General features: G+C 36.7%; 1 long non-coding RNA gene across 1 annotated transcript; it reads right to left on the bottom strand.

The window, feature by feature from the left end:
• Window positions 1-18,780: 18,780 nt before the first annotated feature.
• LOC107207852 lies at window positions 18,781-46,161 on the bottom strand. The gene is made up of 4 exons (XR_001522972.2): window positions 45,778-46,161; window positions 30,743-30,873; window positions 23,234-23,282; window positions 18,781-19,228 (listed from the first exon to the last, which is right to left on the bottom strand). It is a non-coding gene; the product is annotated as an uncharacterized LOC107207852 (long non-coding RNA).
• Window positions 46,162-72,089: the final 25,928 nt, after the last annotated feature.

A 72,089-nucleotide genomic window follows, 5' to 3' on the forward strand; every position in this document is an offset into this window, starting at 1 on the left:
ATGTTCATTCTGTGAACACTAGATCAGCAGTAAATTTCTGAAGCACTCTGGTTTTTCAGCTGTGATGCAATTTCCTCTTCAGAAGGCATATCAGAGCACATGGCCTTGCTTTATTCAAGAAGAAACTGCAACAGAAGATGCACTGCAGGGTTATCCCCAGCACACTCCAGCTGCAAATGAATATAGAGGAAGCCAAATGTAAAGAAAAATACCCAAGTGCATACAGTGTTAAGTCCCATCTATTAAATGGTAGTTTTATATCATTTTGGAAGGCATATCAGGAGCCTGACATAAAAAGTACCTGAAAAGTAATTAATTATCACACATAAAAATTTTTGATGAATAAAGATAGCTAGGACCAGCACAGACTGCTTATTTCTCCTTACATTGAACCATCAATGTGATATAAACCAGCTAAAAGTTTGCTTGAACTCTTCACAAGCTATCACAACATAAAACGTTTAACATGGCTGCTACATAAAAGGATTTTCTGGGATTCTACAGCAATGTCTTAGATCAGACTTTCCATCTCCCTGAGAACAGGAATATGAGGTACAACCATGCCACACCTTTTAGCATGCATCTTTTTATTAGATTCCAAGTTTTCAAGACAATTCACAAAAAATTAATTTTTCTAGTATTGAGATGGAGACATGTTTGATATCAAACAATTGTCTGAGCCTAGAATAGGAGTCTTCTCCTGTTGGGGATCTGAACAAGGTGAAGACAGAGAAATCTATGATACTTCCCAATAGCTCTTGACAGGGTCAGTAGTGCTAGCAGGCGACAGCAGCCTGAGGAAACACCACTGGGAAGCCTGCTGAAGCATTCATCCAGGGAAAAATAATTTCTTTAAGGAGAAAAAAACCTCTTAATTTGAGAATGTGTATTTTTTTCATCATTCCAGTATGTGATCTGATAATGCAACTAAATTTATGGACAATATAGAAGATTTTTGAAACATATACAAAATAAAGTGGATATGTAGCTGCTATCCAGCAACCTTGTATAGAGACATTCAGAATGAAACAAGTTCCAGCAAGTCAGAACATGTGTGCTGTGTCTTCAGCACACTGGTTATTTTTTTCATATTGACCCAGGGTAATTTCTTAAGAGGGAAAAAATTATTTTTATATAATAGTCATAATTACATTTTGGAATGATGTATTGGCTTATGGGTCTTATGATGGTATTGTATTTGGTGAACTATGTACTAAATACTGAAATTATTTGTTTTCCTATGTCTATTAACAGCATTTCAAATTTCTTGTGATAACTGAAGCCTTGATTATACAGTAGACAGACAAGCTCAGCCATATTACTGACACCAAGACTTGAGGAAAAGAAAATTTAATAATGATAAAAAAAAGCATTGTGTTTCAGGAGTCACAGAATCATCAAGGTGCAAAGACACCTTTAAGACCATCAAGTCCAAGTGTCATCCCAGCACTACCACTGTAACCCCCAAACCTTGTTAACCAGTGCCATATCCAAATATCTTTAAAACATCTCTGGGGATGGTGATTCCACAACCTCCCTGGGCAATCTGTTCCAATTCCTGACACCCTAACAGTGAAAGAAATTTCTCATATGTAATATGGATTTCCCCTGTCCTTTGCTCTGGTCCTCTCACCCAGGGCACAGTAGAACCCCACTCTGACCTTCTATGAGGGAGTTGTGGAGAGCAGTGAGCTTGTCCCTTCTCCTCTCAAGACTAAACAAAACCAACTCCCTCAGCCCTTCCTCGTAAGTTTCCTGCACCTTTCATGAACCTTGCTGCCCTATACTGGACACGCTCCAGCACTTCAATGTCCTTTTTAAAGCAAGGGGCTCAGAACTGGATACAGGACTCAAGGTGCAGCCTCACCAGTGCCCAGTGCAGGGGGACAGTCACTGCCCTGGTCCTGCTGGTCACACGACTGCTGATCCAGGCCAGGATGCCATCTGCCCTCTTGGTCCCCTGGGTGTATGCTAAGCTGTCAACCAGCACCCCCAAGTTCTTTTCTGCTGAACAGCTCTCAGGTCTCTCCTCTCCAAGCCTGTAGCATGGGGTTGCTGCTACCTAAGCACAGGAGCTGACATTTCATCTTGTTGAACCACCTGCAGCTGTCCTCAGCCCACTGATGGAGTCTCCCTGCAGAGCCTTCCCAGCCTCGAGCAGATCACTGCTCTATCCAGCTTGGTGCAAACATTCCCATGTTCAAATCTCCAGGAAACATGTTAAACAGGACTAACCCCAAAACTGAGCCACTAGCAAGTAGCTGCCAGCTGAATTAAGCTGATCACATGGATTAAGCTCACCACAACTCTCTGGGCACGGCTATCCAGGCCTTTTTTACTCACTGAAGACTTCACCCATCCAAGCTGAGGGCAGACAGTTTTTCTATAAGGAAAGGTTCAAGTGAAATTTTCTCTTAATTAGTAGTCTCTGTTAAGACCAAGTTCATTGAAGAAGCACATCCAAAACTTCATCATATCCAGCTCTGCAAACTGATGTCTTGGATTTCACTCGCAGCTGAAGCATAAGAACTTGAGTGTACCCAAAAAATTTACAGGGTAAAAAAGTTATCAAAACTATTAACGCAATTTACTTTGAGTAGCCTTGTAGTTTGATTAAACAAAGTTTCAATACTCACTCAGTTGAGATATTTATTTACTTATTTTGAAAAAAAAGAAAAGAAAAAAGAAAACCAAAGGTTTTGAGACAGTGAAGATGTTTTCTTCAGGGCTGCAGGAACAGGCAGTTAAAAGCTAGGCTCTGTCTTCCAGAACCTAGGCAACCCTGCCTATTACTGTTAAATATACTCCCTGTTGTACTACCATAAATCCAGACTAACTCAATCGATTGCAGTTGTAAGCTAATGCAAGTGAGGTCAGATGTGTGACCAATAGGTCTCTAAACTATCCTTTATTTGAAAGGTAAGAAAATAATTTCTTAAATTGTTCCCATTCGGTTCTAGATCAATTGAACAAAGCCACTTAGTATTGTTTGTGCATTTTTTGCCCAGGGAAAAGAAAAATTGAAATAAGGTCATATATTTGGAGGTTGTTATTCCTAAAAAACATTAAAATGATAATATTTTCAGGCACCATCAGTGGTAACCACTATACAATAAAACCTCTAGAGTCGTGTGCTTCACACAATCTCAGTTTTGATTTATAGCACCATAACAGTTACACCTTGTTAGAAGGATTTTTACAAGAAAAATAACTTATTTTCAAGGCCTCCCTACATTAGCCCATAAGTTACACTATCTCAAAAATTTGCGATTACTTCTTTCAAGAGTGTGTGAAAAGTGGTCAGAGAGAGTTGCAAGTGACACAGCCTATAAAGACAATTCTATTTTCATTATCTAAGAACTGCCTCTGATGCACTAGAAAATGGAATATAATTGCAAAATTTACATACTTAATTATATAAGCACTAGTTGCTAAGTCTGCAATTCACATAACATAATCCTTAATGGAAATATTTAATCCCAATATATTCTTTTCCAGGATCCAGATATAGAACTGAACTACTGAGGTCAAATTGATCAATATAATTTCTCTCTGAGAGGTACACCTGAGAAGTTGTCCTTACTTACCATTCTTAACTTTATCTTCAAGGATTTTTGATTTAAGACCGATTGGAATAGACAAAAGTGTATTTAAGAACCCAAAGGGTTATACATAGTTTTAAATGAGAAATATGTCAAACACTTGCAATCCCTTGATCCTATCATTTTATATTTCATAAGGAAGGGATCCCTTTTGAGAAGGATTTATGTGTCCCAACATATTTGGAAATGTTCTTTGACAGGACAAATTCTTTGAGGACATAAATCAAAACTACAGCTGCTCCCCTAAAAGCTGTCAGTGATAATAGCATCAGAAATTGGATTAAATAAGTCCTGTCAAGAGACAGTATGTCCATTTCCACATTCAAAACACATACAAATTGTCAGAGAAACCTCTGTTGCAAGAGTGGCAAAGAGACAAGGAGGAGGTATAGCAATGATTTGCAGCATGCAGAAGCCCAGCTGTGGAGCTTTCCAAAAGCAGAACTCTTGCTTTTTGTAAACCTTACTGAGCTTCTTCGAATAACATATGCATAAAACCCTAACATATTCTAAACTGGTATGAATAAAACCTAACTGTGATTTCATCCAAGAATGGATAGGACAAACACAATCATTTGCTCCAAAACCAGTAATCTGTGGTATGTCAAAGGAGAAAGGATTTGATACAAAAGTGATAAATATGTAACTCAGGGTTTCCAGGTGACAATTTGGGTTGGCTCCCCCCTGCTGTACTTTTTTTCACTTTTCAGGGAAGGGTTGCAGGAATCTAGCAGTGATTTTTACTTTTTTGCTTTGAAAAGGAAAAATGTTGAAGCCTAAACAGACAATGCTAGATTGAGGCTAATTTTATTCTCCTTAGTTTCACAGTAGAGCTCACTGTTACATCAGTTGCACTGTGAATCAACTTTACAGATATTTCTCAGATGAAAACTGCAACAGCACTCCCACAGCTGACACACATGTGGCCATTACCCATCAGTTACACCTTTCTTCTTAGCTTGAGTCATCCTATTTACACATGAAGCAAACATTTTTGGGAAAAATTGTGTTCTGGTTTATAGCAATGTGAGACATAGGCTTATTTATATGATGTTTTGCCACATTAACTTGTATTTCTAGCTAATTTGTCAAAGTATTATGGACATGATAATGGAATAGATTAGTATTATAATACATTTAAAACACCTAAACCCAAACATCAACCACAGCTAAGGAATCCAGGTCCTGTGATCTGCATTCTGGGTTGGGCCCATGTCACACAGGTTTCTAGGGCATGTTTGGCTCTCTGCTCACCCAGCTACCCAGGCAGGTATCCAGTTATCCAGGACATGCTGCTCCTGGAGCTGATTTCATTGTGCTGGGGGAGACTGGGCTCCATTCCCCACACTGCTGCTGTTAGCCCAGTGTGGAGCACCAGCTAAGTAAGCCCTCTGGTCCCCTCAGTTAGCAAAATGCCCACATCATGCACCAAAGGGGCTGCTCCCATCTCTTCTCCCATCCTCTCCCCTCTCAGAAGATAGCTGTTTACACCTGGGAAGTATTCTTGCCTAGGGCTGAATGCCTCTGTGCTAGAAATAATTTTGCCTGTGTTTAGGAACCTGCTCTGCTCTTCCAAGATAAAAGAAGCAAGCATCAAACACACTTGCAGAAAGTGTTTGTGATCTGTATAATATTTATAGCACAGACAACTTAGCTCTAAGTTTTGGGATTAAAAAAAAATTAAAAAGAGAGAATTTTACACCTCTATTTGTTTAGTATTTATCAGAATATATAAAGTCAGGAGGATGAAATAGATTTTTATCCTTAGCTGTGATGTATGCTTCAGGCTCAGAATCAGCCAGTTGATAAAAAGCAGTTATTTCTGAACACATGGACTATCCAAATTCCACCTTATATCTTCAGGGTCACAAACCAAATGCACATTTGTTACACAAATAGAGATTCATTATTCTGACTGAAACAAACAGGATTACTTGTTTACCAACTCAAAAGTAATCTGTTTTTTTATTTACCAATATATTACGTTGCTGAGCAAAGAATTATCTTTCCATTGTTTATATGCCTCACTATTTAAGAGGATTATTATTGTAGAATAATCATCTTGCTTTAATTACCAAGAGAAGCGCCACATCATTTTATTAATTTTAGGATTTATGCCAAGTTGGAAACAGAATGTAAAACACAGACTCAGTCAGTAGCTGACAGAAGCTTTGTTAACACTTCTACAAAATCTTTATTGAGAGAAAAAGCACACCCCGCCTACCCACCAAAAACAAACCAAATAAACAACCAAAAACGCAGAAAAAACAAAAGAAAACCCACCCAGAACCCCAAGGAAACACCAAAAAAACACCCCGCTGACACAAAACTAGAGGCAGAAAATGAATATATATATATATTTTAACTCTAGCACTCCCAGTAAACAAAACGAACACATTCTTGTACAGTACATACCCGAGGCACACAAATGCATACACATCTTTCCTTGATTACTGAGGAGACAAAGTACATCCCTGGATTAGTGGCAGGGATGGTGTGCAGGCAGCATTGCCCAGAGCAGGAAGCAGGAGCACAGCCGGCCCACACGCAGCGGCTCAGTCAATCTTCACCACCTTCAGAGTCCAGAAGGAGCAGCCCAACTTCAGCAGCCCTCAGGAAACAGCCATGACTAAGTTAATGCTGATTGCCAGCACCTCCCAAAGCAGTTAGGCGAGCACACTTATTTTACTAATCCTTCAACTTATCTTTCTCAGGTGGTGGTTTCTTTATCTCGCCAATGGGGGTCTCGTTCTGCGCCTGGCTTAGCTCAGGACGTCGCCTTCTCCTCTGGGGCACTTCCTCCATCTGCTGCCATGTCCTCTTTGGCACGTTTGTATCACCAGTTACAGGATCAGCAGTGACCAAGAGCAAACTCTAAACAATAACCACTACATTATTGTGCTTTTTTATTCAACTGCTAACCAAGTATGTGTCTGTCGCTATTGCTTTTAAAAGTAATAGATATTATCACCTATAAGCAAAAATCAAGCTACTAATTCAAATGACAGCAGCCTGATATATTTATTTAAATATATAAAAGCTAAAGGGTATAAAGACTTGGAAACTTGAAAAAAACCCCTATTTTTTTAATGTCATTCTTTTTTTACAGGTTGTTTTATCTGTCTTCCTCAACCATTAGATGTTTAGAAGGGCCTGTAAAATTCAGAACTGATGGCTTGCCCTCTTTCTCTTTTATAAGATGCTGTACACCTGCACTAGACAGGATTTCAGTGGCTTACTAAATCCTAGAAGCTACAGTTCTGCAGGCTGACTGAGGCATTGATGGAAATGAATCTATCTTCAAAAAGAAAAGCAATAAAAAGCAGTATTTTTTGATCCCTATTTAGAGTCACTGTCTAACATTGTCTTCTCCTGTTGTGTTATATATAAACAGAAAGGATATTTTAGAACAAACACCTAACAGGTTGATTTTTTAGCTTTTTTTTTAATGTTTGGTTGAACTCAAACCCTGTCAGCCTTGAAGAGTCCACCAAGCAGGTCTGGACTATCTCGGGTTTAAAATGAGTTTAAATAATTTTAATGCTAAATAATGCAGGATGTGGTTTTATACCCTCCCCAAACTTCATGTTCTTTTTTAAAATTCACAACAGATTTATTAAATTGGAAGAAACAAGATTTCTTCTAGATGAAGAAATTATCTTTTAAAAAATGAGAAATAGTGGTGTTGTAAAGTCAAATCCCATAAAAACCTTCAGAGCCAACTAATATGTACTTTTAGCTAAACATGAAACCTGATTATATTTAGAATTTGAACATGAAGAAAAATCTTTACCTTACACTCAGAAAATTAAGAATTAAAAAAGATTTTTGTTTCCATTGGGAAATTTTTCACTTTAACTGGAAGCTAAAACTGAAGTTTATTTTTTAGACAATATTTTCCTCAACTATTGCTTCATTGATGTAATATTTTATAGGTTCTTATGACTGCTGACTGCTTGCATTGTATATGTGATATATTAACAAAGGAAAAAGAACCTAAACATTTTTTTTTCTGATTAAATAAAAGTATAATAGGAACTTAACAAAGAAATAGAGGATTTGGAATTGATAATTCAAAACATCTTAATTTTGATGGTGTGAGAGAAAGTCACCTTCATAACTCTAATTCAGGCCCTGAAAATATCTTATTCTGGCAAAATCTGTTTAGTAGTAATCAAGCAAACCAAAGGCATAATGAAGAGAGCTGAACAAATAATTCACACTGAATAATTTACTCAAACTCCTTTTCAAGTTCTGGAGTGTAAATGAACAGTTTCCTGGAATTTTATTTATTCAGAAATAATGTATATTATTTTTACCTGTATACACTTACTGGACATTTGATCTATCTGATTTAAACAAGTTAAGTTAAGAAGATAAACTACAGTTAATTTCATAATTTTTATGACTCTCCAATAAATCAAGAAAACAGTAAGGTACCCGAATGAAAAAAACAAATCCAGGATACTGATTATTTTTTCTTATCAAGTAAGGTACACAGTAAGTAAACACATAATTTTATTAATTTCACTGGTAAGAAGCTTTGATGAGCAGTTTTGTTGTGGTGCAGTTGTGTATTGCCTAATGACCAGTTTCTGATATGACTGTGTAGCATCTGACAGAGTTTTTAAAAAACGTCTTGCAACCAAATCTAGGAATGTCTTTATAGATGACAGGCATTTCTTTACTTTGATGTGGTTACATTTATCTTAGCTTTTCTTACAGTTGTCAATAGCATTGCTTCACTTTGCATGAATATCTACAAGCTACTTTCAATATAATGGAGAAAAAAAGTCTTGCCTGTATTTCCAACTTCATTTGGAACCTCTACTCAGCCCTCTGCCTCAATGATTATATTGCTGTTGGTGAATAGCCTAAAGATGTATCAAGTTATACAAGTGACTTCTACTCACCCAGTTATCTGCTGCATAGATTTAGCTTTCCTGCACCAAGAGATACAAAATTGAGTATTATAACATTTAAATATGGTTCTAAAATAGTAATTATTGAACATCATTACCTCTTTCTACTACAGAGAGTTTTATGGGTTGTTTAACCCAAGGGAGAGGCAAGACTATATTAAAATTGATGGATCTTTTCTATACGTGTCAAACTGATATCATGTGACAAGACACTGGGCTACAAATCAACATTTAATGTTCATTGTCTGGAATCCTAGAGATAAGGACCAAGTTTGCCTATGGTTAAAGGCAAACCCCCTCCTTCCCACCCCCAATTCTACTTAAAATATATACAAATAATTTTTTCAAAAAAACATGCAACGAAAATTCTCACAAATCAAGCAGCAATAGAATGCAAAAATAAACACATGAATGTAGAGAACATTTTCAAATGACTGTAATGTCACCTTTTCCTAGTAATAACAAAATGGATGCTGGCATTCAGCTGTGCAAAATACTGAGCTCTATTCAATCAAGAATCCCAAAAGATAAGTCTTCTGTTGTCCTCATTAAGGCTTTAAAATTCTAACAAGATGCTCCAAATGATATAGAAATAAAATCTACCAACAACCTGAAGTAGAAGTCAGGCAATCTACCAATAACCTGAAGTAGAAGTCAGGCTGAGAAAACTTTACAGTCACTTTGGATTGTATTTAGATTTTTAGCAAAAAATTATCCATGCAGAACATTTTACTCATTAGGGCTTTATACAGTAATCTTTCCTTTTATTCTTTTATTCTTTTTTCTCTTCATTTTTCTTTTCATATTTTTTCTTTGTTTCTTTTTCCTTTTTCCTTTTTTCTTTTTTCTTTTTTTCTTTTTTCTTTTTTTCTTTTTTCTTTTTTTTCTTTTATTTTTTTTAATTGCATATATTTTATTTGGCTTAACACGACTAGACTCCTTATCCAAGTAAAAAAAAGCAGATTAATTCCTAAAACTCAGTATTAAATTTGTCTTTGGAGGTTTGATTGAATTCTATTCTGAAAATTCACCTTATGATATTTTATTTTAGTGGTATTATTCAACTTCATAATAAATCCTGTAGCAGTTTCAGCTTGGGGCCTCTGTTGGGAGACTAGTCTTATTTAAAAGTACAGGAGTAATAATTGTGTAATCTGGGACCTATTTCCTGTTCTGTTGCAGATTTTCTGGGCAATCACTTATATCCTTTCAGGCCCAATCTGATGAAATGAGCTATGGAACACTTCCTGCGGGACTCAATCAGCATATCATTATACTGCACACAGAAAATGGGCAAAATAAACACTGCCTCTCAGATAAGATGCAAACATTCATTAAATGTTTTAAATTGCTGCAAGATTCTTAACATATAAAATATTACAGGAATGCTTTTAATATTTAATGTTCAATACAGTTTTGGCTGGGTTTTTTTTTTTCTTTCCCAATCACTTTACATAAGAAGTCCCTTCAGCTATTCATAAAGGGATTGCAAATCCACATGACAAAACACGTAGTTGAATTTGTCATAAAAGTTGAAAACATTGTGGATGCTGCCTTCTCTATAATCCTGTTCTCTAATACAAGAAAAATACATAAACCTTGTTAAGCCTGCAGGGACTGTATATTCCTTGTTCTTGCTAAGGAAACAAGAAGCTGAAGAATAATTGCTCATGGAATGGTTTCTAAACAAAGTTTTGTTTCAGTTTTTGACTGATTTTTTGGTGTTTGCTTTTTTTTTTTTAGTAATTCAGAGAAAATTATTTCAATTTAGTAAGAATTAAAATAATTTAGTTGCTACTAATATATTTACCTCATATTATATGTTTAGCATATATTCTCTGAAGAGGCACAATTGCTTTCATTAAATTCATCAGGGGCCTAATAGAACTATCTTTTCCCCAGGAAAGTTGTCCTCATTTACTTTTCTACTAAGGTACCTCATAACTTTTTCTGGGATAAATAGCAACAGTGGAAACTGTGTACAATAACCATAGATTTCTTCTTCTTTCGTATTCAATTTTTAAAGCCCTACTAGCCAGAAATGTAGTTGATGACTGCGATAGATTAGCATTTAAGAAAACAAAGAGAAAGACCTAAAGAAGTTAAAACTGCTGGAGGCTGATGGGAGTTTGTCTCCTGGCCAACTACTGGCCATTTCTAAGAACTGACAGCAGTTTTGACCATTGAAAAGTGAGATCAACCTGTGAACAGCACCTTAAGACCTAAGGCTGGGAATTTCTTTGTCTCTTTGTTTCCGGCTGTGAAAGGTAACAGAGCTTTAGCTGGTTCCCGTTCCCTCCCCAGCCCATGTGGCCGGGCAGGGCTGGGCTGGGCCCAGCGGCTCCCGGCCGGGAGATGGGGCCTGCGGGGCTTGCCCCGGGCTCGGGCCGGGCCAGGCCGGTCCCTGGCTTGGCTGCAGTTTCTGCTGGGACTGAATTCACCAGAGACTGCCGAGTAAAGAAAGGAAAAAGCTCTTGACCCGTGGCGGGCTGAGACAGTGACCACACTCTCCAGAGCAGCCATGAAGAATCTTCCATCACAGACAACTCCAGCTTCTGCTCCAGCAGAGATCACAAAACCATCTACAAAACCTGGGCAAGATTTTAACCTTTTCATTACCCAGATGAGACTTCCAGATTAATACTTTTTTTTTTTTTTCCAGAAAGAGACTTTATAAACTATCAAAAACAGTGAAGAAAGGAATTAAGCTTCAGAAAAGGTAGAGAATAAGGAGATTCTTTAATTAAGCTGAAATATTTTTCTGTTAAAGCTATGAAAATAGACAATAGTGTTCTGAAAAAACTCCTTTAATTCATGACAGAGTATATAGGGAGGAATAGAGTAGTTCAAAGTGTAGATTCTGAGCAAAAAGTAAAGTGATTGTGATTCAGTGAGGTGCTGGAACAGAGAGAGAGAAGTAATAGTTGAAGATTTGGGGCCTTGAGAGGCAAAGAGAAAACTTCTGTTTCCAGGGAAGCTCACAGAGACAGATGAAGAGGACTTTTGCCTTTGAATAACTCATCCTTAAAAATGACATCCCTAGACTCATGGCCCATAACACCCCTCAGAGTGAGGTGAAATGGGAGGAGAGAACTGATGACAAGATTTCCGGGTAGCTGGCATCAGAGAAATAGAAAATTATAACAGAAATAGTTTTCTTGTGAGAAACTCCATAGATTAGCAGAAGAAGACTTCTGTTTCTCTACAAAAACTGATGAAAAGACTCTAGCAAGAATTGAGACTGTTTTAAACACCAAAGTTCCAAAGTTTTTTGTCTCTATGTTGTTACGTAAACAAAGGAATGGTTGGGTAGTGGAAGAAAAAGGGGTTTTCTGGAAGTTTTATTCTAGTTTTGTTATTCTTGTAGTTTGTTAATAAACCTTCTTTATTCCTTTTATGTTTTAAGCCTGTTTTGCTCCTGTTCTAATCCATATCTCACAGCAAGAAATAAGTAAGTTTTCTAGTAATTTTTTAGTTACTGCTTTAAAACCACGACATTTATTTGATGCGTTGGCCGGGAAACAAAATTAACAAATCTGAACCACTACAATGATCACAAAATTTATGAGATAAATAGTCTACAATGAAAAAATTAGACTATCAATAAAGTGACACAGAAAGGTATTGTTATGAGGTTTTAAAATGTTTTTAATATTCAAAGTACAAAGTTGCTTTAAAATGGGTGAAAGTATTATGACAAACTTTCTCAGGTTTTTTTGTTTGGGTTTTTTTTTTTTTTTCATATACATTCAGTGCCAATTTGTTCAATTATGCATCCTTTTGAAAAATATTTCCAGTGACCTAACTTTGGGTTGGGAGGAAAGGCAGTAACTGTGGAGCTAGACACCCCTAACAATACATATACTTTTGTTTTAATTTTAAATGAAACTGACAGGTCTCCAGGCAAAGCAGTTCAAGGCTGATTTCTGCAATACAGTACTGTAACTCCTCACCAAGGGTTCCTAAGGCTTACAGTAAATTTGCACATCCATGAAAAGTCTGGTCAAAATAAAATATTGCTTTAAGCTACATAACACCAAAAATGATTCCTGAAATTTTGTCACTGAAATGTGCTCCATGGAAGAACACTTGAAAAGTACCCCACTGCTTTGCCAAATTTCCCTTAGATGCTGATGAACAATTGAGGTGTGGGCCACAGTGATCACACTGTGAATAGGGAAAGATACTAACAGCAAAATAATTGAAAATCAGTTCTCTGATAGAGAACCACCCTCTTCTCTGATGTGCCACTTTCAAGGCAGTGAGACTGTAGGGCAATCAAAGGACCCATGGAAAATGGATAGTGCTGAAAACACGGTGTTTTCAAAGACCTTTGCAACTGGATGTCAACTGCAGTTTCATCATCTCCTGGACCTGCAGCCATCAAAGCCAGTTCAGACGAGTTTGCAACTCCCAGAAGTAATGGGAACTGAAAACAGAGTCTGACCCAGTACCTAAGAGCTGCTTTTGTTATTTGGCACTATTCACGGTGGACATGGTAATGAGGCAAAAGAATAAAGCTTCCCACTGCAAGCGAAACGTTTGGGGTGCTTGTCTAATCAATGACTCAACTGCATCCATTAAAAGGACCAGAGCCCTCTGAGATCACTCAGATGTGGTGTGATATTATTGTGCTCCAGAAGCCAAGGAGGCATTTTCTGTTTTCTCTGTGGAGCACAAGGAGAGGAATTTGCAGAAGTTCACTAACAATAGTACGTGTGCTGCTTTCTCCATCCTAAACACTTGTTTTTATCATTTTGTTTTCAGATAGCAGAGGCAGGCCCAGCTGGGAGATGGGCAGGGAGTAAAAGAGAGGAAAAGGGATCCCTGGAGGGTTAGTGATGTTCAAGCAGATGGGGGAGGAGGGAAGAGAGAGTGGGAGCAGATGGGAGGGGGGAAGAGACCAGAAGCAGAACAGATGTGGGTGTGGGAGGGGGCTAATTTTAGTTAAAGACAAAGGAAGACAAATATGAATTAAATTTGTATTTACATTAAGAATCTTCTTTTTCCCATAAGCACACATTTTGTGTCTTACACTAGAGGAAAGTTTGAATAGCCTGCAAAACATAAAAGACAGACCAAACATCAATGTCACTTGGGCAAGCACTAGAAAGTGAAGAGGGTCCGTAAGAGTTTCTCAACCATGAGGTTTTGTCTCTAAAAAGCTGGAGACTGAAGGTTCCCACCTGTACTGTATTCCACTGCAAAAAGCAGACATTTGGAAATATATGCAGCAGCAAAACAATAAAGAGGAGACTTATCTATGTGGATGAAGAACAGACCTTTGAATTTCCTGGATTAAAGAGAAATAATAATAAAATTTTAGCGATTGAGCCATGAGTGAATTACATGCAGGTCTACCTAAATAAATAGTAAAAAGGTATAACTTATGTTTGCATGCAGAATATTTTCATTTCCTGTGAAGTCACTCTCTATATTCTGTCCAGTTCTATATTTTGAAGTAGAATTTTGTTGTTGTGCTTCCTGGCAGGGTGTGTAGGTTGTGAGTGAAGGCTGACTGGGAATGCTGCAGCTGAAAGTTAATTAGCGTGTTGGCAAGCTGTCAGCCAGACTTTTGTCTGTTTGCTTTTCGTATAGAAATGAATGAGAGTGGATTCCAGAGGTGTCTGAGTACAATTAAGCATCTCACTCTCTAAAATAAATATTTTATATTACTGCATGCTTTTAGGAATCAGCCAGAATGTATCCATTGATGGTGTTTTCTGCTGATATCCTTAAATGTAAATATATATAAGCAGGTACAGAAGATGGAATTTAATTGCATCTGTTCGGTAGAGCATGAAGGGCCAGAGTCTGTGTTTGTTTTAACACAGAATATAATTTTGTGTAATCCAAAAACCTGCTCCAGGTTTGTAGAGGAATATCAGGGATCAGTTTCTGGCCCAGATTAATTTGGTATAATTTAGCTGCTAATAATACATCAGACAAGTCTACTTAAAATTTTGTAAAAAATATTTTCCAATTCTATGTTGATAAACTGCTAGAAATGATGGAATATGTAACAGTGTGCAGCCAGTAATAAATCTTCACCTACAGTAATTAGTAAGCATGATGGCTAAATTTCACAGCCCAGAATTAAAATGAGAAGCTTGCAGTGGGTGCAGGAGTTAAAAAGGAAAGCTAAAAGGGTACTAGAGAATGGCAACCTTGATTCAGACTGGATGACATTCCCATGGGGACCCTGCCTATAAATGACTTTCACCTGACCAGGGAGCAAAGAACAATTTCTCCATTTGCAGAAAAGAACGTTACAGAAATCACAAAATTATCTCTGTATTTTCTTTTCTCTAGGAGACTATACTCACCTTGGGCATTCAGGTATGCTTCAGTTATGCCACAAGAATGCACATACAATTCCCCCAGAGCAAGAAATTACTGAAAAGTAAAGATTGTGCTGCAGCCAACAATTTAAGCCTGGTGTTTGTCTTGCAACCAAAATCTCCAAAAATCTGGTGTGTCCAGCCACAAGTGCAGCTCTAGAAACTCCTTTCTGACCACTGTCCCCAGAGGAGATGGGGGCCTGCAGATGACAGACTGAGTATCTCTGAGTCCTAACTAGTTTTATGATCCCCTGAAGGAGCAAAAACAGATGATACAGGCAAGAAAAATCTGATGCAGACTGGAATGTTTTCTGGAGACACCATAGAATACATTTCCCAACAAACCTGATCATCTGTTAAGCAGATTTCTAAGGCCTGGGTCCCTGGTGCTGCAGGGCAGACAGTATAAAAGACCCCAAAAAAGGAACTTCCAATTCCTAAAAATGACCAGTACTATTAATTTTTTTTTTCATCTTTTTAATATTATAAGCTTATTTTCTGTAATAAATTTGCCAAACTTTATGAAACCTCACAACAAAGAAAGACATAGAAACATCTAGGCACAAAGAACTAGTCTTCTCTTGGGTGCAGTTGTCCTCTCTTACTGTTTGTTTAGCTGGTTTGTGATTTAGCACAGAGACTGAGCTCAGTGCTGGTTGCTCTCTGAATCCCATTTCAGCTTTGTTTTGATGTTCAGCGTGAAAATACCGGCTCAGAATCTTCTTAGGTTGTCACTAGCTTTTACCTGAAGAAGGAAGGCTCCCTTGTGCCCTCATCAGTATACACATGTGTGAAGTTTAGAATATCAGTTTATATATTTTTAGAAAGGATGTAAACTATTTGAAATAGAAATGCGTCCCAAGAGTTCGTACATAACCCACAAGGATTCATATTAATCCCTAACCCACTAATCCTGCAGTTTTGATGGCTTAAAAGCCTACTACTTTAGAATTCCTCGTGTCTGTATCCCCAGCTGGTCCTTAATTGTTTCTCTTCTATATTTATGCATACTGCAGATCATGTGTTGGTATACAATGTCATTATCACAAATTGATTTAAATCTGTCCGGCTCCAACTCTCAGAATCCATCAGCATAAAGCAAAGCATTTATTTCCTGTTCATCACACGATAGTGCTGAAGCAGTCATGACTTCCAAGCTACAAAACACATCAGCACATAAATTAGTAAGTGCAATTTATGAGAACAGATTCATAACAAGTATATTTCTAGCAGCATTGTATTAAAGAGGAATGTTTAAGTCAGGGCAGCTTGTCCCTCCAGATTGTCAGTCATTTTCAATCACAATGAGAAGAATTTAAAGCAATTTAAGTAAATATAGGAGTTTCTTTGTTTGAGCCTTTTTCTTTAAACAAATGTTGCCAAGGTAGAAATTATGCCTAAACTGAGAACTGGTTAGGCTCTGCCAGTTTGCCTCAGCTGACCCCAAACCATAAGCTTCTAAGAGCACTGAAATAAAGAGAGACTATTGTTAATGATGCTGAGCTGTCCAGAGGGTCCGAAAGAGACCTCTGTTATCTTTTATAAACACCAGGAAGATCTAATCCAAGTGCCAAAAGAGAGGCAGGTTATCTTCATTACAGGGATGAAGGAGTGAGCACGTAACAGCCTGTAGGATTAATACCGCTCAAAAGAAAAGTTACAGGGTACCTTTTGACATAAGCACCCTGTTAAAACATGTTTCACCTCAAGTTTAAAGCCCATTAATCTTGTGAAGAGCCAGAAATCTACAGTCTGTGTCATTTAGTTGGCATGAAGCGCGAACTGCTCAGCAAAGCTGCTGAAAATCTGATCTACAATAAGCTTGTGAATGAGATATGGACAGCCTTAGCAGTTTCCTACTTCTGGTAGCTGCCATTACCAACTCTTTTCCCCTTTTTTTCTCTCTCAGTTATTGATTTGTGCATTCTTTAGTCACCTGCAAAGGCAGAGGTGCCATGTGTGATAGCAAAGCAAATGTTAAAGACAATATTTTACCCTTTAAGAGAGAAATCTTCATTAAAGATTTATCTGATCTTATCCTTGGCTGAGCCCCCAGTTTGCAAACATCTGGAAGGGACAGCCTGAAATTTCTTATGGGCAGCTCTGCAGCCTTGGCAAGGCTTCCTGACACCCTGGGACTTGGCTATTAAATATTTTGGGCATCGTGGCCTGGGCACGTCACATGCAAAAACAAGGAGAATCAGAAAGCATCTGATCATGATCCTTCTTGGTGATCTACTGTCCACTTCACCTACAAGCCTAATTTCTACCCCCAGCAAACTCCCCTTAACATGTCACTGGTCTCTGTTTTGCCTGAACACATTCCTTAACACCCTCACCCACAGCCTCAAGATGGACCAGCAAAAATGACAGAAGACAGGAGACAATCTGATCAGGGTCTTGCCTAAAATCCAGAACATTCAGCAGCTCTTTGGACCCAGATCCAGACAAGAGCACCAGAGACTTGTCAGGAAGGGCTTAAAAGAACCAAATGCCAACCTGAGCAAGAGTAGCTATTGAATAACCCCTGTAAACAGGAGCACTTCTTCCAGAGACCCCTGTGCTTGACACGGGCAAGACTGAGCACACAGTGCCCTCCCCTTTCCACTCCCTACTTCACCCCATTTCTACTTCAAGCACTTCTCTGCTCTGGGTTTTCTGGGGAGATCAGCTACATTTTGAGAAAGATACCAAGAACAGGACACTCAGAAAAATTATATTTTTATTGTATTACTTCTGCACACAAAACCTCAGAAGAGTTTATACGGCAGACAGCTTAGTGTGCTGAGGAAATGCTGCAGCAATAGCAGTTTTCCCATATTCTCTTGTCAGTCCATTCCTGTCAGAACCTGTTTGCAGGTTGCTGTGGGCGGCAGGCGCTGGGCTCTGCAGAATGAAACACCTCGGAGTGCGACCTCCCGGGCACCCTCACAGAAGCCAACAAAACAGTTCAGGTCAAGACAAATCAGAGAAGGGAATCAAGGGAAGAGGAAATAGAAATAGAAAACAGTCATTGATACTAGAGCACACACAATAAAATTTGTAATAGCTTGACCCAGGCAACCAGACAGAGTGTTTTAACAAGTATTTTTTTTTTCTCTTCACCAGCATGTTTACATGGATGATGCAAGAAAGGAAAGGACTGTGATGAAGATGAATTTGTTTCTTAGTGCTGGTGAAGTCTCTGAATTTTATGAACAGAATGCTTTTGGTTATGTGGTGTTTCCCTCATTTTGCTATTTTAATAGCATGAGCCTTATTTTTCATATTTAATTCAGTCTTTTCTATCATTTAGTGTATGTGGATACAAGACTTCTTCCAGGATAGATCTTGAAACTTGAATATTTGGGTGGAAAATTATATTCAAATCATAAATTAAGTAGGAATCTTTTTGATCATTTCCTTGAGAGAAATACATCTACATATTCAAATGCAAGGATTCATTGAAGTAGCATGTGTTGAGACATTGCCAAGGAGCTGACTGCTTGCTCAAGTTCATATTGCAGCTTTTGAACACTCATGAATCAACCTTAGAGTTTTGTTTTCATTGCTGCTCAGTACTGTCAATGTTTTAATTCTTCACAAAATTCTAATTACTGGAAACACTTTTGATGAATATCCCCAAGGCTTATAGTAAGTGAAAATCAGTATTTGGAAAAGCTAGTGAATGCAATCATCCCATTAAGGCATGATGGAAAAGCAGTGTTTTTCCTGTTTGTCCTTTGCTATCAGTTTGCTTATTGTAATAGCTCTTTTATCTCTGTCCGTATTTTATACTCGCTATACTCTGTAGTGCTTTTGTGCTCAGTGGCATCACATAAATCAATACTTTCTATGTTTGTTCTTGCCTTGATATGTATTTGTAAATCCTATTACCATGCAGACTGGAGAGGAAAACACACACCAGAATTAGTCAAATTAATATTTTATTTGTTATATTTGCTTCTCATAGTGGCTGATTCCATATTTGGTCTTTAGACTTTATGATTGGTTAAATCAGTTGAATTAAAAGCATCTAGGACTCTGAGAGCTCTGTTTGCTGCAAATTAAAATATATAATATATATGTTTTCCTAGTATCTGGCCAGCTCTATTACAGGGAAGATGCTAATGTGACACACTGAAGCATGAACTTCCTTCCCCACATGAACCAGAAAAGTAACACATTTCCAATGAAAATTCATTGTATCTACAGGAAGGCAGAATAATCAAGGTCTCTGCACAACCTTCTGTAGAGACACACAGGGAGGCAGCGAGGCCTCTTTTCCTTTCCAGAAGACTCAGCTGGATCCTGTACACAGGAACCACAGGATACTGCAGGCTGGATCCATCCAAATTCTTATTCTAAATCCTCTCATATGGAACTAGTGGAGAATAAAGAGAATGCAATGAAGATTAAAAACATCAAACACCTCTCTGTTACGGCAAGGGAAGGTTGCTGACAAGAATGTATCATTATTGAAAAAAATTTTGGTCCAAGGAAAAAAATAAAATAAAATGGGTGATTGTTCAAGGTCTTTTCTCATATAAATACCTTGCATGTGTATACATTCAGTCACCACAGCTTCAGATTGTGTTTGTAAAAATGAATTAACAGACAGTGCCATGACTTACCCTGGAGACTTCTGCAAGTTGAAAGCTTTAGCCCTGTAATTTATGTTTAATAATTTAACACATTAATAATATTTTAGATTTGGATTATTGAACATAAGCATGGAGATTATTTAAATGAATATTTAATTTTTATTCACCTTGCAAGAAGACAGAACGTGTTTTTAATTGCCAACAATAAAATGTAGAAAAATTATCAATAAAGAAAGCAATTAAGAAAGCGTTTTTACAAAGAATTAATGGCAGAGGGTGGGTATTTTCATTTTTTAAGATGATAAAACAACCTTGTCTAAGGAATCAGTTTTAAGGATGTGTTGAGTTTTATTCGCACAGTTACCTGCTAATTTATCTGCAGTAGCACAAAATAACATAGGCTGTTTTTCATAGTTTCCATCTCTATGGCCTGAAATTATCTCTTGGGCTTTACATATTGTGGTTCTGCCCAAAAGAATGGGTTTATTGAAGATCAATTTCTACCTATTTGCAGTGTGGTTAATGTAATCTTGAATCTGCTGCTTGCAGTAGAACTTTGAAAAGTCTGAAATCTTTTTTGTCTCTGTCATACTTTGGGGTTTTTCCTATGCATTTGTTTTCTGCTACAAGAGAAGCTATTGGTTCATGAGTATTTTTCTGAATTTTTAAAATTTATTATTGTCCTTAGGAAACAATCAAATCAACCTTTGCAGAACAGCACTTTATTTTTAGTACTGTTTCTCTGAAGGTATTATTTGACTGAATTTCAACTCACTGACCTACCTTTCTTTAGAATTTAGAGACACTTTAATTTCCTCCTTTTGCCTCAAGTTCATACATTTTTAGCTTTACTTGTTTTGGGTTTCCATAATTCTTAGAAACTGAGGAACACTTTTCTTCCTAGTCTTCTAAACACTGAAACATTCCAAAAGAAACTCCAGGTTTGCACCAGTGTTTACAACTAATTACTGCTAAACTAAATAGCTTGTGATGCAGTATGCCAGAAATCATGCATATCTTTTGTGGGTATTCAATATGAGCCACATATGTGCAATTTTTATTCAAGTTCCCTTCTGTCTAGCCAAATTTTCTAATCATTATGGCTTACTTGCCTGTTTGGGCTCCCTTCCAATGCACTCCACATTTTTCCTCTTCTGGTCACTTACTATGCTGGAGGCTATTTTTAGTGTTAACTCCTCCTCTAGTTTAACACTTTTCAAACAGGCAAAACGTTGCTGCACGAGGCAAGGGAATTATCTCTGCCTCATATCCATGACGGAGAAGACAGAAAACAATAAGTTTAAATTATAGCAATAAAGATTTAAATTAGATAATGTAGAAAGAGCAAAGGCAGAGAACAAAACAAAAAATTGTTTCCTACTAAAAGGAGGGTTAAGCATTAGGATAGACTGGAGAATATATGAGATCTCTGTCAGAGAATGTTTTAAAAAACAGGTTAGACAAACATCTGTCAGAAATGTTTTAGGTATAACTGATTCTGCCTTGGGGCAGAGGGAATGGATGAGGTGACCTCTCAAGGTTCTGTCTAGCTCTATTTTCTGTTTATTTCTAATTTTCTTTTTTTTTTTTTTTTAGCCTGGATTTGAAGAACAGGCTCTTCAGTGCACTTTCTATTTGCAATGGGTGGTCAGATTTCTGTTTATAAAATACAGATGTTGCTGTTAAGAAAGATTCAGTCCAAAGAAGTTGAAGTTAGGAAAATTGTAATTAAAAATATAATTTGAATGCAAAAGATAGGAAATATTCCTAGCAAAGTTCATAAAAACTAACAAGAAGGAAACAAAGAAAGCTGTACTTGAAATCATTAATTACATAAGGGGCTTCAAACATTGATTAGGCTGTACCACTTGTCCTGGCTGTAAGTGGTATTGACCCTTTAGAAATGAAGTTGATCCAATACTTTCTACTATAACTCCTCTTAGGGATTAGGAGATGTCAAGTATTTTCTCTTGTGATATTCAGTTCTTGATAGCTTAGAGCTAAAGTGAATTAATTCTTCCCATACGAAGAAACTATCAAATTCCAAGGAACACAGTTAGGTATAAATAGTACATATGTAACACTCATGGAGTCAAAAAAATATTTTGTGTGCTTAGTTGGAATCAGATGGAGTCATGTAACCTTTTAATTCCTCAATCATAATTTCAGAGGATTTATTTTTGTTCCTCAAGTACTTCTGTTAGAAAGAGAGAGCCAAGCTTCTGTTGGGGGTGATGGGAACCTGTTACACCCTCTGGTTCCTAGCGCAGAGTGTGATGAATGCTCGCCCAAGTTCGTCTGAGAGCCTTGTTACAGGGCTGTGCAGAACGGTGCTTCAAGCAAAACTCTTGCTGAGGGCTCCCTACCAGTCTAAGGAAGGTTGCAGTTTCACCTCAGAAATCCAGAGGGTATTCCCCAAAGCCAGGAACAACAAAATTCAGTTGCAGTCGGGTCGGTTAACTTTATTCCATTTTCTTTTAATGTACTGTAAGTATACCTCATTGAATTCAGATATATTTTAAAGATATTTTAAACATAAATTAGATTGTGTGGAAGCAGTTTGGATGTTCTATAAATATTTATCATTGTAACGTGTCATACTTCGACTTTCAGATTAAAAATTCACAAAGCTCAACATATTTTTCATCTCAATCAGCTAGTGAGTTGTCAGATTGACTTGTTATTTATTTATAAGGGCTTGTAATTGAGGCACATTGTCACGCAGGTGATTGGTGAGCCAGGCAGTGACACCGCGATCCTGCGGCGGACAAATGTGCTGGCACCACGTGAGGTTTGCTGGGATATGCTGGCAGTTCTATTAGCAAGCCCTGAGCTCTCCTGCACATGGATATGTTTCTGCTGACAACACAGAGGCTCTGCCCCTTAATTTAATACAGTCTCAGTGATGAGAAGAATGTACATTTTCCCTCGATGATTTCGCTCAGCCAAATGCTGGGCTTTTGTCTGTGTGTCTAGTTTAGACAGACAATTTAATATTCTGGGGCTTCAAGTTCCTTTGAATTTTTACATTGATCTGAGAGCCCAAAGTAGCACTTACCAGACCCTGAAAGCTGAGTGTTATAATCCAGTAAGAATCCATGGAAGAGGTTGAAATAACTGTTTGGAATGGCCTGGTTTGTTTGTTTGCTTTTCCTACAGTTTGATTTCTGCTTTCTATTTCTTTTATTCTATCTTACTTGAAAGGCAGCATAGAGTCTCCTTGCAAGACTTTAATGGCCACTGGGAGATGCCACTGATTTGAGTTGTACTGAGGTAACAGGTGTGCTTAATAAATTTTGTATTAGGCATGGTACAGACAATTACAGTAAAAACAGTTCTATCAGGTTTTAAAAGAGATTAGAAATCTGCTGTAGTGCTGACAATATTTTTGTTACACATGTTTTCTGTGCTTAATTATGACTACATTCTCATATATTACAGCATGGCCTGAGATCCAAGGTTCCAGATATTTATTGTTAATTTATTATTTTGTATTTATTCTGGGTTTCAGATGTATGTATTACATTGCCCTCTGTCCCTCTGGATGCAAGCACTGGGCTCAGTCAGTCGTGAACTGCTGTTGACTGTTGCTAAGAAGGGCAATCCTGGCCATGGGCAAACTGGATATACACAAAAATTCAAAACTAATAACTCTCAGATCCTATTGAGAAAGTTTTAAAACAATTATTTAGTTGCTAGGGCTGTGGAACAGCATCCTTCTGAGCTTACCTGCATCCTTTGACCATGTTATTCAATATCTGAGTAGCTGGTTGGATCATACTTACTTTGGGACTATTTTTGTACTTCTGGATGAGACAGGTATCCTCTGTACCTCTGTGGTGAGGGATCAGACAGTGAGCCAGCCGTGTTGTGAGAGCACCACCCACCCTTTTTATGTTAAAAACTTATAAAAATGTCTATTTTCCTGCAAAAATAGACAGATAACTTTGAAAAATAATTATATTGTTTAATATGATTTCAACCCAAGAAACGTTTTTTTCAGAGAAACTTGTTTATTTGAGGAGCTATTAAAAAGTACACTTATGATTTTTTTTCTCCTCTTTTTAATTCTTAAGTCAAGTAATATGATTTTCCTCTGAAGGTCAAGAGTCCACATGTATATTTTTTGGTTAATATCAGGTATATGTATTTCTCCCTCTATAAGAAGGTTTCATTTCTCTACCACATTTTCCAGATCTGTTCTGCTTAACTACAGTGGCTGTAAGGTCAGAGTCATAAGGAGAGAAATAACCACTGCAGCTGTTCAGAAATTTGGTGGTCTTTGCTAAATTTCCACTAACAGGCAAGTGCAGCACACAGGAGATGTAAATACCTCTCTTAAATACATCTTTCAGCCTGGATTTATTGTCCACTGTATCTGCTCCTCTTCTGAAATTTTAAAGACTACAGGAAAATTATAGGCCCTTGGTGTGGAAAATGGTGCTGAAGCAGAAAGTTACTCAACACAGCAAATGTTACCTGGCAAACACAGCCCACAGGCTCTTGTTTATAGCCCTCCTTCCAGCCAAGGCTTTGTAGGGCACTTTGCCATACATTTGTGGAGACAAAAAAACTAAAAGATCAATAGCTTGAAACAGTCTACAGAAATGTTACCCTAAAGCCCAAAAGCACATAATCAAAGCCGCCAAACCTGCTAATAGAAGCTAACAGTATTTTGTTATTCTGTCCCTCATATTAAAAAACCAAACAAAAAACACAACCAACTAAAACAAACACCCAAAAAAATAACCCCCAACCAAAACCAAATCAAACCAAAAATGAAAAAAACAACCAAACCAAACAAACAAAAAAAAAAACAAACCAAAAAAACCAAACAAAAAAAACCCAAAAAACCCAACAAAACCAAACAAAAAAAAAACAAAAAAAAACCCCCAAATCCTAAAGTTTAGAGGGGGTTGGGGATGAAGGGAATCAGTGTGGTTATAGTCCCCAGCATCACCTCCTGTACACGAGCCATTGGTCTAATCTATTCCTTCCTTTTTATGCCCTGAGACAAATATACTTCCTGAAATTGCACTGGCTCTCTAGTAAGTTTTCTGAAAAAAAAAATAAATTAAAACCCAACCAAACATAAAAGCTTTGTTCAGGAAAAAAAGCAGCCCATACAACTTTCTAAATCACACAGAAAAAAACCCAGATGCCCTCTTATAAGTAACGGCAAAAGATTTTTTAACATATTATTTGTTTACTTATTTCTATTCAAAACATTGCAATTAGTGGTGTAAGTCAGCATTTAATAAGTTTCATTGTTTGCCAAGTTGAAGTGACAGATAGAGATGTTCTCTCCCTTTTCTACCTCTGTATGTGTCACCTGTAAGATCTCTGGCTTCTAAATCTATGCACATTTAGCAATGTTTCTACAGCTGTGCACTGGATTTACATGATATTATGATGTAAACAGCAAGTCACAGAGAATTCTGAGATTTCCCACAGAAATTTCGGTGATTTTTCCTACTTCTTGTGGCCCAGAAGTGCTTTTCCACAGATCATTTATAAAATGTAGTTAGTGAGATATTGTGCCCCAAAATGCTTACATCCATCAAATGTAATTTAAAATTCTGTAATTCTTATTTCTATACTTCAGACGGAAATATTGGAAATGCTATATGCATTTGATACATAATTCAAGTAATTCTCATGTTACCTGCCAACAAGACACCCATGAAAAGCAGAGGCAAACTGGCTGAAGCTTGTGTGTGTGTTCCTAAAAGAGCTGAAGGTTTCAAGCCCATTAAAAAGCAGAGGGTGAATAGCTCCCAAGCTGGTATTTTTTTTCTGAAATTCACTCCAACACTGAATTTTGAGGAGATTATGCAAAACATCTCAGTATTTAGTTATCAGAATGCATATCAGAAATAGTCATTATGATTAAACTCCATAAGGTATATTTGATCATTTCCTGTTTTGCCAATATTTCCATTTGTGCTGTAGCTTGACTGCAGACGACTTACCATGGTATTAGATTAACAGTATTATAGCACTTAAATGTCCCATTAGAGATTGCAAGTGAGAAAAGAATATTATGAAAATAATTATTTTAGTTCCAAAGACTCAGATTAGGCATATGAAAATATTGCAGAAGTGAATTCATTCATTTGAAGAATGAAAGATTTATCCAACAACCACATTTGAAGAACTGAATTTGTCCCTCATTAATAAAAATATATTTCTTCATTAGTAATTATAGGAAAAAGGTAAACTTTGCTTTATATTTTATTCAGTGCCCATATAAAAGAGGAAGGATAGTCATGTACAAGCAAAATCACAGATATGCAGAATTTTCTTGAAAGCCATCATTTCTTGTCCATTACTACATCATTAGTTCAAGTAGGGTCAAAGCTTATGCAGAAGAGATTATATAATTACTTAGACAGGGTTTGATACATCCATTGTAATCCACTCTTAATTGATATTTACCCACTTTTTTGTGCTACTGAACAAGGTTTAAGAAGGACTTGAATTAATAGATGATGGTGGCTTGAAAAATAAATACTGTGGAGGTATTAATATTCTTCTCAACAGTGAGCACTAACAATAGTAGCCATTTCAAGAGTGCTGTATCTTAAAAGAAGATATCTCTTGATAGGTCAGAGAATAATACCACAAGCAATTGTGGCTGAGATTCTTCTCAAGCAAAACTGGAAAACAACTTACTTTTGGGAAGTGAAAAAAATAATTAGAATTTGAATTATTTAATTTATTATGAAAATTATATTAAATTAATAAGAAGGACAATAATTCATTATATTGCATGACAACAAGCATTTTGTCTTGGTAGGAAGGTAACAAAAAATTTTATTAAGTTGTACTTGACTAGCTTTTATAATAATACTTTAATATCTGTTGAAGGCATCTAAGTAAATGCTTAGCAAGAAAGGAAATGTATAGGGCATCAGAATCTTGAGCCCACATATTTCAGCTTATCACTTATGTAAAATGAATTCAAATTAACCTGTTTCTGAGTTACCTATGAAAGCATAAAGAACTGACCTATTTTTATATCACCTACAAACTTCATTTTTCCAGTTGAGCTGAAAGATGGACAGACAGATATAGTGAAATGGAGAAATGCCAGGATCACAAATCATTTTGAAGGCCTAAGGGTTTTAGAAAGATGTTTCTTTCCTAGAAACCCTTCTAAACCTGAAATGCTCATGACCATAAAAGTATATAGAAAAAAACTGTCAGCACTCCTTTGTTTTTTTCATCTTTTCTACAGAAAAATGCTCAAAGCATTGCTAAGGATTTTCTAATTCCTGCTGATTTTGTTTTTCTAAAAATGCATATAGATTCCTTCTACCTCAGAGATTCATAAATGTTATTAAAAATGAATGGCAAGACTGATTTAAATTGAAATGTCAGATGGTTGGTTTTCTAGTAGTTAAAAAATAATGACAACTGCATAAGAGGTAAGTTAAATTAAGGAAAAAAAAAAGTCTGGGATTAATTATGAATTAAAAACTATAAGAATTTAAATATTATGCCTATAAAACATATATTTACACACATGTAGGAGTTCAATGAGGTAGCCATATGAATGGACAGGTTGCCTAATTCTGCAGCCCATTTTGTTCATTGATCACAGCACACCTCTTGCTTTGTCGTTCTGTTCCAGCACCCCTCCTCCGAGGGCAGGGATGTTAATTATCCCAGCTCTGCTCTGCCTGCTGCACTTGCTGGCTGACCAGGGGTACTGAGCACCAACCAGGACTCCCTCAAGACTTTAGTTTGCTTCCACACTGCTCCTGATAAGGGCAGGAATCAGACATCACCACATCAGATCTCTGGCAAGAGGGGTCACTGTGCAGAGACCCCGAGGGCAGAACAGACTTTCTCCATATCCCTTCACACTTTGAATATTTGTGCTAAGGGGAACTAAGTTACCTGTGTCCATCTTTATCTGAATTTTGCATTTTAATAAAGTGATAAAATCTTCTGTACCAATGTGTTCTAAGGCAAAATTTATACCAGCTTGAATATTTAAAATCTTGGGTACAATTTTTTTTTACTTTTAAAATTAATGAGAGCTGTCACCATTGTAGAGCCTTCTTTTAGAAGCAAAAACATCTCAGCATTGTATAATTTAAAACCAAAACCCTCAGTGCATCTCCCCCTCACCACCCTCCATTAACCCAGGGGACTCTGCATATGTTCCTTAAGGGCAGCTCTCATGCAAAGATTCTAGGAAAGGGGAAATCTGAATGCTCATAGAAAAAACTCCTCCAGTAGTTGTAGAAGAATAACAGAGAACAAGAGAGTGGGATTCTGCAGAAAGTCATACTGTAAATGTTCATCAGGCTTCCAAGTTTAAGAAGGTGTGAGACACCACATGCTCCAGGACCTGATTTTTCCCTTGTGCAAGAGAAATTATTCTGGACACTCCAAAGACCTTGAATGCATGGTGGAAAAATGTCTTCTAATTATTTCTATAGTTCCATGGATAGACAGTTAATAATTCGCCCTAACCTGATTTCTTCAGGTATTTCCCATATATCTCACCAATTACAGTAATGTGTAATTTATGTGCAATTTTAAAGCATTTACAAACTGAAAATGAGGTTTCTATTGGAAATATTTATGCAAGTATAAAGAACATGTCCTACCACTTCATAAAGCATACAGTAAGAACAGCCTTTAATAACACAGGTGTACTATAGAAAGTTGTTTTATACACATGAAGAACAAGAAAAATCTAAGAGATTTTAGCAAATACCTTTAAACTTATACTTCTCTTTAAATTTTTTTCTAGAAGATAATAAAACAGGATTAAAAGATTTGATTTACAGGTGACTGTTGCTGAATACTGAGTATTAATATAAACTATATAATATTCTACTAGAATCTGAGATACAATTTCTGGTTATATATCATGTACCACTATCTTAGAAAAATAACCCCATAAATAAAAAGTTTCAATAGAGAAAGACACTAAAATATTCCTTTCTATTTAAAATGTAGCATTAAGGCTAAAAGAGCAAAGCCCTGAATGACCTCCTAACCCCTTTTAAACCAAAAGAACTGTGCCCTACTGAGCTCAGTTTTATGAAGTGTTCTGTTGAGACTAATTGAGGATGGAGTAATGAAATGGCTCAGGTCAGCAGTGAGTTGTGAGGCTAGAATAAAAAAAAAAATCCCTTTATTTTGAAGGATTTTTTTCCTTTATTATTTATGAAAATAATTACAATTTTTTAGGGAATTCTAAGGTTTATTCTTCTGTGGCAAGTCTCTATGCTCCTTGTTGAAGCTGAAGACTTGTATTGCAGACATCAGTATATATTCCTTCTGTTCTTCTCCACCATGAGCTATAAATGACTAATTCTTCCCTTTTCCTCATGAGGTCCATGAGGTGAAAGCTCTCCTCTCTAATGGATCATGTTAGACTTTGACATTTTCTTATGAGAAATAGAACTATTTTAACAGGCTCAGGTGTTCAGGCCTGCACCTTTCTGAGATGTCTGATCTTTTCTACGTATAAATAAACATATTTTTTTTTATTCTTAAGGACTAACTTTAGGTTTCTGTTCACAGAATGGGTTATTTAGGACCAGATTAAATAATAATTTGGATGAAAAAAGTGATACTGTAAGATCTGATAAAATTATTTCAAAGATTTTTTTTTTATCATCTTCTTAAAAACTTCATTATTATGAAAACAAGATTTTATGAGTACCTATATGTCTGTTTCTCCAGGAAAAAGTTTAGCTGAAAATGAGTCTATTTTTGAAGCCCCAATGTTTTCATGCATTTGTCATTATTCTACTGTGTTTTCATGCTTGTGGGGATGGAAAACCAATTGATACCTAACATAAGATACCATTGTGGTAAATAATGTTATATGGAGGGAGGTTCAATGCTGTAAACCTCCCTCCTCCAAATACAGATCTTGGCTGCATTATGAAGGCTGCATGAATTAATATCACACTGTAGACCACATGAGAACAGTAACTTCCCTCTGCAGGATGGCACAAAAAATGGAAAGGTAACCTGATACCAGCAAAATATTTTAAAATTAACCAGAGCTTCAAATCTGAAAATCAAATCTGAACTGATAGAGCTGGACTTCATCATTTGGACTATGGGAACAGAAGAACGGAGTTATTCCTTTATTTGCAAACCAGAGACAGAAGGGAAAACATTTTGCATTCTACAGTTTCCTACAGCTAAACTGTACAATATATTGTATTGCACCAAAATATTCTGAAAAACTAAGCAAATAGAGTTAAAATTGCTTATGAATATAATGCAGGTTTGTGGTATTTCATGCCTGTTATTTACTGTGCATTTGCTGATGTGCTTTTTTCATAGAACTACATATTCAAGTATATAAAAGTGGTGACAGTCTGCATTCAGGTTACATCAGCATATCCACTGGAAAAGACTTTTAAGGGAGGAAGTGCATTATTTCACAGTGAAGAATATGAATCTGACTCTTGATACATAAGTATTAATTTAGGATTGTGAACTCGGGCGCTCTTCAAGGCCCGCAGTGGATGGCAGACTCTGTGTAGTGGAACAAATTGTGTAATACCTTCACAAGGCTCCTGTCCCTGAGGAGCACTGATAATAGGGATATATATACCTTGCTTTTCAATTAGTGAAACTGAAACAGGGTCCTCAGAAAGTGGAGAACAAAAAAAAACCCAGGAAGGAGGAGTGAATGGGGAAATCATAACTGACCTAGCTGTGCAGCAGACTCAGCTCTTAATTGCCTTGCTTTATCGCTCCAAACGATTGGAAATTGAGTCAAATGTATATCTTTATTCTGCAGAGCAGTACATTCATAATACCAATACTCAGAGAACTACAGTATGCACATGACTGATGTCACTGAGGAGACATGAATATCTTTCTATCTGATCAGTTCAGACTAACTCTTATATACTGTATTCAGGTAAGTTTGTGAATGACAGATTCAGACAAACTCAACTGGAGTTTTCCTTTTCTTCTTTCTTTTTCTAGGTGGTGTCTGTATTACAAAACATCCCAGGCAGTGACAGTTTCCAATTTTCATTTGTAACTGTTAAAACATTGTGAATGGTTTACTTAATTAACTCCTTCATTGTTAGCATGAATTTTTATCATAACATATTACTTATTTTTCCAACTAACCAATTTGCTGGAAATGTAAAAATTTGCTTTCTTTCATTAAAATCTTGGGGTTATTTCTTGTTATAGTTGAGACTATACTTGTTAAGGAAAGGTGATCAAACTTATCATAAAGTAATTCAAGAAAATCTGGATAAGTAAGGCAGAAACTTGTGAAAAGTGCTCACCTTGGCAATTGGTCTGCTCCTGGTAGCAGTCTACTCTTCCCTTTATGTATTTGGTCTTAGCCCTTCTTCAAAACAGTTACCCTGGACAGTCTTTACCAAGAAGGCATACATTCCTTTCTCTTGATTTTTCTCTGTGAAACAAAAAATCATTTTAACATGACCATCTGCAGAGATAACAATATTGAATAAGTTATCTAATTATTTCATGACTTGCTAGCTATCACTACTTTTCTTTATGGAGAAGTAGGAGGAACTTAATCCATGAAAATAACATTAGACTTATATAACCATGTAAAAGTTTTCTATGGTGTGCTATGAGAACAATTTCCTTTTGAATGCTATATTGATTCTTCAGGAAAAAAGTATTGCATTGGAGGTAAAGTGCTTGACTGTACAAGTACCTTGTCTTATTCTCAGGTAGCTATGTAGTGTACACAAGCAAAGTAGATGTTTGATTTCAGGGAGTCCTCAGAAAATCCATAATTTCCCATTTTTACACCATGAATGTTAAAAACTGTACAGCCATGAGGTAAGAAAATGTGAAAATCTTAGAATGTGAACAAAAAGAAAAGTTGCAAGAGCAGAAAAATTCTTATGCTTATTCCACAGGTAGAAAACAGGAAAACACAGCTCTTGTGACTTGAACACCTGACCCAAAAAATTAAACCCTTCCTTGGCTTTCTCCCCCAGCGACCTCATTAATTCATTGTGGAAACTGGACAGAACCCATCCCACCTCTGAGTGTCTGTTTTCTGCCAGATTCACCACTTCTATTAGTGAGCTGGTGTTCACCAAGGGAATTCTGATCTCCAGGGCCCTTTGAAGAACAAAACAAACTGAAACCATGACTGACATCCTGTCATCCAGTGGTAATTCTCCTTGATTTGCAAAATAACTTGCTAAAAATCGCCTTTCTCTAGATGTGGGATTTTTTTATGTATCAGTGAATTAGTATATGAGTTCTACTTCATGAGTCCAACACCGTGTCTTGAAAGGATAGTTCTGACCTGTCTCACTTGGTAACCATGTCTGAATGGAACTTTTTTGGTCCATTTGCCTCCTGACCATTGTTTTACAGAGAATCTCTCCTTTACTACAATGTGTTTTTTTCCTCTATAGATGACTTTTTCTATCACAAGATGTTTATGTAATCTATAGTATCTGTACTGACTAGTAGTTTTTTCCCTTCTCGATGGTACTTGAGTGATTTTCAAAGTTTTCCTCAGTGATTTTGTAATTATTTGTGGCAGGACAGTTATCCATGTGTAAAACTTAAAAACTCAAAACCTTAAGGTACTATGGATAAAAATTAAGATATTGTTTCATAATGCATATGTAAATATTTATTCTATTTTGATAATTTTTAATGTGGTTTTTTTTGGTCCCTACATATTACTTCAGTCAAGAGTGCTCTATTGAATCCTTTTACAAGAAACTGTATCTGTACTCAAAATAAGTTTCTGAACAACATTGTCATCAGATTTTCTGCCTTAGTCATTCCCTAACAATAAAAGGAGTTTTACCATCTTTGCTGTTTAAATCCAGTTAGCTTGTAAATGTTTCAGTGTTGTAACTTACAGCTTGTCAAAATTAATCAACTTCAGTTTGGAGTTCTCATTCTCTGATTTTTATTTATTTTTTTTTCAAGGAGAGAACACATAATCAGTTCTCACCTTTGTTTGTGTTTGGAACATATATCAAGAATCCTATTAAAAGCACTTATTTTCCTCTTGAGAGGAAACAGACTTAACCTCAACAATATTCCTAACTGCCTCTTTTTGCATCACAGCAGCCTTCATATCTCCGTGTTTTCAGAAAGGAAGTTGGCAACAGCACTGATTTCCCTTGGTTTATGTTCACTTGTGCTTTTAGCTTTTAATAATTATTTGAAACCTTATGACTATAAAACATCCCTGTCAATTATGGGTAGGATGAAAATGTCAAGTCAGAAGCACTTGATAATGCAGTGTTGGCTTCCCAAACCTGAAAATGGCCTAAAATAATAACTTTGAGATATTAGTTCCTCCAGTCAGTTCAGCCAGGTTAGGTCAGAAGCCTGAAGACAACAAAACTATTCACATTATCAAGGTTATGGCAAAATAGTCTGTCTTGGTGTACATCTGAGTAATTGAGAAATAATATGTTCTTTATCCCAGAACCCCAGGCTGGCAGCATCAGCCTTACAGCTGGGTTCAGGGATGCTGTGGTGTAGCCACAGAGACCCTGTCAATATCCATGGCCTTGTATGAAAACCTGTTAATGTACCATGCGAGGAATGTGACAAATTTAATGTTTTCTTGCTAAGATATCAATAATTGCTTTTCACCTCTCTTCTCATTACCTCGTGCCCTCACTAAAATGGCTGGCTCAACAAATAGTCATCTAAATGTTTTCAACTACTGTATTATATGATTACAACTTGGCTACTTACAAACAAAAATTAATTATTTTTCCTTTTTTTTCTTTTATTTCTTTTTTTTTGTTTTTGTTTTGTTTTGGTCAGCATTTTCAACTTCACAAAGACTAGGTTGGGCATTGGGTAAAGGCTAAAAGCCCAACTCATTCACATCAGTTTCATGCTGCCACAAGTTGTGGAGCTTCAGTTTGGTTGTTCAAGATGTTAGAAGGCTAAGATTGTCATTTCAATTTTTCTGCATCTCATTTTAAATTCTGTTTAATGGTGAGGCTACACTGGCCACAGCATAAATAAGAATGCGGGATTTGCATTTAGAATTCTGTAAAATACTGTATTCCTTTGGGTATACTCACAAATACACACTTTCATATAAATCAAGATAAGAATATGGAAAGCAATTTGATTAGGCACTAAATTCAAAATGTTACAAGAATGTGGCCTAACAGTCACCAAGAACTTAAGTCAGGATACTTATACAGCAATGCCTAAAGTGGAAAATTAAAATGACAGGTTTAAGAGATAAAGACAATCTTGTTCTTATTCAGTTTCAGGGTTCTTGCCAGTTTCTCTTATGAGGTGTAATGTAATATTACATACACATCTACTATAAACAGTGAGACTTTTATAGATATGTCCAAAGGATGCCATTTGATGGGAAATAAAATAAATTACAACCTTGTAAAAGTTCTTTAATTTATTCTTATAGGCATTTCCCTTTGAGAGACATGGAGCAAAAAGTAAAGCCTGTATATTTTACTTAGCGTCTAATCAAGGTAATAAACTATAGTTTTCAATTATGGGAGATAAAAATTCTGCCCTTAGCTAAACTAATAAACAGTGTCATTAAACCTTATGCAATTTTAATTAATGAATATCTAGAGTTTTTGGAGCATTTCATTTCTGGTTAATAGATCTCAGTGACACACATGAGCATGGGACTCTTCTTCCTGATTTTTAGGTTACTTTCACCTTCTTTTGATCTCAAAGTTGTTCTAAGAAGTTTCTCTTAATTTTTTCCATTTCTTTGTCATCTGGCTCAATCATTACTTGATTTTCTTAGAACTATGTAAAAATACCACTTGAGGCTACAATAGATGTTTGCAGACTTCCTCTGAAACAACAGAGCCTCCTCCCATCTCCTTCTGATAATGACATCAAAAAAACATTTATGGTTCAGAGATACTTGGCAAGTTACTGCATTCCTTTCCTATCAAGTTTTATGACTTTTATACAGCCAGCATAACCCATTTAATCTCATACTCATTCTATACATACTTTTTTACTGATATTTTCCTGCATACCCTCTTATAATTAGGAACTAGGCCCCTGAGGGCCCAATTAGCCAACATATGAATGTAATTATAACCCTTGAAATGTTCTTTTCCATGTGTGTCTGTGATATGACTTTGACCATGCATAATGTGAACCTACTCACAAGGAAAGTTAATCCCCTAATCATTTGTAGAGAGAGCTTTTCTCAGATTTATAGGAGGAATACAAATGATTATAGAATATCATACTCCAGGTAGCGTAGTAAATATGTAATGCTCCTGTGGCAGTATTCAAGAAATAATCCAAGTTTCAGAGTGTTTTAGTACCTCTCTATTTCCATTGAATTGTAAATTCTGTGACCTTGCTAATGTGTTAATAATATCTGGATTTACTTTACTTCTGGGATTTTAAAACTTTATTTAAATATTTGAGACATTACCTACACATTATTCCAACACTTTGCTGAGGCAAGCAATTAAAGAAACTCCCATTCTCAGTCTCTAGAATGTTCAAAATGTTTTGAAACAGTATTTTTTGAAGTCTGTTTTCTTAATATTATTTTTGTTACACTCTCTAAATTAATGCTGACAAATCTCTCAAGCATCTGGATATTTTTATTTTACTTCCTGTGCCTGGGTAAAACCTTTATTGAAAAGAAATTCCCTGATATTTTTAAGAACTGTTACTGAAATGAATAGCAAACATTAAATTGCATGGACAAGTAAGTATGATACAAGATTAGATGTCTTCTGGGCCAATACCTAGTTATTTTATGCTGGCTTCCTTACTACATGTCTGCAAGATATAAAACCCCACAAGAAAATAAATCCATTCAACATTAATATCTAGCACTATGTTGGTGACATCCTTATTGGGTTTGACTTGGTTTAGGAAAAAAATCCATGCTCCAACTCAGAAGAGAAATAACAAAGTTTCTGCGGAGAGAGGTTTATTTTTGAATACAAATCTTGTACAAAATACATTTGGAAAACAAAATAAACAAAACTCGTGAGACTATATTGAAGCTAACAATCTTACACTGACAGCTTAATTGTCAAAATGGCCTATTATTTGGACTTTTTGAGGGGTTTTTTTTGCTTCATCTCTAAAGACAGTTCATCATAAACTTACAAACAAGTCCTGGAAATATGTGTGTGTTTAAATTGACTCCTCTGAGATGTAGCAGGCTGGCATAATGGGAGAGACTTGGCGTATCAAAACTACTTATGGTTGGCACCTTACATTTTCATTAAAAATGAAGCACTGCAGCAGATGGGCTTCAAAGATATTTTTAAGATTTATGTGCCAGCCCATGGGAGGGCTCCAGTGCAAACAGTTCCCTTACAGGGAGTCAGAGCATCCTAGGTCAGGGGAGGGGACCAGGCAGCCTGTTTGTCACATATTAGGATCCTTTCATGCATTTGGTGTTGTTAAATTTCATTCTGCCTGTACAAACAAGTCATTTTAATAGGGCAAGTTTAACGTCTCTCAAGTGCTTGTCCTGCACCAAATGTAGAGGTTTTAGAGACATAATAAAATAAAATGAACTGAAATAAGCAACACTCTACAAAAAAAGGCTTTTAGTCATGTGACATCCTGGCTGCAAAAGGCATGTTTGGTCTCAGGATTAATTTCTCAGTTTGGCTCTGTGCTGAAGCCACTGAAGAGGATGGGAATGTTGCCACTGACTTTAGTTGGTGTTAGAAAAATTAGTCTCCTCAGTAATGAGAACTTCTTTTCAAGGCAGTCTACCACTACATGTCATAATATATAAACAAGGGAAGTACAGAGCCATTTAAGGGTAAATTTTGTCTAAAACTACACTGAAAAGACACAGTTTATAAATTATAAATTTCTCTTTATGCTGCTATTTAAAGATATTGTTTCTTTCCTTGCTTTAATTGATACCAATAGATTTATACCAGCTGCAATACTTCAGTATTAAAATACTAAAGCTATAGGGAATCCTTGAGGGGTTTAAAAATCTCAGCAAATTTGACTGTTGATTCTAGGAGTTCTGTTAAGCTTTCATATTAAATACCAGACTGCGGCAACAGACTGAATCTTCTTGCTATCTTAAGGGTGATAAAAACATCCCTGTGGTAAGCCAGTGTGTCTCCAAATGTCCTCTTTGCTCATGTCTGATGTGATAAGCCTTCTGCTCTAACACTTAAAGTTTCAAGTTCAACTGGTCTTTGCATAGTGTTTCTGAGAAAATCATTGGCTTTCACTGTGTATCTGGATCTAAATCTCAAAAAAAAAGAAAATAAATCAGTCACTCTCTGATCATTCAGGAATATTCTTCAGGACCTCATGGACATAAGACCTTTCTGTGCACCTTAGGCTGCACTTTTGAACCTCACAGGTGTTGATTTCTGGCCCTCATTCCACATCTAAACAACATCACTCTGTCCCGCTGTGAAATTAAAATTATAATTTCCCCTCAGCTGTCCTAAAAGTCTAAATCTGCTCATGAGTCTTTTTCTCACAGTTTTCAGAGCTGTTTTTCTCTTTACTCACCAATACTTCAAGAGTCCTTTTTTTCTGTTTCTTGGAAAGTAGAGTGTGGAAAGACACCAACCTCCTGCAGACAGGCATGAGAAAATGATCTCTCTTGAGGAGAAAACTTTTAGCCCAAAGCTGTTTCCATCTCTTTATTTCTGTCAGCCTTGGTAGCAGATCTGTGCTCAGATGTGTGAAGGTCTGGGAGCCTTACCTGTAAAGCCAAATACTTGGCTGCACCTACTTACAGAAATACGGTAATGTTCTAGCTCTGTGTCATTAGTTCATTAATTCCATAAAAGTTCCCTAGATTATGAAAATATCAACGGTGCTAATGACAGGAGCTTTTGTGCTGCAGGACAAGACTATTAAGAAATTAATAGAAGACAGTATCCTGTAGTATCTTGCTAGTCATTAGATCTTTATGATATTAGGCTGCCTGTAAATGATACTCTATGTCCTAGATTAAACAGCTGATATCTTTTTAGGCTCCAAAGCTGATTAGAAAGACCATTTGTTGCTTTTTGTAGCACTTGAAGGTTTTTAGCTACTGGCTGTAGATCAAAAACATTTGCTTATGTTTGCTGATCTTTTTAAAATATGCTTATCTTAGATTTACTTTGTTCTCAGGGTGTTTTAGGGTAGCCCTGTTCATTAAAGAGCCATACATGTTAAGTGCTATAAAGCATGTGAGGAAAAAACCTGACTATTTAAAAAAGAGTTGTAATTTAAATATGCCTGGGGATCACTTACCAGAAGATAATACCAACAGTCATGTCCCCAGTTGGCTCTGGCAGTGACCATTTGTGGTGCCAATGCCTGTTACATCTGAGCCAATGGTATAAATAAAGCACAGATCCTGCCTCCACTGCTTTGTTGTTAGGTTTTGGGGTTCTTTCAATACATGGCTACTCTAGTTAATTGAAAAAAGGAAAAAAAAAATCCCCCAAAACCTAAGGTCCCAAGTTTCTTTAAAACATCATGACCCAGAACCACTCCCAGTTCTTGTAGGACTTTTCTCTGTGGCACACCTCCTGTGCTATTTGGTGATCACCAGCAATTTTGCTTTTTCCTGTTTGCAAAATTACAGGTTTCTTCACTTGGCTGCTAAAGAGCTTGTTTGTGTCTCTGTGGATTCTGCTCACATTATGCAGTTGGACCAGAAGCAATAACTGTAGCAACAATACTTCTATCAAGAACTGAGGAATCAGCAGAAAAAGCAACAGCAAAAGCCAGTTATTCATCATAATCATCATCATTAGCAGACACACGAGATCCAGAATGAATTCCTGCAGGACACATTTGTTCTAAATAGCCAGTGTTTTGGATGGGCAGTGTGCTGTTTTTGTAAGGCTTCCTCATGAACTCAGAGGAAGCAAAACCAGTCTGTTTTGGGGAGAAAGGTTGTTGAGATTTTTATTTCAGTGGTGGGGGTGTGTGTTGGGATGGGTGGGTGGGTGGTGGGGGTGGGTGTTGTTGCTGTTGTTTTAAATCAGAATAGTAACTTTTATTCTTTTTAGTCAAAAGGTTATCAACACTCCATGAAAAAAAAAATAAGTATAGATTGGTACTTGTATAATAACTGTTTTGTATATGGAAATTCTAATTTTAGGGAATGGAAAATTAATTTGTTGACACTGAACTCTAAGTGACTTACGTAATGTGTGGTAAAACGTAGGATCCTGAGTGCCTTCAATCACTGTCTGGGGAAGTTATTCTGTCTCATTTGGCTATGAAGAGATCTTCATACTGTCAGATGGTACTAATATTAGCAAAAGTGTGCCACCTCTGCATTAATGATGTTCTAGCTATGAATGCAAGGACAAATTTTATGGGTGGAACTGTACCAACAATGTACACAGATTGTAATGCAAGAATAAGGCTCAGCATACTAAAATCTAGGGTATACTAAGACAAAACAAAAGAAAGGAAGTGTCAATAGAGCTGAAAAAGCTACAACATTGACATTAGATGGGTAAAATGACATCTTAATTGAGGTTTCAGTTGCTCCAAAGGTGGAACAGTAAGGAAGGAAAAAATCTCTGAAGATTTACTTCTAATCAAGAAACACCTATGTTACTAAGGTTATAGTATAATGAACAAGAAAATGGGCTGTTCTATGTGAACTAAGAGAAGCATTCCTCCCTAGACTGCTGGATTGCAACAGCCCTTAAAACACAGTTGAAATAAACAGCAGTTAGCAGGGAAGAACCTGACTAGAAATCAGAAACCCATGCTGGGATTCACACTGCTGTTACTGGCTCAGCTCCCTGTGCATGACACTGCAAGTGCTAAAATGAAGCTCTCTGTTCATTGGAATTTGACTTTGCCTGACATGGTGGTTTTTTCTTATTTTATGTAGGGGATGGTTTTAAATTTGGACCTGACTTGGATTTAGAATAACACCAATTCTCATTTCTTCTGAAGGACTGCATTTTTTGCCTACAGGTTTATTTCCAATCTGAAAATTCATAGATACAGAAAATATTTGCTGCTTCAAATACACTGTGTAGTCTTGCAAAGTTTTCTTTGGAGTTTATTGCAGACCTCTTGGTGGTTAAAATGAAAAACTGCTGAACTTAATAGCAGACCAAGGGTCTGGTTGACTTCCTTTCTACTGCTGAGAAAGTGTTTTTTGTAGTGTATTAATCCCAGGATCTGCAAGCACAACATTAGACTTTGCTAAAACATTGGTGTTAACATTTTAATTACTAATGAATAGCTGGGACAAATAAATATTTATTAAACTAGGTTTACACACCTACAGTGTTCTGTGTTCTCACTGCACCACAGATGGACCAAAGGGACCTAGAACTAGGGAACTAGAGTCTCCCAGTATTGTGAATACTATTCTTTGCCCAAAAAGGACAGAATTTTAACTTCTAGACATCATATGCCTGTAGAGTCATGCCATCACTCTCTTCTAGATAACTCCATAGAAATAAAAGATGAATTACCTCAAAAAGAATGTTCTGGGGGAGTATTTTAAAATTCTAAGGAAAAAAAATATCTGATAAATCTTATCAGCTTCTCTAATATTAGCTACTGTTAGAATTTAAGATGAAATAATTTATCAGCCTCCTAATAATGTGAATCATAAAGTATCTTGTGTGATCTTATTTACACAATTTTCAAAGGATGACAGCTGAAAAAAACTTCAATCTATTCTAACATATTATATAAACAAATATTTGGGAAAAAAACCCTCAACAAACACAAGCAATGGATTGTTCTCAAGCTCAGATATCTGAATACTAGAGAGAATTCATTTGTTGAAAGTGGAATGAACAAGGGACATGGTGAAAGTGTGGTCAGAAATAATGAAATGTGTGGTGAACACTGACGAGTTGTGCTTTATTCTCTGGTCAAGTGTTTTACTAGAGTAAGGGGATCTTGCTCGACAAAAGTTCATAGCAAAGTTAGAATGGGTATTTTTTATATGAGTCAAGAGTAGCTGTCAAAAGTAGCCTCTCTTGCTTTAGTTAGTTTTATAGAATTTAAAAGTGGTTTAATGGCTGCATGAATTCACCCAGCATGGACAGCTGTACTGAAACAGGAAAGTAATATAAAGAAATGTCAGTAAAAAATGAACCACTTGTCAGAAGATATTTAACTGCTAGTTTATACAGACATGGATATAATTTAAAGCAACTATATCTTAGTTATCTAACATGAAGAAAAGTGTTCTTTCATTTTGTTGTAATTTGGCCTAGTCATGCTTTCACGCAGTACAGCTTTATAAATATTTTTTTATTATAATGTTTTTAAGATATTCTTTTTCATTTCATGTGTCTGAACTGTCCATCAACATTCTCTGTCTTTAGAAATGTACAGGTAAAAATTGAGGTGCCAAAAATCACTGGCTTTCTAGTGCGAATTTCATACTCAAATTTTCTTTTTTACTGTTTCTTAGATATGTTAAAATAATAGTGAAATTTGATGTTTGCTGTGAAATTAATCCCTAGTAAATACAAACTTAAGTAGTTCTTGATAATTGTATTTCTAGTGAGATCCCAACTATGAGCAGACACAAACAGTGATAAGGGATATCAATCACTTTTAGCATCATAGAAATTTCTCTTCTGCTTGCTTTCTTTTCATTTAACTGGCTCAGAAAATAACACCAACTGTTGAAATTGGCACACCATTGAGATCAAATATTCCTTTTCCATATTTGTAGGACAAAAAAAATCTGAAACATGCCCCTTAAAACACAGGGATTGTATACATTTAAAGCTCCTGTTTGCCTTAAATAGTTCTAGAATTATACCATAGAGATGTAAGTTGAGTGAAATGAAATGAGTTATTATGATCAATCATGTTTCATATGCTAGTGGCCAAGTAACAATTGTGGTAGATGAGGTACCGAGGCAGAGGAGCAAATGCTTTTCCTAAGCTGCTTATAATCTAAATGTTTGAGATGGAAAATATGGATGAGGGAAAAGATTTAGCACAGATGAATGTGCACTGAAATGGTAAGAAGGGGATACAATTTGCTAAATGTTTTTATATAAAAGGAAGGATTTATCGGGAGGGAGAACGTGAAAGAACAGTGAGTGAGCTCTGTAAGGCTGAAGTAGGAGAGTGGAAAATGGAAGATAGAGGAAACATGCAGGGATCTAAAACACAGGAACAGAAGGGAGATTTCTTGCATTTATTTGTATTTGCTTGAGTCTGTCCAGCTACATTTTCTTACTCGGGTCTTTGTATGAAACTGTAGGGAGAAAGTGGTGAAAGATGCAGGGAGTGAGGGAGCATCACCTGGACTCGAGTCTAAAGGGGATCTTTGGCATGCTGACAGGCACAGGCTGCGGGGAAAAAAGAGGGTCATACAGAAACATTGATATAGCTCTAATTTATGCATTTTCTAAGAACACGTGCTCATTAAGTGGTCTGCATACACAACTGGTAAATGTGGCTCAGCTGTCTCTCCAGAATAACACAGGCACTTTTCACTGGAGAAACTTAAGTGCTTGCAAAATATATTCCGTAGAAATTGCGGAATTTTTTTTAGCTAAAGCCCAATAATGTCTTACTTTCAGAAGCTGAAAAAGAAACATAAATAATAAATAAAATAGTGATCCATCCATGGGTATTTGACTAGAAAGTAGATTAAAATCTTAAAATACTGCTGAAGTTATCAGGGCAAAAAAGAGTCAAATGTAAGGGATGAAACCAATCAAAGCTTTCAGTGTCAGGTAGCAGTATTTTCTCTGGAGCTAATCTATGCACATTTCATTTATCATCTAAACAACTCTAGCACTACAACCAGTGATGATATTATATAGCCAAAAGAAAGGGAAAAAGCCTTATAGCTGATCATTTATCTACCTTCTCCCTTCTCCTTTTCTTCTTGGAATGCCATTTACATTTAGCTCACATTTTAAAAGAAAGGGAACGCAAAAAGGGCACAAGGATTCAAATTTGGCTTCAGTTTTTCTGTCCCCTCCTTTTTTCTCTTTGTTTTCTGCAACACTGTTTTAATTTTAGAAAGAAATTCTAAATTGACATTTAAATGGTGGCAGGGCGATTCTCATTCTCTGCCTTGTGAAACGGTCTCTGAAATGTACAATTATGCTGTCATCTTTAGCACTCCACATTGGACAGAGTTTAATTATTAATGTGTTTCCCTCAGAGAATGACTCGATCATGTCACAACTCTAGACAAATACAGCTAATGCAAAATCATAAAATATTCACTTGAATACTGCTGAACTGACAGGAAATTAATTCTATGAACACTTTTGATATTACCAGAAAATTAGTTTCAAACGCATAAGACTGAAATAAATGTGTTCATAATTTGCTCAAGGGTAACGCTCATCTTGCAATCAGTTGGTGTCTTTTTATAAATGTTACAAGTATTCAACATGGTTTTATGATAAAGAGGACAGTTAATGTAATGTATTATTTGTAGACAATATTTCCCTTGTAAACAGCAGGGAGTGAAGAATTGCTCTCTCAGAAATATTTAAACTCTAGAAATATTCTGCAATTTATCATTTTGTGGCACCAAAAATGCACCTAATTTTGAATAGTCCCAGGAGGGGGCAGAAGTGCAGGAATTTTGTAATAATCACACGATAGACTTTCACATCTAAATTATTGGGTTGAGTTTTATTAGCCAGATTGGTAGTGACTGAAAATTGTTATCAGTTTGAAAGTTGCAACCAGCATAGTCAGTGGAAAAGGATCAGGCTCTCCTTACAGGGAAATGCCTTTGTAGCAAATGTCACTATCATGGTGTACTCTCCAGCTGCATCAATAATAATGCAGATGAATTGTGGCAGTTTGAATGAACAGAAACAGCAAGTTCAGTTGTTGTTGCTTGTGGCATATTATTTACTGGAATTTAGAAAGCCTGAGACATAAAGAAAACCACTTCCAACAAAAGTAATTATGGTGTAAAACACTGACATGCATGTGCATTGCATGCTTAACCAATTCTTACGTATCTGTCCCAAAATGCTTGTTCCTACTCTGGCTTTCTTTCTGCCTACTTTGCTGGCAGCACGTGTGAAATCACCTGCAAAGGGTTTCCATGAAGAACAGGCAAATGCTTGAGTGGACTGCTTGTCACTGAACCAGGGACAGAGACTTTATCCCTTAGGCTACTTGGCAGATAATCCTGTACAAATACAAGGCCTGTTTTTCAAGCAGGAAAAAGTATTTGGAATAAATATTATTCACAATGAATAATTTAACAGCTTTCATGGGCACCTTTGGAAAGTTTTCTCAGAAAGCCCTAGAATTAAATCACCATGCATGAAGATTAAATTGTTTTTCAGGGCTAATGCTGCATTCCTTTTTGCAGTGCTGACCAAAGTTATATAAAATATGAAGGATGAATGTAGGGGAACCACATTGATTGGGAGAGCTGGTATAATAACCATTGACAGTTCAGGGACCAGCTAGGTCCAGTCTGCTGCTCTTAAAGTATATAAGGGAAGATGGTTGCCAAAAATATTCAAGAGGAGGTGATCACAAGGATATCAAAGATAGTTGTCAAGTCACTTCAGTATTTTGTAGATGGAAGCACAGGGGTTGTTTCTGTGACTCCCAATGAAGCTGCCTTCTGCCAACAGAAAGCCCAGGTATCTGTTTATCCATGTTTCTGGAAGATGTTTTAATGTAAAAAAAAGTGGCACCTTCAGTTTTCCAAAGCAGTTCATCTGGGAATTGCCAGATGCATCTATATACAAGACAAGGTCTTTTTACATTTTGCCTGCAACATTTGAAACTGGAAACTAAAAAAATACCCTCAGAACATCTTTTCCACTCTGTCTGTATGGCTGCATAATAAATACACCATTAAAATATGCAGTGTCATTAATGAACACCAGTGGAATGCACAGTTTAACTGCTTAAACTTTTTATTAAAAATTAGAGGAAATGAGAGTATTCATTATGCTATAATGCTCCTTCCTATCATGACAAATAGCACTAGTTCTTAGAATTATGATATCTGTATAATAAGGAAAGCAGAGTACTCAGAGAATTTGTAATATGTGGGAATTAAAATCCAGGAGATTACATGATAATAAAGGAGGCAGGCAAGAGACAATACCTTTCTCCAGTTATAATTTGGTTTATCAGTGTTTTAGTGGAAACTGCCATAAAATTAAATTTAAAATGCACCCATAATGTATAAACAAGACGTTCACATGCTTAAACACACTCCAAACAAATAGTAACTTCTGTTGAGGGGTTTTTATTCTGTTTCCAGATAAGTGCTTTTTGTGTAATACCTCTACATGGTATTAGACATGAGAAGTACATGCTAGCACTTTCAGTTAGCAGCTCTCAAATAGGGTATCAATAAACTGGAACTTAGCTTCACAGAAATAGTAAATTATTCAGCATCAGTCTATGGATGTCAGTGAAGACTGGCTACTTAAGAATATTGAATTAATGACAGACAATTTGTTCTGTGGAACTATTATTTAAGAGGAAAAATAAATAAAAAAAAAATTAAAAAGAAACAAACCAAACCAAACAAAACAAAAAACCAAAACCAACCACAAAAACCCACAGACACACATACAAAAAAACTCAAAACACTAACAACCTAGAAAACCACCAAACAAACCTCTTACTTTTAAAGAGAAAAGAAGGCAAAACCTGTAGTAGCTGATTTGCTCTATGTTTGAAGCAAAGCTGCTGTAAAAGGAGAAAAAGAGATGGCATTGGAAGGTGACTGTACAGGGCAACAGGCAATAAAGGAATTAGCTGCTATTCACTGAACTAGAAAAGGAGCCTCTTATTAACTTCAGCCACCACTGATTCATTGCCCCAGCCTCACAGCTGAGTGGGGATTTCTAGGCAAAGGATATAGATAGAAACAATGCCTTAGTCTTCATGCTCTTGAGGCCTGACATTTAATCTCTAAAACATTCCTCAAATGCTTAAATGACTTAATTTTAAGAACAGGTTTTTTTAAGAAGTGAGGAAAATTTCCAGTTTGGGATTTCATAAAGTTCTGTGTGGAGATTTTTTACACCAGGGAGTATCTAATTTTCAGTGAGTAAACTCAATATTACAAAACACAGGAGTTCTAGAGATTAAATTTGAAAATTATATGCTATATTCAATAAACACTCTCAGTGATAGAAATACTTGAAGAAACGTTAAGATATTCTTTTGTTCTCATGTCATCCAAGTTTAGAAAATTAAATGTCTATCACAACTCTGCTTAAAGAAAAGAAGAAATAAGTAATTTTGAAAACATCCTTCAGATTTGGAACAATACTGTATTGAAAGCACAGGCTTTTAAAAAATCATTATGAGATGAAAGTGGGGAAAAAAAAAAAAAAAAAAAAGAATCACCAGTTAGGATTGTATTTACCTGTCTTTAGGGAGAAGAAATCCTCAGGTGGGATGAATTTCTGTTTTGCTATCTACTTCAAGCTGGCTCCTCTGGGTAGAGACAATGTTTCTAATTTCATTTTACTACAAATCTGGAAGCCTTATTCTGTCTTTCTTGACACTTGCAAATTCGTAGCACTACTATTTATGTAACATTATTTTATATCATAATACAAATGCATATTTTTTATACTATGGATATCTTCCTAACAGAAATAGGGATTATATCCTGGCCTGAACAGATAATATGTATGTAACCTATTCCTTCTGCAAATCTTTCTCTAAACTAAAGTCTCAGGATCTCAATGCTTGCATTTCACCTCTTTTCTTCCCCTCCTTAGCATTGCTGTGCACATCCACACACCATAACCTGCCCCCTCAGCTCTTTTCAGATCTTGTTTTCTTTTAACCTCTTTGGATTTCACTGAGAATAAACTTACTGGAACAAATGAGAGGAAGCTGTGAATCACTGCCAAGCAGGAAAGAAAACAAGTTACAGTCTGTGCACTTCAAGTTGCAGTGGCATCTCCAGATAGGTATTAGCTGAGGTTGAGGAAGTTTTGGCCATGTCTGCAGCAATGCACCAGTCTGCCCTGCTAAACAGGCTTAAAAGCATCAGCTGTAAAACAGTCAGGAAAATAGAAATTTTGGGAAAATCAAACCCAGTGCTTGTGATGTAGGATGATATATACTGAAAATAGGGAACAGCATATCATTGGACTACAACCAGAACAAAACATTAAAAATAACATATTATTAATTGGATTGGGAACTCTAAACAACTCCTTCCAATCTTTTAGAGAAATGAGCCTGTTTATGAGTTTTTAAACAAGTTCATTTAGCAGACTTTCACTATAGGCATTTGCTAACTTCATTTCTCATTGATAAGATCTGCATAAACATCCTTCCAAATTATACTTTTAATTACTTTCATTTGCTGAGTCTGCATGCTATAAAATCAGTGCTGGTTGGCTTGCATGAATGTGTCGTGAGGTGAGGATGAGGATGGACAGCAGAAATGTCTTGGCTCTCCTGTGTTTTGGCTGTGACAAGAGGCTGCAGAGCTCAGGATGAGGGGCTGCTCATCACACTGCAGCACCTCAGAGCTGCCAGCCTTTCTACCCTGTTCTCTCCCAATAAATCCAAATCCAAGCTGGAGCCTAAATTGGCCACTAACCTTGGCATTACACTGAGACTTCTAGGAAAAAAAAAGAAGTTTTATTGAGAGAGGTTTTAATTCCTTAGTCCAGTTCTCTCTCCTTATTTCTCTACTGCCTCCTGTCATCTTTTGGCAATTTTCTCTCTTACAGTAGCATGACTTTGTGGTCTGTTCATCAATTTCACTACACAGTTTAAAAATCCATGTAGCAAAAATAAAATCTTTACTGAGTGGTGATGCCAGTGTCTGTAGTCCTCTGACATAAGAACCAGATGGGACTTCAGTGTAATGGTTTCAGCAGAGGGCCAGGGAATATATGACATGGGTAGCATTAGTGGAACAGTCATTAAAGGGTTTATTTCCATCTAAGTGATATGTCATAACTGTTGAGTACTGCCAAAATGTGGGATTTTGATATACGAAAGGAAGTTTTTAGTCAGAAAAACAAAAATTTCTCATTATGACACTATTTTTTTCATAGGATTTTCACACCAACATTTTTAGATATTTTTAGATAGGCTGAATTTTTAGATAGCTGTGGTCATAAAATTAATATCTATGTGCTTTTATTTTGCAGCATAGCACATGGTTTAATAATGTGCACTTTTTTGTAAAGAATGAAAAAAACTAACTTTCTCCAGAAAGGCTCTCCCTGAACAGCTGAATATTTTTCAGGTAATATAACAGTTTGGTTTTTTTCCCTATTGTTTCTACAAAGTAACTTAAATTGATTACTTGCAAATATAAAGGGAACATTCCCATCCTGATCTTTCATTTTTAATACTGGAGAAAACTATAGCAAAGAGTAATAAAAACAAGGGTCTACATAGAACATTTTCATTATGTATGTACATATTTCTTCTTATAATGGCTGTATCTGAACAAAAAAGACCTGTCTTCAATTGGTGGAAATCTCTACTGCCTTATTATAGGGCCAGCTGGGAATATTTTGACAGAACATTTTATCAGAGATTATAAATGCCAATGCGTCCAAGTAAAATGTTTTACAGAAACCTGACAAATTCGACAATTTTATTTCAGGAAGAAAAGACGTTCTGTTAAGGTCAGAAAATTTTGTTTTGACACTTTCAAACTGAAATGTTTGGCAAGCTTTTTTAATGATTTTCATTTGAAAATTTGTTTTGTAGTGGAACTCAGCCTTCAAATCAGACTAAAAAGAGAACAAAAAATGATTGCACTGAAAGTTTTGAAGGAATCATCATTATGCTCAGTATGGTACGTGGTGAAAAACACTGAACTTCTAGACAGACATTATTTCTTGGGGAGTTCCATATCAACTTCAAAGTAGCTGGATTATTACAGCTGAACATTTAATTCTCCTAGGGCTTCCTTTACTCCAAAGAGAGAGAATTTCCCGTGTCACTAGGGAACAGTAAATAGGTAGCAGCCAAAAAAAGATGCTAATTAAGATTGCTACAAAAGGAGGTGTGTGCTTGAACCCACGTGTGTAAAGGTAAATCTACAGCAGATCAATATTTTCTGTTGGGCTTTAAGAGCAGTAAATTACCTTTGGATGTCTTAAGGAAAGGAAAATTTGAAACGGTGGATAATATTGAGCTTGTTTTGGCTGCAATTTAGCCCTTCTTCCCCTATTGGGAAGAAAGACTTGATCTCACTCTTTTATTAAACCCTGTTTTATATGAGGCTGGAAGGTTATTTTAATGGGTAGTGAGTACTGCCAGTGCTGTCTCACCCAGACAGCAAACGACAGGAAAGCTCCATCCAGTCAGTGCACTGCACTCAGCTCTGCTCCAGAAAGCTACAGCAAAAGGAGAAGTTATTTGAAAAGGTGGTCTACAATTTTCAGAGCTGTACTAGACTCTAATGTTGCATGCATTTAAAATACTTCCCTCTCCGCTCTTCCTGTCCAAAAAGCCTTTGCGATGAATATGCTGAGAGGGAAATGAGCTGAATATTGCAACAAATGCAGGATGGAGCTGATAAAAGCAGAAAGCATGGTTTGTATTAAAGAATGAAACACTATAAATTCCATTCGTGTGTTATCCGAAAAGACAATTTTGCAAGCAGTAAAAATCCAGCATTGTGCATTAAAATCTGATTCTCCCTTTCCCTAGATGAGGCTTCTGATCCTTCCTTCCTTTCTGCAGTTTGCCCTTTCCTTTGGAGATACTGAGAGGCCAAGGATCACTTTATTTGTTTCAGATTGAGTGCCTTTGTGCTTCCTTTGTATAGATTTCTAGACTACAAGTTCTGATCCTGTTGCCTTTTACCTCAAGCCTCCCTTTCACTTTTTCACCTCAGCCTGCTTCTCTGTTTTGTGGTTTAGGCCTGTTTCTTTTCTTTCACTCCTCACAGATCTTCCTTCTTTGTCCTCATACTACTCCTCTGTCTCCTAATGTTTTCCCACCTCCTTTAATGCAAACATGCCTTGTTTAGACACACTTGCTCCTATCCTCCACACTGGTGATGTATGTGTAAAAGCCTGTTCTTAGTAAGTATCATCTATAAAAAAAGTCCATTTATATAAACTACAACTTATCAGGAACCAGTTTTCGGGCAAAACAATGGAAAATATGTTTCCTGAGTAAGTGTGGCAGGAGTTACCCTATTCTTTTCATGGCTGGTGTTAAAAAAAGAAAAAGCTCTGATTTGGTGGGAGGACATGTATATCACAGGGAAACATCCTAAGTGTCTTAGGTCCTAGAGTCTGGCAACTAAATTCTTCAGCAAATTAAATTCTTACGGGAATCTCCAAATCTGAAAAGAGAAAAGATCTACAATCTGGCTCAGACTTGTACTGTAAGCTATTCTTTTCCCCTTTCCCACTTTGAAGAGGGTGTATCATCCATGTAATTATTTAGGAAGCCTTCATTGTAATTAAATGAACCTCAAAAGAAACCTGGGATCATTCCTGTCAGAGATAGAAATGTATATGTGTACATTTATGTATATTGCTATGAAATTATATCTTTTTGAGGACCCACCCCATTCTTCTGATCACCCAAATTTAATAGCCCTATTTTAAAAGAAAAGACAATCAGATGGATGGTCCCTGTTAGCAGTATGAAACAAAGAGGCTAGCATATATCTTAAGAATAGCAGGTAATTCCATAATTAATTTATGAATCAATGCATGGAGGCAGCCATTTACACACCTTACCATAAAAAGTATTCACTGCTCCACAGAACTGCTGGTCTCCACACTTTCCTAAAATGATTGAGATTGCAATGAATTCAAAGACTCTGGTCTTTGGAGATCTGGGGATGCTGCAGCAAATTAACAGGATGCTTTCCCTATTCATGTATCTGTAGAAAAGTTAATCTAAAGTCTCATAATTCCATTGTGTTTAAAATTAGGCAAGATGCAGCTACTTTGGAAATGAAATTGCAGCAACTATATTGAAGCACAGAATCATAGAAGTGCCTGGGCTGGAAGGGACCTCAAAGCTCTTTCAGTCCCAGTCCCCATGCCCCGGGTGGGGGCACTTTCTCTAGATCAGGTTGCTCCATCTAACCTGGCTTCAAACACTTCCAGGGATGGGACACCCACAACTTGTCATGCAGCACAGCAGTTTAAGTAATTGCATGCCTTTTACACACCTTTTCTTAAGCACTAGAGATACCAGCATGGTGTTAGTGTCTGCTCTGTCTTTGCATGCAGATTGTGTTTTATGTTGGGTTACCTATGTTGCCATTTGCTACCCTTGTACATCCTGTGTGAAAATATCTTTTAACTTCTGATATTACAACAGGTACACAGCATGAAGCCCCATAGCTGTAAGACATTATTTGAATAGATATTTATGCTATATTTACAACATAGTTTAAAAACCAGCACTATCTTTCTTTAACTATTGTTATTGGAGAACAGTAGTCATCAGAAAAACTAGTTTACAGAACATCAGAAAGTCATAACTGATGTTCCAACTTTCAGTGGATTTTAAGAACACTTTATCTAAGACTTCTGTGGCTATTTCAATAAAAAAAAAATCTAAATTAATGAAATCAGGTACATCACTGAAAAAATTTATTGGAGAAAGTTATAAATTAATGATTTCAATAACTGTTATATTTACTACTGAAATATATCTCAATTTCTGGTTACAAATACCTGCTGATGGAAGACATGACATGTGCCTCAACATGAGCTGAAACCTTTGGGGACTTCCTCCAAGGCACTTCAAATTAACTAATCTGATTTCTAATCTCAAATGAACATCAGTTATCATAAATTCACAGCAGACAGCTGCTAAAAAAATGTTCATAGTTACACTGCCAGTTAAAGTGGACCTACATTTGGGACAGAATTTTACCTATTCTCCCTCCCTACACTTGGATCTGACAATGACTTCAGTCTCCTCATGGAGGTAGATGCTCAAACCTGTCCTAGACTCAGCCTCTATAAATAGCTAGTTCTGTCTTCCAAAGGGAGGAAAACCCTGAAGTAATTTAAGAACCCAACCACTTTCCAGCACAAGCACAATTATGAAAGAAAAAGTAGCTGGGGGAAAGGAAACTGATTAATACACTAGTTCATGGAGTAAAATCATAATTGCTTGATAAGAAACAACCAGGTTTTCATTGTTCTGTTTTATCCACTAATTTATGATTACTTCAGACAGTATTAGAGAGAATAAAAAAATAAATGAAGAAATGGTGCCTAATGAGTAAAGCAAAGAAATGAGTTACAATACCTCAGCAAAGAAATGGGAGTTACAATACCTCAGAACTCTGTTTTGTCCTGTCCTCCCTGAATAATCCTCAGAGAATTGTTCAGCTTGTGTTGCTTTACAGAGCTGACGATATCCCTCCGACTTTGTGAAGTGAATATTCTGTTACAAAACTCTATACAGGCAAAATTTTCGTTCATTATATAATGTTAATGCCACTTCTTGTCTGTTAATCCTTCTGATCGTAATGAAACTGATTGTTTTCATGCAAAGAAACTCTAAATGGTGTTGTTAACAAGATAGATATATAGATTTACTCAGAGAAAAAAATAATAGTGACATAATAACTGTGTTCTGAGCCAGGTAAGTCCCCCAAAAGGGTTTAATAAGCTGGGTTATGGTTTGTATTATGTTGACAAAGAACTCTATTCAGGTTATTTTTGCACTGAAATAACTGGTGATGGGATACATGTAAGAAATAATTGTGCTAAATTGTTGCATAAGGGGGTTATAACTGGAAGAAAAAAAATTAAATTTTTGAATAAAACAAGTTGAGATGGCTATATTTGCTTGATTAAAGTGTAAAGGAGAGTGATTAGTGAATCACAGTGCATGGTTCTGCAGAGTTGTTCATTTTTTTGAAACTACCATACGGTTTTGTCTATAATTTTTTAGGTAGGTTTTTTTGCCATCAGTTCGGCTGCTTCTAACTCCTTTCAGTGCAATAAAATTGTATTATTCTTTGGACAAAGACCTGGAGGCATTTTTGGTACAGAAATATGCAGTATTTGGTTGACAAACACAAATGTTGAGAAAATAAAGATCTATGATAGCCCTGTGTACTTTTTTATCAAGCAGATTGCACTTTCCCCTGATCAGTGGGTGGTGTTTTTAGATTCCCAGCACTCTGATCCTACAGCTGCATCCTGGGGAGGAGGGTGACAACAGCCAGAAGCACCCTGGCTCTGACCCAGCTCAGAGAAACAGATACTGCTCAAACTTACCCTGTTAGGTAAGTGACTCATCCCTGAAGCTGGAGGTTGTAAAAAACATTCTTTGCCTCTTAACAGACTGAAAGATCATACCATGCAAACCTGATCTGTGGGTGAATGAGATCCTTGATTCATATTCTATATTTAATACAGATTCAAAGTGCCTGTGTATGTGTGTGTGCTGTTCCTCAGTTCCTGGTGACCTGAAAAATTCCTGGAATTGTCCAGAAATTTGCTTACTTCCAATATATTTAACAATCTTATTCACTTTCAAGTTTGTTTAAAAATTGTGCTTTCCCCTCTTAGCTGTTTTAACATTCTTCTTCCATTTCAAATGTAATTTATTGTGCTGATTTTCAGTGGCTAAAATATCCTTATTTTCTCTTTCTACTGGAAACCAATTGCCATCTTTTAAAATGACAACATCTTCATGGCCTGTGTGTGTTCCTTCTTGATCCACTTTTTCTCTGCATGTGTGAGATCTTTTCTCAGGACAGTCTCAATCCTTCCCAAGACCCTTTCACTCAAGACCACTTTGAGATTTCCTTCTGTAATCAAAATGACTGTCACAGTCTCAATAGAAAACCCTGTTGAGAGGAGTCCACTCAACCAGAGCCCAGGAACAGCAAATATCTTGCCAGTTCATTGTCTCTGTTATCAATAGACAAACAATATTTAGACCTTGGAATGAGAGTCAAATTGTGTAAGCTGTTACTGTTTTACTAGGGTGTGACAAATTCCTATTTTCCTTGCATTGAGCTAGCAAGCATCAGACTGAACTCTGTTTTCTTATCTTTTTCACTGATAACCTAAGCAAGGGAAAAACTTTAGATCAAAACTGAAAGCTAACCCCATTTGTTGTTTTCTTCTTTCATATTAAGCCCAAAACCTTTTAAATAATTGGGAGCTAGGGAGCTGAAACATAAATTCAAATAAGGACATTTATGTTCCAAGTTTGTGTTCTCTTCTTTTGTCTTCTCTCTTTTTATTATATGACTTTCTAGTTCTCCTTGTAGTAAGTCTTGCTGTTGAACATTTAAAGTGACTTTAAACAGAACATATTCAATTACTGCATAAAATTTTACAACTTACACATTCCCATTTATATCTAAAATTTATTTCCTTCAGGCTGGATGTACTGAACCTCTTGACACGTTTTACAAGGGATATCAGCTTTGGCATTAAGTGTATCACCTGTGATAGGGTCAAAGATAAATATAAAGAAAACAGGAGAGTATGTCCCATGCACTCAAGGATCTTAAATGAAGCATTAATAGATTCCATGTGAGGAAGAGGAAGTCTGGAAGAAAAGAATGTCCTCTGTGATAAATTATGCCTATTTTTTGCATGGCATTCTATGTCTTCTAAGCCAGGAAGGTCATTCCCAAGAAAACAATGTCAGAACAACCCCAGTCCAAAGATCCAAAACATGATAAAAATTGCTTGCAAAGACACAGTTTATTAGGGCTTTATATTCCACCATTAGTAAAGTAAGAAGCTAAGTTTCTGGTATTGGTTTCTGGTGGTGCACTTCTCACTCTGTACTGTTCTCATGTTATACCAGATGACTGGGATTTTCATTGAGTTGCCCATTAAAAATTCTATTGGCACTGTAGCCTGGAGTCTGAAGAAAAGGAGCTCTTTTGAAGATTGAGTAAGAATTTCATACTAAATGACATATAATATCTTTAGAGGCCTTATTTTATCATATAATGATATTCCATCCAACATCAATCCAGAGTCACCTATAATGTATTTCAAAGAATGAAACTGAAATGACATTGCAGAGGGGAACTATAATTCGCTCTCACAGACAGGGATCTCATGTCTGGTCTGTAGCAGCTGCCTGCTGGCATTTTTTGTAGACCAGATTGAAAATAGGGTATGGTCTACATGGAAAACCAGAAAGATTTGATTTAAAGACTAACAAGTGATTATTCATAGCTTGTGCTTGTCTTCTTAGACAGGGCAGAACACAACATGGCCTTGGGTAGCCTGTGTTGATTCTACCCATTTCTAGTTCTTTAATTCACTCATCAGGAATTAAAATTTATGAGCAGACATTGATGGATTCTTGCAAATTAGAGAGGTTGTGTATATCTGCATAGAATCAAATATGAATGTTATTCTTCTTAATTTGGACTGGAAGACTGAACAGAAATGTTTTAACTTTATATTTTTGATTGACTTAGTTATGTGGACTCTGGAAGACTAACCATGTCTGCAAGGCTTTGTGGGATTGTATTTGCTTACAGTGTGTTTGCACAGCACATTTTGAACCTCATCCTCATATACCTTCCACAAATAAAACACTGCTACTGTTCTTCTAGTGGTGCATTTGTGAAACTTCTGTCTAATGGATAATTCTTGAAAAAACGGTCCTTTTGTATCCCCTCATTTTGTTATGTCTCTGTTATGGGTCAAACCACTCAGGAGTTTCCCAGAGCAGTGGGAACACCTGCTAGCAAAACAGTTTAACTGCAAGCATTTCTATTGCTCAGTCCAGCTAACAAGCTGCTTTTAAACGGCCCTCGGACAGCAGTGTAACAGTAGTGGGTTTTTTCAGTTTGTTCTCTTGGGACATATAGCGGAGAGCTATTCATCAGTTATTAGGATTTCACCCTGTTTCTGCCTGCTGTGAAATCCAGGAGAACTTAGAGCAATGTATCTTATGGTTTCTCTTCTGAAAAAAAAAATTCAATGCAATTACCAGAGACATGCATCCGCAGAGAAGTAAATAATGAACCTGTCATGACATAAATCTCAATTTCAACTCACAGATTTGTCAGTTTTCAATGTTAATATTATGGGGTTTTTTCACATTGTACATCAGGATATTGCAGTTAGCCAATGTTATTTAAAACACGTGTAATTGCAAACTATATAATCCCTATTTTTTTCTTTATTTAAAAATCTATTTCTTGATCATGAAACTTATCTTAAACTATTCTGTACTTTTTTACAATATTGAATACGCCTTCCAAAGACACAAGCATTGAAGCTAGCAATAAATTATTTGTTTACAACAAAACTCTGAAATATAAACAGTATTTTTGAACTTTAACAATAACTTAGATAACTTAGACGTGTCTAAGTGTGATTCACGCTTCAAGACTGCTCACCTCACACAGAGTGATGAACTGTCACTATTTCATTCATTCTAAATGCAGTATCCATAAGGGTTTAGAGAGTAGACATCACCATAAATCAATGTTATTGGACTATATTTTCAAACAAAACATTTTACAGACATAGACATCCCACATTCCATACTGATCATGAAACACTTGCATGAAGGTCAGCTAAAGTCAGCAACAACTTATGGATTCATTTTCTGGAGGAATAAAATGTGCCCATGTATTTTTTTAGCACATTAAAAATAGCTTAAATCTATGGAAGGTTTCTTTGTAGAATTTCTCATAAGAGAAGACCTGTAAAAGAAAGAGTATTAAGGAAATATGTAAGCACTTCAGGTTGTCTCTTCTGATGACACTCAGATGGGACTCTGTCACTATGCAATATTATATCACTGCTTTGAAAAGCACGTAAAAATAGCAGTAAAATTGACTTCACTCTGAGGTTTGCCTATTTAAGAAACTTAAAAATATTTTGCTTAGGAACCTAATGAAAATCCAGTTACCTTAGATAAGTGGCACCCTACCTGTCAGTAAAGGATTGGAACTTTTGTTCTGTGAGGCCTAATGTAAAAATTTGCCTGACAAAAATACAATTATTTTTGGGTTTTTGTGTTTAGGATTAAAAATACTTTTAATGACCTCAGATAAACCAAGAGTATCCTAGAGCAGTAAGTGTGCATATTTCTATGGCTTGAACTTAGAGACCTACTCTTATGGCAAGTGAGTATATTGGTGTAATTTCAGCCTGCAGAAGATTATACAAAGAACAGAGCTTGTAGAACTTTGGGCTTTTATGAGAGAAGCAAGGAAAACCAAAGCCATGTCTTTAAAAAGGACAAGGATTCACTTGTGTAAATACTTCATGTTTTACAGAGCCATTAATACAGGAAATTAAAAAAATACGCTGAATTTTTTTTTTTTTTTGAGTCATACCTCAACAGACAGTTCATGAATGATCCTGTTTATATCCATTGAAAGTTTTTTAAAGGAACAAACTAGGGTAGTATTTAACGGCACTGCTAAGGACCAGACCTTGGCAAATCAGTAAATATGCTGATTTAACAGTTTTTACTATGAACTTAATGCATTTTTTAATCTATGTTCACAGTCTGAAAACATTGCAGAGCACCAAGCCTGCTTTGCTTCTCCTAAAGAACTTTGATCCATCTTTACAGAGTTGACTGCAGATATTTATGCCAGAACAGCTCTTAGGAGCAACCTTGGGTTATAAAAGCTGTTTCTTTGGGAGAATCCTCAGCTGTCTACTTAATTTGGTCTTCCCAGAGCAGAGGTCAAGATCTGTCCTTCATCGTTAGGAGAAAGAGAAAGGTCCATTTGTGTGTAACAATTAATAATAAAACTTCTTGTAAAGCTCTCAGGCCGAACAGCCATCTCTGAGCCACAAATCATGAAAAGCCCAATAATATCTTCTCTAGCCTTGCATTTTTAACTGAAAATTATTTTCTAGATTATCTTTTGACATTTAAAAAAATATCGCATAACAATAAAAAAAAAATTAATGTAAGATGAAAAAACTCCCTGTATAATAAAATGCATAAGCTGTAATTTAATGAAAGTTCTCACTAAAATAATACATTATTTCTGCAAAGAATATTGCAGTACACTGGAGGTACAGAAATTTATCATATACTGGAATTTATATGTTACATAGTGATGAAATCCATCTGTTAGGTGCTCACTTATATCACATAGAGTAATGAAAGCAGCCATCATCAATCACACATTACTCTAATCCTACCTCCATATTCTACTACTCCTGGGTCATTGAAGAAAGGCAATGGTAATGATCAGACCTGTAATTACAGAGCAAAGTAAGTATACTGCATTCCAGTGAGGATAATGATGTTTACTTTTCATCTCAAGATAAATTTGGTGCAATCAAAATGCTAATAATGGAGTGCCAGCTACAGAATTTCTACTGTGGACAACATTGCTACACCCAGGTATTGCAATTATTCTAAAAAATACCAGTCAACATAATTTTGTAAAGTGCTGCTTTTAAGGAAAGTTAGAGACAGGCATCTAAGAACATATTATTTCTGACACTTATGCTATTCCTGACATTTATGCTACCTAGAGAAGCTATACCAAAAAAAGGAGCTACAGAAAGACAAAAAACATAGAATTTCTGTGAACCTATCATTTTGCATGTTTAAGCAAATGTGTTATATCACTGAGCATATCCTAGCAATTTATAACTACTAAATGCATTTTGGTGGGACAAATTCAGGTAAAACAATGCAATTTTAGAACAACTTCAAAAAAACAAACAAAATACCCCCCTCTGATGAATCAACACGTTAAGCCAAAGTACTGAAGAAAAAACATTTCAAGACTAAATTTTAAAAACAAATTTGGAGGATGCAGTGAAGTGGAGGGGAGGAGAGAAAACCCAGTTTTTATCTAAATTAAATTTACTTTTTATGAATAGGTGTGCTTTAGTTCTATTGCTTTTTATTTAATTTTTTTTTTTCCTTTTTAAATTCGGGCTAGTTAATAACAAATGTATTGATTTTAATGAAAACCAGTGAGCTTTTAGATCCTTTTTAAAAGATCGATTTGAACTTTCCTTATGTTTCAGGAGAGGACAAAAAGTACTAGTTGAATGAAAAATAGTGCTCCTCCTGAAAGTCAATTTATTAATCAGCAAAAGAATTCACCCAGCAGTTGTCCCCTCTGAGAGACACTTGTATCTCGCCTCAGTCAGTGCTCTGAAATCAACTGGTTCTTGTGAAGCGTGACCTGTGCAAAACAGTGATAATGAACATATCCTGGAAATGGCATGCAGTGATAATTGAATGGCCCCAGCTCAGAGCAGCGCTCTGGACACCGGGGCTGGCATCTGATCAGAACACAGGCTTGGAAGGAAAATACAGGCAGGCCAAGTAGAAGACAAATGGAACTTATAGAGTAAACATTAATCAAGAAACTAATGGGTCTTATCCAACAGAAACTGCAGGGCCAAAGTATTGAATAGCTTTTCACACATGTACGGGTTGTGCAGAGCAGAGGAGATGACCCAGACCAGAATTTAGGATTTTGTCGCCAGGGTCAGGGAGACACATTCAGGACTTCCAAGTGACCTTGGTTGTTTGGACTTTCTGCACTACCTAGGCTGGCTTCCTGTAAGAACATGCATCTCATTCATGTTCTCTTGAAACCCTGCTTCCACCAACAAAATTAAAGTTAAAAAATAATTAAAACAAATAAGATGCGATTTTCAACCCGGGAAGGCAGATGGGGGAAAGAATTAAAAATTCTTGGCACAGAGAAAGAAAAGAGTATAGAAATCTGGGTGCAATTATTTAAAGCCCTTGTAGCTGGGATTTGGCTGAGGACAGTACACAAGTATATATTTTTATTTCCTCTAAAGAGACTCAGATTGAGATCTCAGTGATGTGTGACAGGATGCATGCCTAGCAGAGAATTTCACTGGAGTCATGTCAGATGTGCAGGATGTCTGCAGGGCATTTCTCGAGACCGGACCCACGGCCTATACAGCAAGAGAGCCACCAGGCAGATCTCTGCCCCTCTGGCTACTGCTGGAGACTCAGCAAACATGGCAGCAGGTGGGAAAAAGTCCAAAACAGGCTGGACTCCACTGCAGGGTTTGCTGACAGACCCTGCAGGTCTGGAAATAGGACTGGAAGTCATCTGAAAAAAGGCAGCTCGGTGAGATTCCCCTACTTCCTCTCTGATTCAAATGGGAAACAGCCCTTAAGCTGATTATTTGTGCTTTAAGTCCTTATCTAGGCCAGGAGCCAAAAATGCAGAAGGCCTGGACATAAGTTACCAGAAAATGTTGTAACCTTGAGAGAGGTTCAGCCCAAGTTCAGTTCTAAAAATACGGGAATGATCAGTGGGGGGTTATTATTCTGTACCAGCAGCCTTCCCATCATATGGATAGAGTCTTCCCTGTAGCATTAGCTTTACATGCATGGAACTCCACTCATTGGAAGGTAATTACTCATGCTTAATATGAGGGTAAGTGTGAGCACATTCAGGCTTTTAGCCTTAGCATTATGTGGATTTATTGGCAGAATGCCCAAACCCCACCAACCTTTTCCAGCCTGAGCCCCCACCCACCACTGTCAGTAGCTTTGCCCAACACAGGATCATGTGCTGTGGCTGTATCAAGGCTGACAATGTTGTGAAAAGTTTTGTCTCACCTTTTCTGAAGTTTGCAGCTTTATTACAAACTCCTGTAGTGATACATCCTTTTCTCAGAACTGTTTCAACCTTTTCTCAGAACTGTTCTGTCAGCCATGCTGGGGAATGTCTGGTTTTATTCTGTTGGTTCAGAGTGAAAAAGCAGGAGACAGATTAAAAAGCTAAACTAAAATGCTGCTTCAAATCTTCAGGTTATAGAGATTTTTTTTTTCTCTTATAATTTCTACATGTTGGAATTTTTATTGCAAAGGTATGACCTAGAGTAGCCAAATTGCTGTTATCCTGTGAAGAAGGCAATGCTCAGTAGATTGAGGATATCCTCACTGAAGGCGCCTAATTCTAAAACAAAGATACCTTCAAGCTTTATTTTATTACTGGAAGATATACAGTACAATTTGCACTCAGATTCGTGTTTTCTGTGATATTACAGTAAAAACTTCAAAGTATATAGAATCTGAAACTTGTTGAGTTTAAACAGCTATTGCAAAAGTATTTTATACTGAGGTAAGAATCTGAAAGCTGTCCTTGCTTTGTCAGTCAATTCCAGGTAATTAATTTCTATGTCCAAACAAGATGCACAGATGTGCTGACATAATGTTTACTGTTTCCAAACCTGTGCAGATATTGCTTTCTTATTACCTGTATATGCTTACTGTTTGCTCACAGAAAAGATTAAGGCCTCCATGCTGCTTTGGTATAAATTCAAGGTAATGACAGTCAAACCATGCTGGTTGCATTGTGAAGAACTCTTGTGGAAGCAGTAAGGTTTGAGTTCACACTTTGCACCGTCAGCTCTCTTTATATCACTTTGCAAAACTGAACTGGTTTCAAAACTGTTAGGTGCATTCTCAATGTGTATTCATACTGGAAACCATAACTTTTCATATAAGTGTGAATGTTTTGTGTTAAAATTGGCTTTTTTCTCTGGTCTAAACTCTGTGCAGATGCCAACAGTTTAGGTTTGGTGAAACTGAAATCTGATCATGTCAGTCTAATGAACCGACTAGGCATCAGCTTTGACAGCTGCCTGGCATTGTACAAGACAGAAATAAAAGACTTAGGGCAAAACTGTGACCCCAGACAAGTCAATGGCAAAACTCCTCTCGCCTTTAATGGGTCCAGGATTTCATCTCAGGCTCTCTGCCTCATCTTTCATTCCCAGAGACAAACAGCAAACTGAGTATAGAAGGGACTACAGACACTAGACTTTCTCCAGTATATAATGAGGCATAAACTCACTGAAGTCAGAACTTTTGGATCTCAGCAAAGGAGTGTCTGTTTTCAAAGAAGGGGAATGAAGAAAATATAAACACATAACTGGCTGGAAGGAAAAGGCACTCCTGTACATACCAGGGGAAAGTGAGAGATTGCTTTTCTGTTCATCTTGTTTTCCTCCAGTCTCCGGAAGTCACTTGACAGCCTGCTAGAACTGACTCACCACCATCCATAGGCAACACACAAAATAATATCCTGACTCAAAAAATGAAATCACTGCTTTCAATGAAACTCCCATATGCAGAATTCAGGTGGTGACATAAAGGAATTTAAAGTAGCTCTCCTCTCCCCCTGGAGATGATCACTTCATTGCAGGGTAACACTTTTTAATTACCAGGACTTCAGAGGGCAAAATTGGGTTAGTAACTTGCTTTGTTTTATGGTACATATATATCACAGTGTCATGAAATATTTCCTCCTGGCCCATTACTCTGTTGAGGGCTAAATAACAATATGAGCTACAGATCTACTTTCACCTCCAGCTCTCTGAAACACCTCCTGAACCAGCACCAAGTCCTAGCACACTGTAATTTGACTGCTAAAGAGCTCAAGGTATTTCAGGGCGTTTGTAATCTGGAGTTCTCTTTGTCCTCGAAACTTCACACTCCAGCCACCTCCTGTTGTTGGTGTGGGGTGATTTGCTGGGCAAGAGTGCGGGTAGCAGGAGCAAAGGGAGGAGTAGGTCCAAAGGTCCAGGAGCTGTGGATGCTGCCTGGCCCAGGCTGGTGTCTGCCTGCAGCTTCCTGTGGCCACACACCATGGCAGGGTGCTGGGCCAGCAGCACAGGACACGCCCAGGAGAGGATCAAATGTGCATCTCCTGCTAATGGTGCCTTTGCTCATTACTGGTTTTAGATAAAGACTGAGCTCCTTTACTGATGTTTCCTGAGTTAAAGCTCCCTGACTGAGGAAGGACTCAGTCCAGGCTTCAGGAGCTGGCTCTGTAGTTGCAGCCTGATAAATATTCAGCTCTGTTTACACATCAGATTTTTAAATCAATTTGCGTGAAAGAAAATAGATGGCAAAATACCTTTACCTTTTGCCTCCTGGTCCCCACTGGGAGGGGACCTTTTGTGGCAGGGTTTCCCCTCTCCTTTGGGGTGGAAAAGGATGAAAGGAAGTGGGCTGGCCTGAAAAGACCCACAGTATCCCTGCCCCCAGCTTTCTCTTGAAGGAGCATCACAGGGAAAATATCTGCTGGTGTGCATGCAGTGCTGGGCTCAGCCAAACCCTGCAGATGTGGGCTGCAGAGAGGCAGCTGGTCAAATATTTGCTGTCTTCCTTCTACACCCTGCCACCTCTCAGCCACAGAGATCACAGGCAGTGCACACACAGAGATCTCCACAGAAATCTAACAGCTTTTGTCTCTCCATTCAAGCCCATCCCACCCCCATTTAATTAAACAAGTATGTGCTATTCCACTGAAAAACTTCTGGAAAAATGTAGGTACAAGTAGTGGTACACTGAGCTGGAAGGCTAAATATTCCTTCATTCCCCTGACAGAGGAGCAAAAAAGAAACTACAGAAGAACCTAGATAAATCTCCCAGAAGATGAAATATGGAATTTCTTGGCACAGTTTTCCCTGATACTTTTTAGGAAATTCCCCATCAGCTCAACGACAGTAGGAGTTCAACCCCTGAGTTAGACAGAAAACACAGGATGAGTCTTAACTTTACCCAGGCTAAGTAACTGATTTCAACTGAGTTATCCTCAGTCTAGACCAGAATATCCAGTTAGAACACAGCCCTGAACAATGAGGCCATGAAATGAAGAGGGCCATGCCTTTAGGTGTTATTAATCTGAGATCAGCTGGTCTCTGCCCACTCTAAACCTGTTGAGGGATGAACACAGAATGTTTCATTGTTGGCATAGAAATGGTTACTTCTGAATGAGAGTTTTCGTTTCCTTTTATCTGAACTATCCCAGGAACTAAAAAAGGAATGTTTTAAAAACTGAACTGGAGAGTTAGTTAAAGCCAGAATTAGAAGGACAGTTTCTGCCAGTGCCTTTCTAAGACAGCAGTGTGACTTCTGAGGCACCTATGTTTGCAGACTTTTAAAATATTGGAACATAAGGTCTTAGCAGAAGCACAAAATACTTTTTTTTTTTTAACTTCATGTCATATCTCATCACATTATGGAGGCCTGTGCTGCATAATGTAATGAGATGCACATTTTAACACACAGAGCTTTTCTTGTGATATCAAACAGGAGAGAGTCGTAGGGAGCAAATTAGGTCATTCACTGCCAAACTAACTGGTCAGCAAACCAATGTAATGACTATTTTCAAGTTTGCTCTTAAATTTGCCACTTTCCTGCCTCCCATTAAATCAGGCAGAAAATAGAGCTGTGTCAAAAATTAGGTACTTCCAAAGAAATTGTTCCCCTTTTTGTTCAATTTTCTTTGGCATTCATCATAGGGAAAGGGAAGGGAAAAAAAAAAGTCCTTTTACCTAGGATATTTTCACCACTTTGAGCGTAAGTGAAAAGCAGCTTTTGTCAGCAAAGTGCTTTTTGCTGCCTGATGGGTAATGTAATGTGTGAGTCAGTGTGGAAGAGGAGTTGAAGGTCAAAGCTGTAAGAGTACTTGCAGTGTCACTTGGTGTCCTGATCTGAATGTTATGCTTGTCATTTCTGTAGCTCACTGCCAAAGAAGGGAAATCATACCATAGCTGGAAGTTTGCATGAGTATTGAAGAATAAGTCAAGAAAAATGACTCTTTCAAAATGTGCCAAAAATATGGAAAAGATTAATTACTTGATTCTGTTTCTCATAGGGTGTGTAGAGGTTTGCGCGTTTCTTTCTTTGAACACCAGCACCCATTTTCTCCATTTGTAAAAGCTTGAAACAAACTTTGAAGGGTGAAATGCTGATGAGTGTTGCCACTGACTTGGTGAGGCTGATATTTATCCAGAAAGAGCCCACAGAGAAAAAGGGAGGCTTGCAAGAGAGTAACAGAAAGTTTAAAGCACTTGAAATATCCTTGTGAGTTCCTTTAGCAGACATAGTCATTATCAAAGCATTTTCAGATGAGATTCTCACTTGGAAAATATTGCTGAAAATACCTGTTTGTTTTTCAGCAACATTAACCTTTTAAAAACCTTTTAAAAATCTCACTTATGGTCTAAAATGAAGTGTGTCTCTGCACACAGACTTTCTTGTTTTCAGCAGAAAGGCTCTGGGTCTTGTGTTTTTTTTACATCAAAAGGGTAGAATGAAAGGTTCCTTTAAAGGACCTTAGCTTATTTACCTTGCACAACTGGACATTAGTAATTTTTCCCAATCTTTTCACTGACTGGTTTTGTAGATTGGCTTGAAAATATTGCTTTTGACATTTAAAGCCTTTAATTGACTAGGTCTCAACAAAGTCCCTTACTGAGCTTCTGGCACTCTGCATACCACTTCCTTCTTTTGGGTCAAAAGGGGCAAAACTCTTGCATTTGAAGGTCTGCAGAAGTAGAAAGGGCAGTGTTAACATTTCTGCATGTTCAGCTAACGATCACAGACCAGTCACCTAGCTGACTTTTCCCAGGATTGTGTATTTCTTTTTAAGGAAGAATTGCAATCCCTTTTATTTCTGGGGGCTCTGAAAAGACATTGTTTAACCTAGTATCCCAAATATTTTTGCAATTTGTGATAAATTGCAACAATGATTTTTAAAAATTATTATTATTTTTCTTTTTTACTTTGCAGAATGTGAAAACTTGTAATGAAAGGAAAACAGCATACATTTACCTCGGCTCCTAGTGTGATTTCACATGATTGATTCCACAGTTCCTAAATGCTTTTCCTCAGAAATGGATCCAGCATCATTTTTTCAGGCTTCCTGTCTTGTAGAGTTTTCCTTATCTGGGATCTGCCCTTGTAACTGTCTCAGCATGTGACTAAATCAACTGGATTTCTTGTGTAGAAGCTCTTCATGCTTCTGAACCCAAATAGGCAGAACCCACAAAGATTGATGGGGTCCATTTTACAGGTAATTGATGTAAACTACACATTTTAGAGATTTATTTTCAAGTATTTTATTTAGCAGAAATTTAGAGAAATTTCTATCAATGCTTTGGTTATGCCTTGCTGTTTCAATTTATTTTGTTATTATCAGTTTATGGTTTTGTATTGTAATGAAGAGTAAGACCAGTACTAATAAAGCATCATTTTAAGTTACAATGATAGCAAGCAGTCTTGCAACTGAGATCAGGATTACAAATCATAAGATGTCTTCACTCATAGTTTGAAACATCTTTCACAACTCACTGGCACCAGTGACAAAACATAATTTAAGAACCATAGGAAACAGTGAAGTGAGGTTTACGTGAAACCAATGAAAATGTTTCATAAACTGAAGTTAAACCAGATTCTGTTTCAGTAGGTTGCTTAAACACCCTTTGTAGATACTCATTTGAGAGGCATCATTTTTATTAATGTATTTCCAGGCATTCCATCATTGTCTTATTTTGTTTTAATGTTACTGAGTGAGACACAATCATGCATGAATTCTTTCAAAATCACTCTAGATTTTATTATTAAACCAATTTCTAGTCCATAATCTTGGTCATACAGCAAAGAAGAGTCCACTAATTCTGTACAGTCTTGCCATGGATAGCCTGTCTCAAATCCATTCACACAAGTATAAACTGTGCAGTTTAAGTTAAGAAAACTCTGATTTCTATTAATGGGCTGAATGATTCATAATGGCTCCATCTATGTCAGACATATTCAAGCATGATAGTAGATCTATAGAACAAAACAGATGGTGCTGATGTCTACATTTGGGGAGGGGAGATATTTCATAGTAATTCTTGGCAGCTCCAGTGAACTGTTTGCCTATTAGCAGCCAGAGTGCATTGGGTTTGCTCCTGGAACTTTGCTTCTGCTTTATTTTTCATTTGAAAGGCATCCAGCTCATAAGCTCCAAGACCACTCAGTGATATGACTCAAATCTCAGAAAATGGAAACAAAGTAGGCATTTATATGAAAAATTGCACTCCTGATCTAAATCAGGATTTTAATGTAAATTCACCCATTTACCGTATTTTAGAGATTGTGAATTTAATGAGAAATAAACACAAAACTAGTAAAATAGTAGTAAAACCATATGTCATGCTCAGTGCATGCTAATATCTCTGGACTGTTGCTTCCTTCCTGCCTATTTTTTAAAAAAACTGAGCTGATTACAGATGATATGAAGTGGTTGTCTTTCAGTTTATTGTGTTCTTGGAGGAATGAAAGCCCTTGACTGCAGGTATGTGCAAAGAATACATGAGCAGATGAATTATTTATCAAGAACTTTATCAGGGTTCCTCAGTTTCATAGGCTTGAACTGCGTAAAAAATTTCCTAAGGACATGTAGTAGAGATGCAGCAGTGCTGCAGGAGAGCAGGTGAAGCTGTCTCCATCATTATTGACTGTGAATCACATTATCTCCCATCCAAGCTTGTCATCTGAGACTTATTAGTCCCTTTTCCCCTGTACAGGTAGGATGTGCAAAACATTTTATGACAGAGTAGTAAGAGCCACACTTACCAAAGCTTGTAGAAAGTTTGTCACAGAGCATGTGATCATGAAGATGAGGACACAGCTCTCTCTCCTGGATAACTCATGCCTTGGAATGGCAGCACTGGCAGGGGCTGTGTCCCCACCAGCAGAACAGCCTGGAGGGACCCTGGCGTTTGGCAAGCACAGAGAGCACGCTAAGTGCAGATGGTGGATGTGAGACATACCCTGCATTGGATGCAACCCAGCCACCAGCTGACATTAATTGTGGAAAGCCTCTGGCCTAAAAAGCTAACAGCATGATTGGAATTGTGGCATCCTCAGCTCAACACAGGCGACAGCCAAAAGAGCTGACTGAGAATGATCGCTGATGTGCTGCACTCTGACCTCAGGAGCAGAGCAGCCAAAGAAAGGCAGGATAGGGATGCTTCAGTTCAGAGTCTGAGCAAGAGTAGGCAGGACAAAGACAATGTGGAAATGCAGCTACCCTGATGTCACAGAAATATTATTTGGGAAAAGTAAATAAAGATAATACATATTTTCTAGTTTGGTGATCCTGAGCCGCTCTGTATCTCCAGTGCTCTCCAGTTCTTGTCCCATACACCAAGAAAAAGCAAAGACACCACAAAAGCTTACTAAAACTCTTTATGCAAAAGGGGACTAGAAACTTTGGTGGGAATCTTGTTTCAATCATGTGTAATTTCTAAGAGATTATTCAAATTGTATTAAACAGCAAAGTAAATATTTAAATATAAAGGTCTCATGTAATTTTTCAGTACACAGTCATGGTTCTATCCAATGTACTGTAACACATATAGAGCTCCTTTCCTTCAGAAACTATATGTTCTTTATTTGCCTGAAATTCTGTGCACGGATTTATTTTTAAAAATAGATACTGCCTCTTCCTAAAACCACAGTTTTAGGAGTCAATCTGTAGCTAACTCTGACGAAAAAATATTCAAACACTGCACATTTGTGTAGTGTAGCATGCAACCTGCCCTGTTGTTTCTTCATTCTTCTTTAAGCAGCTGTGACTCTGGTAACAATAATAAAAAGAATCCATTACTTTTCCATCCTAATAGTTCCTTCAGGTTTGATAGATTACAATGAATTAATCATACAGGATTTTGCTAACATATTTTATTATGTTGATTGAAAGGATTCACTTGAGATGACAGCTAACATGGCTCAATAGCCAAAAGCTTTTTAGCACAACTATAAGTCTATTCACTGTACCTGCCATTCTTGAACAACCTAAAGGAAGTGGCTAAAATGAATAATATATCACTGGTGATGTGTTTCACTCTATAACTATGTAATATGGCAATTAAGCAAACACAAATTCAGAAAAAAAAAGTCTTACTTTTGATACTTAACCTGTCCAAACCTATGTGCCAGAATAAAAATTAGTATATGGCATTTAACTTCTTATGGACATACTTTATTTAAATACTTCATGTGGAGTAACCCTTTGTTCTTCTTGGCTGGAGCAGAACTCTTCAGCTTGTGGTCTGTAGCTAGAATATTAAATTCAGCTTTATGTACCATACTTCATGAGAACAGAGACCAATTATAGCTTGTCAGAGGATTATAACAAGAAGTTTCAGATGTTTATAAAACACGACCTTGGAGAACATAGTTAACAAACTGGATTGCTCAGCCTAAGGAGGAAAAGACTGAGTGTGACAAGATAACAGTCTCCAGATACATAGGAATCTGCTGCAAAGAGGCAGGGAACAAGCTGTTGTCCATGTTTGTGATGGATAGAAAAAGAAATAAGGAGTTTAAATTGCATGAAAGATGATTCAAGTTATATATTAGGAAGAATTTTTGAGCAGTGAGGAGAGTGAAGGAAATGTTAGATTAGATTGCCTGGGGAGGAATGCCCATCAGTGAAAGCCTTTAAGAAACTGTTAGACAAATATCTGCCAGAAGTGACATGGATAGAATTGATCCTGCTTTGACATAGAAAGAGATCTGTGTTATGCTTTAAAAATTTCATGTATTATTAGTCATTACAGCTGTATATACTCTGCAATACGTTTGCAGCATTTTAGAATATACATTTCAACATGTTAAAAACATGTTGAGCTCAAAAACTCATTCCTAAATGATTATGCAGCAGAATTAAGGCCAGCTGTTTAACCCTTATTTATGTCCCCACTATGTTTGTACTATGATACAGTCTTTAATTACCCTGTCATACACTGGCTTATATCCACAGGCCTCTCTTTCATCAGTCTATTGGATAAATGCTTAGGGAAAGCACATTAGTTTTACATATTGTCTACTGTTCAGTGGATATTTTCATATTTTATTACTGCACACTGTCCAGACTTGCTTTGAAAACAATATTGCTGTATTTTTAGGAAGATTTATATGCCTGTCTTCAGTGCAGTGTTTGAGTAATACTTTAACTTACCCTCCCAGCATTGCTCTGACAACTGTACAGTCAGTTGGGTGCTCAGCCTGACACAGATTTTTCAGTGTAATCACTATTAAGTAGCAGCACAGATGTTCAAAATAGAATTATAATACAATTATTTTAAGGTTCAGAAACTTTAACCCACCAGTTCCTAATATCTCAATGGTGATACCACTGACTGCTCTTGGTACAGTACTTTCACAAAGTATATGTGTTTTTCCTAATGGAGAGCTACTGAAATCAGGTTATTAATAGCAAACAAGCTCCAGCATGCAATATAATTTTTCCAATAAGCAGGATTCCTCATCAAAGTTTAAACTTTGTTTTTTGTGCAAACTTTGCACAAAATGAAAGATTTCTAACAATACAAGACACACATTTTTTATGTGTATCATCATTAGTGTGATCTGAGAGCTGAGAATGAAATACATGTTTGGTTACTGAGGTTCCACCTGCACTTATTACAGCAGACTATGGGAATCCTAGAATACAATCCTAATTTAGCAAGGAAGTATATTCCAGTGGGTGTAGGCAAGGGACAGCCTGCCAACCTCATTCCAACCCCAACATCACCTGATGCCAGGATCTCTTGTGACAACCATGGATCTTTACAAAAAAATAGGAATCATAATAAATTGGGATGAACTCCACTAGTGGCTGAAAGGAAACAGAGGGAGTGGCAGGATACAGACACTGATCTTTCACTTACAGGGCCTCCTGGTTTCTTTGTTGTTTTCCTAAACCCATCTAGTAAACATTTATAACATAAATATTTGAAGTTGTTTTAAGAAACATGGACACTTTATCTGCAGGCAGCACTGTAAGTCTCACTTGTGTTGTAGAGTTTTTACAAAGCTGAGTATATGCTTCAATATCACCCAAGACAACGCTATTGACTTGGTCATTCATTTAGCCTTAAATACACACCATTTTACTTCTGTAGAGGTAGGTAGAAGAAAGGGACTTCAATTATCTACAGTGGGTTCAGCTCTTGTGTCTGAAGTCATGATCCTGAAAAATGTTACCTATGTAGTATACATGTTAAAAATTCAGCTGAGCTGCTCAAACGTCTTCTGTGGTTGCCTGCACCCTCATTGCTTTTTCAGAGCACATCCTTGCATGATTTTCCTTGCCTAGAATTGTTTTATTTATATAAGGTACTCTGCATTTACATTACCCTTTTTTTTTCAACATATATTAGTTGATTTTATGTGTTATAGACCTGCACATGCAAGCCTGATTTTTATATTTAATGATCTTTCATTAAACAAATGTTTAAACCTTTAGCTTAATAGATGAACTTGATTTATTAAATGATGTATGTGCTGACTGCAATATGGAAAAAAATATGTATGCAGTCAAACGCTGTGGGTTTGCAATACTAAAATTGCAACCAATTTCCTTGTATGTAATTTAAAGAAAATGTAGCAAATAAAAATGAATAATAGGCCGATTTCAGGGTGTTTTATAGCTGTAAACATATGACGTACAGGTAATCTGATGTGTCATTAATTCAGTATTTATGAGTGTGAAAATCATGCTTTTGACTTTATGTGTATATATAGGATATATTTTTGTTTGCTCTGAGTCATATTTGTAGTACTTTTTCATGTCCAGGCAGCAGGAGGTCTTCTACTTTTTCTGACCCAGGAAAAAATAATTAGTATGAAAATATGTTCCTCAAAAAGACCTCAATTTAGGATTAAACCTCCTTTCTTGATGCAATCTTTTCTCGCTCAAAGTTTGGCTGTCCTCAGCCTGTGGAGGAAATATTAACACAGGAGCTGAGGCAGTTTTCCAGAATTCCCAGCAGATGAACATGACCTACCACTAGTTATGAAGTGTTCAAGAGGTCAAGGAATCTGTACCTGGAGACACAGATGGATGGCTTGCTTTGCCTCTTTCTACCATTTGATACGTTATATATTTCTTCCTTTTCATATAGCACGTACTGTGGACATTCCAAAGTAGTATGGTCTAGCTTAGCTAGATTATGATGAAATTCAGGAGAACAACTTTCATAAGTATTAGCAGAATAATGAGCTGACTTTTCTGCTGTTTATTCACAATCTCATTTTATAGGTTTGTTTTCTGTTTGAGCAGCTGTGAAGAGGAGAATCATTCTGATGGAAATATTTTTGAGCTCTCAGATGCCAGCAAGGAACCAATCGTTTTTCTCATCAAGTGGATAAAATCTGTAACCTCTTAGTTACTGTATGAATTTAGTGGTAAAAGTGTTTCTGGTTAAAATGTTTATTTAGTTGACAACAGAGATCACAAAAGAAAATTATTAGCAACAAAGCTATAAAAACAGTATTTTGGAAGTGGCTTCTTTTCTGCTGCAGAACCACTTCATTAATTCAAGTGTATATTCATAAGAAATTCCATAGGTTAGAGAAAGACTAGAAGAAAATAAAAAAAGTTAAAATGATCAATACTGACATTTGGATACCAAACCTTCAAGTGGAAAGTGAAATGAAGGTGCCAGGCTACAAGCTCCTAAGGGAAGGATGTAAGCAATTAGAAACCAGTGAAAACACAGCATAAATGTAAGACAGAAAATGTGAGTCATGGGAATCATTAGAGAAAAATTCTAAAAAGAAAAAGAGAGTTCTGTTGATTTCTTGTATTTGTTATTCTACTCATGTTCTGTTATCTCATAAAATGGTTGAAAAACCTTTGTTTTTAGAATGCAAGTGAAGTGTGATGGAGATAGAAAACCAGAAACACATGATATCCATTAACCATCATAAAACAGGCAATCTTATTTCCATCAAAAAGTAACAGATCACAACTCTGAATACACATCATATGTACCTCATCCTCCCACTATTTTCTTATTTTTAGATATAGTCAGTGATAAAAGGATGTCCAGATGTAATTCCAGACTTCATAGAAACATCTTTAATATTTGAGTTGGAGCATTCTTTGGTTGCAAGAACTGAATCGCAGTAAAATCATTGCAAGTA

The sequence above is a fragment of the Parus major genome, chromosome 8, assembly GCF_001522545.3.
Source record: "Parus major isolate Abel chromosome 8, Parus_major1.1, whole genome shotgun sequence".
NCBI classification, from domain to species: Eukaryota; Metazoa; Chordata; class Aves; order Passeriformes; family Paridae; genus Parus; species Parus major.